Below are 72,089 nucleotides of genomic sequence, written 5' to 3'. Positions count from 1 at the left end.
CCTTTTTTTTAAGGTCCTATAAAGAACCATGCTCATACGGGTCTAAATGGAACCTTTATGGTGCTATAAAGAACCTTTTCCTATGGTTCTATAAATAACTATTTAAAAAAAATATATATATAGCACCAAAAAGGCTTCCGAAACCCTTTTTAATGGTTCTTTACAGAACCTTTATGGAGAATGGTTCAGGGTTATTTTCTCTGCTTAGCAATATTATATTGTTAACATTCCATAGGTGTTGTTGTTATTCACAAGTTGAATCAGTTGTGTCAGCTCTGTAACAGCTGGAGGTCTCTGAGGAGAGAATTGAGAACCACTGATTTATCCAACTGTTCTCAATTGACACATGGCCATCATTTTTAACATGTACTGGCATAACACAACAGATTAGATCAACTGGAATGACTCTCTCACTCACAGTGAGCAAACCACACCCCTAAATATTCTAGTGAGCCGCCACCCCTATATTTTAATTATCACTAAAAGAGGAAATAACCATTTTCTGAACTCTAAAGGGCTCAAATGGTTCTTTGGGTCAGTATGGTTTCACATAGAACCATCACCCTTCCCAAAGAACCCTTGAGGAACCCTCTTTTCTTGTGTGTGTACATCGAGGAGAGCTGCTGGGTCAGGAATGTGGCCTGTTCCTCACCTCTGACCTTACGGACCAGACATGGCTGGTTATTACTTTTCTCCCTCACACACTCACACTCACACACACACACTCACTCACACACGGTAGACCAAAGTCTCTGTGTGTGTGTGTGTGTGTGTGTGTGTGTATATGTGTGTGTGTGCGCACGTAGGTTTGCACACATGCATACGTGTGTGTGTTTATGTAGTTTGAACGCATACATATGGTTGTGTGTGTGTGTGTGTGTGTGTGTGTTTATGTAGTTTGATGGAGGGGAGCTGTCTGTCTGAGAAACTGAGCCTATCGGTCACTTCGTTCCCTGACAGCAGGCCTCTCGGCCTGGACGTCAAGAGTATGACCATGCATACTGCTCACACACACATATACACACAATGTGACCCAGTTTCCATCTGCCCATGAGTGCGTACTTTTCTGAGTGCATACCATACCCTGTCTCTTTTGACACACACCAGAGGTCATGATAAATCCCTTAGGGGTGGTTTTCTGGACACAGATTAAGTCTAATCCTGGACTAACAAGTATTTTCGATAGAGATTCTGTATAGAGTTAACTTTTTAGTCCAGGACTAGGCTTAATCTGTGTCAGTGAAACTGCCCCTTAGGGTTAAAACTATAATCTCCTAAATCAACTGAACCCCAGATCTCACCCTTTCCCCTAGCCTAGCAACTTGTCAATAGATTTTTGCTAATCTTAAGGAACATGTAAGCAATATGGCGGGAAGCCCAAGCCTATTGGAAACCTAATGAGCCATCAACATGTTGCTTATGGAAGAAAGGGGCCAAGGGTCGTGTTCAGTAGACACAAAACGGGAAAGAACGCTATGAAACAAGGTGGGAGGAATAGGCTATCAGTAGGTCCACTTGTCCAAGGAATGCTTGTTTTTGTTTTCCATTGCAAAACATTTTGCTACAGTGTGCCATAATGAACATGACCCTGGAATGCCTCTCCTCAGTGCTCTCAACAGTTGCATAGTTGTTTGTCAAGGCAACGACAAGTTGGCTAAAGCACGAACAGAACCATCAAGAAAATACTTCTGTTACTTCATTTACAATACTGAGATAACCATGTATAATCAGTTAACAATAGTACTTTAGCATAATTCCAGTTTGATGCAAGCTTTCGAGGACCCTATCTTAATAGCAAACATGAGCCTTATCAAGTGAACTTTTTCTAATGAAAAGATAGGCCTTGGTTCTGGGTTCAGAGATTATGTTGTGAAGGACATTTCTGTCACTGAAGGCTAGTGATAGCATAATACACGTCACAGACTACTGTAATAGCATTAACAGTAAAGTCACTGGGCTGCCCACATGAAAAAATACTACAGTTTACTATAGAATACTACAGTACTTACTATAGAATTCTATAGTAAACTGTAATATACAGTAGAATCCTATACTACACACTGTAGTATCCCTCGATCATATGTAGTACTTACTATAGAATGTTGTAGAATACTACAGTAAATACTACAGTATTATTCGCACAAAAAAACTGTAGTAAATACTACAGTAATGTCCGCAAAAACACTCCACTTTTTATCTATAGTAAATATTAAAGTTATTAATTTGCATATACCCTGCCCATATCACAATTGTGCCACCCATAAGTGAGAAACCTACATGCCAAGTATAGACCATATTGTGCTCCCTACAAGTTATAGAAAAGAGCAGAAGCTTTGAACTATTAATTCAGACCCCAGTCCTTCCTACAGGTTATGGAAAATGTGCTCTTTTAGTATTTCTCCAGTAGGTTTCATGAAGGAGAAAGCCTCCACTATAGTAAATACACTATAGTAAATACTACAGTACTGTCTGCAAAAACACAACAGTAAATACTACAGTACTGTCTGCAAAAACACAACAGTAAATACTATAGTATATACTAGTTTTATTTTATTACAGTATTTATACTAGGGTTAACTGTAAATACTACAGTATACTAAAGTAAATAATATAGTACTACAGTAATGTCCACATAAACACTACAGTGAATACTATAGTATTTATAACACAGTCCTCCATAGTATTTTTTCATGTGGGTGAGTCAAGACTATTTGGGAATCCCGTGGCTCCCATGGCTTCCAGCTCGTAAAAACAGGTGTCGGGATTAGGGGCTAGCACACTCCGGCTAATGTAATAATTATCAGCATGAAGCTTCTGTACACAAAAACCTTTCCAGACCGAGAGGAAACATCAACAATAAAAAGATAGGGCTCAAAAAGCCAGAGAGATAATGGAAGGCAGGGTTAAAAAGAGATAAGAAATTGGATATGTCACATTAGAACATAAAACATGTCAACTATGTACATTACCCAGTCAAATGTTTTAGAACACCTACTCATTCAACTGCTTTTCTTAATTTTTGCTATTTTCTACATTGTAGAATAATAGTGAAGATATCAAAACTATGAAATAACACATATGGAATCATGTAGTAACCAGAAAAGTGTTAAACAAATCAAAATATATTTTATATTTGAGATTCTTCAAATAGCTACTCTTTGCCTTGATGACAGCTTTGCACACCAACAGACAATGATCGATAATGTCAAAAGCCTCACTGAAGTCTAACAAAACAGCCCCCACAATCTTTTTATCATACATTTATCTCAGCCAATCATCAGTCATTTGTGTAAGTGCTGTGCTTGTTGAATGTCCTTCTCTATAAGCGTGCTGAAAGTTTGTTGTCAATTTTGTTTACTGTAAAATAGCATTGTATCTGGTCAAACACAATTTATTTGCCTTGATGACAGCTTTGCACACTCTTGGCATTCTCTCAACCAGCTTCATGAGGTAGTCACCTGGAATGCATTTCAATTAACAGGTGTGCCTTGTTAAAAGTTAATTTGTGGAATTTATTTCCTCCTTAATGCGTTTGAGCCAATCAGTTGTGTTGTGACAAGGTAGGGGTGGTATACAGAAGATAGCCCTATTTGGTAAAAGACCAAGTCCATATTATGGCAAGAACAGCTCAAATAAGCAAAGAGAAATGACAGTCCATCATTATTTTAAGACATTAATGTCAGTCAATACGGAACATTTCAAGAACTTTGAAAGTTTCTTCAAGTGCAGTCGCAAAAACCATCAAGCGCTCTGATGAAACTGGCTCTCATGAGGGCCACCACAGGAATGGAAGACCCAGAGTTACCTCTGCTGCAGAGGATAAGTTCATTAGAGTTGCCAGCCTCAGAAATTGCAGCCCAAATAAATGTTTCACAGAGTTCAAGTAACAGACACATCTCAACATCAACTGTTCAGAGGAGACTGTGTGAATCAGGCCTTCATGGTCGAATTGCTGCAAAGAAACCACTACTAAAAGACACCAATAAGAAGAAGAGACTTGCTTGGGCCAAGAAACACAAGAAATTGACATTAGACTGATGGAAACGTGTCCTTTGGTCTGTGGTCCAAATTTGAGATTTTTGGTTCCAACCACACTTAACCAGCATGGCTACCACAGCATTCTGCAGCGATACGCCATCCCATCTGGTTTGGGCTTAGTGGGACTATCATTTGTTTTTCAACAGGACAATGACCCAACACACCTCCAGGCTGTGTAAGGGCTATTTGACCAAGAAGGAGAGTGATGGAGTGCTGCATCAGATGACCTGGCCTCCACAATCCCCCGACCTCAACCAAATTGAGATGGTTTGGGATGAGTCGGACCGCAGAGTGAAGGAAAAGCAGCCAACAAGTGCTCAGCATACGTGGGAGCTCCTTCAAGACTGTTGGAAAAGCCTTCCAGGTGAAGCTGGTTGAGAGAATGCCAAGAGTGTGCAAAGCTGTCATCAATCATTTTGATTTGTTTAACACTTTTTTGGTTACTACATGATGTGTTATTTCATAGTTTATGTCTTCACTATTATTCTACGATGTAGAAAATAGTATAAATTAAGAAACACCCTTGAATGAGTAGGTGTTCTAAAACTTTTGACCAGTAGTGTATATAAATGGAATATGTTCCAAATAATTAATAAAAGTGATGCTAAAATAAATATGCTTCAATGGTTGAGCATATGTATATTTTTACAATTAAGGGGGTGCAATGTGATTTGCTGTAAAGCCTATTTACCAATTTGCTGTAAAGCCTATGTACCTATCTATTTTAGCGTGTCAGTAGAGTATAATGGTTTTGAAACAGGAATGGAACATTTAGATATATTACATGCATACATTTCCTGTCTGAAACTTTAAAGCCCTTGACATATAGGGATGAGTGGGGTAAGTCATGCCAAAGGGTTAGTTAATCCACCCCTTGTTTCTAGGAAACCATACACAAAATGAATAATGTGACCAAATATTTAGGAAGAGGTCATAATTTCATGGCGGCTGTGAAGGAATAAACCATAATTGAATACATTTACAAATATATTTATTGTGTTATAGATTTCATGATGCTTGTATCTAAACCAAAGTAGATTGTTTTTAGACTTTCATACATCAGTTAGGGTCTCTATAAGCTTCAATGTGAGGTCCTAAACCTAGCATGAAAGTGCATCCTTGTAGCTGTGTGGGCTAATATAGTCCAAAAGGTTCCATTTGGCTTAACATACCCCATACAAATTCTGATTACATTTTGTCATTAATATGCATAGTATTTTTGCAATTTGTCATGCATATGAAATCAAGATAGTGCATTTTTCAAAGGTGCTGGTAATATTTCATCCAGAATATACATTTGTAGACGTGGAAAATCTTGCCCCAAGGCGGCTCAATTTACCCAATACCAAGAGACCACTTTGTTTGGATAAGCTATGTTTTCAAAACTTAAATTCGGATTAATTTGGATTATTTCCAGTGATACACAATATCCGGAAATATATGTAGATATCTTTGTTAGAAATTGTATTCTCAAACAAGAGCAGTATACAAGCGCTTTACCTACAAACACCGTGCTGAGGCATTTCTCTGTTTCTCTGTCCATTCGGACATGAGTTCCACCTTCAACCTCTCTCTACGAACAAATAGTCCCACCACACTGTGGGCTGGCCAGACTTAGCTCCACAAACACACACACACACACACACACACACTCACATCCCTGCTCAACCAAGGGGCTTTAACCTGTTACACAACATCACTGTGCTTGCCAACCACGCACGTACATGCACACACACACCAATTATTCTTCAAGGGATGTTAATTGCAAAGTGAAGATGCCCACTGAACCCACTGTGTGACTCTCCAGATTTCTGTCTTGACAGAAGAGCAAACAGAGGACTACCTCTCCTCCTTCTCCTACTCTGTTCCTCTCCTCTCCTCTCTAGGTCAGTCCCACAGAGGAGTAAAGGGAGGGAGGGCACTGTGTAGTGGTTGGGGTGCCACTGCCAATTAAGTGTTTGGGAACACATCATTGCTTTCATTAAACGCTTCAACAAATCACTGGGGGAGAATAACTCACGGGCGAGGGCCCAGGCCAAAAGCTGGGCAGTTTACACTAGTACTGAAACACAGAGAAAAGACAACAGTCTTAGGCTACTGTGCCGCCAGTGTAGACACTAAGAAAGTGAAGCTTTGGATAAGTCACTGCCAATGTGCTTCATCACTGTCAACACCCTGAAGTTAATCACTGTCATATATTATCATATCATGGTGTTTCACAAGCTAGGGGTGTGTCTCAATAGAGTTACCTGCACTCCTTTCTTTTTTTCCTCTCTTTCAAAACATAAGCAACATCTTTTTCGAAGCAATGTGATGGATGCTATTGCCTGCAGGACATGATTTCACGGGTTCAGATCTTTTCTATCAGTGCAGATGGAGGAGGAGAGGAGACAAGGAAAGGACGGCAGTTTAGATTATTGAGATGCACCCCTCCAACCAGAGCGCAGGGTCTTGTTTTCAGTATGCATAAAACAAAAGAAAATGGGGTGAAATGAGGAAGTACTCCCTGAATATGTCCAATAAGAAACGCTGGTTTTCGTTTTCCATTGCAAAACATGTGCCCTTATGAACATGAACCTGGGGTGTATTCATTAGACATCAAACAGAAGAAAACTGACTGAAACGGGGAGGTAAGACCTGAACTAAGTTTCATTTTCCATTACAGAACGTGTTAAAACGTTGTGCCCCTCATGAACACAGCCCTGGTCCAAAAACTCTGGCACTGTCACAAGGAGAGCTTCTGTTTGCAATGATGCAGGTAATAGATATCTTACTAACACCTATTAATAACTACATCTTCTAATGACTTGAGCTGCTATGGTGTGACTGGACTACATACTTTGACATGTTGATGTAACCTAGTGCCAGAGACTGAGGTAGTGTCTATATATAAACATATAGTAGTGAACCATGCATCTGGATGAGCGAACCATTCAAAACCAAAATTCTCGTCAGTCAACTGTAAAATGTCACATACAAGACTCAAAGAAATCCTAACAGCAGGCCTTTTGCTCGCTTGATTTTGGGCAAGAGGACACTGATATCTTGAAAACTTGAATGTGAGACTGTATAAAAAGTGGACTGATGAAGATGTGAAAAAAAAAAAAGTGTGTTGCAAGAATAAATGTATTACTGAGATTTAACAACTTTAATGAAAGAAATTCAAACCTATGTCCATTTTATAACATATATTTCTCTCTCCAACATACAGGTGCGTAGCTTAATAGGTATTACCTTATGTACATTTGCATGTCAATACAGACTAACCACAAGGATAACCAAACTAAGAGGAGACATTCTGCTAAGGTTGGAGTAATGAGATTGGCTACTGTAGTTACAATGGGAGAGGAAGACCTCCATGGTCCATGGTTGTGAAGGGGGAACTTTCCCATGGTACTGAATATACAGCTAACTGCCAAAATAAAGCTATGAGTTAATTAAGCAATTAACATCCCATCATGCTTAGGGCCATTTATAAAAATGCCCAATTGCCCATTATTTTGGCAACCATGGGTAGAAGAGATCTCAGTGACTTTGAAAGAGAGATCTCAAAAGAGGTGTGTGTGTGTGTGTGTGTCTGTCTGTCTGTCACCAGATATCAACCCAATTGAACGCTTCTGGGAGATTCTGGAGCGGCACCTGAGATAAGGTTTTCCACCACCATCACCAAAACACCAATTGATGGGAGTTTCTCGTGGAAGAATGGTGTCGCATCCCTCCAATAGAGTTCCAGACACTTGTAGAATCTATGCTAAGGCGCATTAAAGCTGCTCTTGCGGCTCGTGGTGGCCCAACGCCCTATTAAGACGCTTTATGTTGGCGTTTCCTTTATTTTGGCAGCTACCTGTATCATCTTAGTGTGGGGGCCCTGACTATCTCAGCATCAGGTCCAAGCTGTGAAGTGTGTGAGGAGGACTGAGGCTAATTTATCTCTACATAAAACTTCACAGGCACTTCAATGGGACTTCTACATACTGAGGGTGAGGTGGTGGGTGTGTTGGCTATACCCATGTAACCACTTGGCAGTTGAATAAAATATTATCTCGGTACGAGCTTACTCCAGGGCACACTGTTAGGTAAGTGCCTTGATAATGCCTTGTAATGCCTTATAATGACCTACAAAATAAGGCCTTGAAAATACCTTAAAATTAAACTAAGGCATTGAAAATGCCATGTAATAGCATTAAAGAAGGTTGCAAACAGAAGGCAGAACCGCTATCAACGGGTTTCTCCTCCTTATACATGGGGATAATGAAAGTTAGAGATATTTTCAAACTTCTGCAAGCTAAACATTTCGCTACACCCGCAATAACATCTGCTAAATACGTGTATGTGACCAATACAAATGTGATGATTCTCTCTTTCTGTTTATTTACCAACCATTCAAAACAATAACTTTATCCTTTAGTGTTACAAAATAAACAGGGCTATATTTGGTCAACTTGAAAGTTGTTCTTTCACATTTTATATAGCTGGGATTTTTTCTCCCAAAAGTCTACAAAACAAGGGGCATTAAATTACGACTTGTAATTGTAAATAGAATAGCTAATTAAACAAAATCAAAATTTGAAGCCAAAGAAAGATGAAATAAAAGGCAACCAGGTAGAAAGCCAAAACTCCTCCTCCATCTTTTCCCTGTCCTGATTAGTCTTCAAATAAATAAATAAATGTGGATAAATTATACAAAAATATTTTTTACTTCAGATTTTAACTTTATAAGGCCTTCATAGAACTTGACCCCAGAGATTCCATTCCACAGAAACAATAGTTGTCAAACTAATCCGTTATGGGATATATTTAAGGCAAAATCTACTGTATGATGCAATGAAACAATAACATTGCTCTCCACATATTTAGTGAGCATAACTGTAAACTTTGATAACTCCTTTCAAATCTTGTCTGGTGGTTTTAAGCTTGTATTTTCTCCTGATGTCAACACTCATCATCTTCCTCACTATCCCATAAAGTGTACTTAATGGTGTCCATCAAGGGTCCAGGTCATTATCTCCTCTTCCTCCAAATATCCACACAATCTTCCTTTACCACTCTTCTTAGCAGTCCCACCCAGCGTTAAGTGTGAAGTTGTTTGTGAAGGCCAGTGTGTTTAGTGTTGGGGTGGTAGTCTGGCCCTTGGTCTCGGTCATGCTCTGGGTACATGGTGCGGAAGGTCAGGTTGATACGAGGCCCTCGGTCGTGGTACTCTTTGGCCACTGAATGCTGTTGAGGACACAAAAGCAAATAATAGTTCTGTGTATTAGAGTGAGTTCACTGAACTGCGTTAGTCAAGTACCTCCACTATGTTGTTTTTCTGTTTTACCACCATCACTTTAAGGAGCCTTCCCATAGCGGAGTTATTAAGTCGAGAGGCAAAACACACATGCACAGCTCACACACACACACAAGACAGACAGACAGACAGTAAGATCAGTCCTTTGTCCCACTACTCCTTGGCCTTGTATCAGAGACTCTCCCTCACTTGCCTCTCACTCTCTCTTACAGACAGACACAGACAGGACAGACAGACGGACACACACCCACTCTGTGCATGTCTTACTAGTGACTTGGCAGACGTAGTCTCACTTCTCACCTCCAAGCTTCAACCAAAATCAGATACACTGTTCGTTGTTTATCTAAAAACTGTCACCAGGGAACGAGTCTTGGCGAAGACAAACGCTCAGTCCGGATTTAGACGGGGAGAGTTACCACAGTGGTTACACAACAAGATCTACACCCCAGTCTAAATATTTAGTGTCCGTTTCAAACGGATGGTGAATTAACTAGGCGCTGGGTTTTTGTGAAAAGTAGCTTGATTAGGTGGGGGCAAGGTGGGGGCCAGACTAAGAATTCTCTGGGATGGGACTCCTGCCAGATGTTGCCATAAAACGCAGCTGACCTTTTTGTCTCAACACGTTTCTCTCTTTGTCTCTTTAAATTAAGGACTGGGCCTTTAAAGTGGCGCTTCTCTAGGGTCCAGTGTCGGGGCCAGGAAACTACGGCAACTGACTGTGGAGCAGGAGAGAGAGAACACGGGGTACAGCAGGATGGGAAGATTACACTGTCTGACAGGATAAATGGCTCCTACCGTCTTAGTGACGGAGGCAGGCAGTCCGGCGGTGTGATCCGACCCGAAGACACACACACATACACACAATCGTCCACATATACTTTTACACACACACACACACACACACACACATATTCGTCCCTGAGAGCAAATAAATTGCTTTCATTAAATCTCTGGTTTTTCCTTCCTCCTGCTCCCTATCAATCGCTCCGTCTGGCTGTCAATCTGTCTGTCTGGGAACTCTCTTACTTTACTTTCCATCACACAGCATTCTTTGTGTATAATAGGGAAACACCATAACAGTAACAGTCATAAATATGTGCAGTTTGTTATGGTGGCTAGGGTTATAAACAGCAGAGACACTGTGTTCTATAGTTTCAGGTCACTGGAAGTGTGGGTTTGGTGGAGGTAGTCTGGACACATTCACACACTTACTTGCTTACCGACACACACACACCCCCACTCTCTCCCCTAAGAAATCCTTGTCTGATAGAAAAGCTCAGAACCACAGAGACAGACATAATGTTCTTTACTTTAGAAAGTCTTTGCTGTTGTCTGATAACTCATAACCCACTAGGACTAAAGCCTGTTATCACATACCATATGATTAGAGAGCAACACGCACGGTCGGCTCACTGGGTTTTGTTGTTCCTGGCAAGGTCGATAAAGCGTAAGATTTTGAATACCGAAACATTTCTATTGGTGTTTCTCAACCTTTTTGCGCCAGGGACCAGCAAGCTACATGTATGGTCTTTCATTCTTGGGGGACCATGATCTATGGATGAACGTGAGCTTTATAGCTAGCTAACTCAATTGCCAATGTGTATTTGTTAAATGGAAATTGTGAATAAGAAATATCCCTAATAAATATAAACTCACTTTTACGTTGATGTGTGTACCTTGTTGACGAAATTAAATAAATAAGATATACACTACTGGTCAAAAGTTTTAGAACACCTACTCATTCAAGGGTTTTTCTTTATTATTACTATTTTCTACATTGTAGAATAATAGTGAAGACATCAAAACTATGAAATAACACATATGGAATCATGTAGTAACCAAAAAAGTCCCACTAAGCCCAAACCAGATAGGATGGCATATCGCTGCAGAATGCTGTGGTAGCCATGCTGGTTAAGTGGACCTTGAATTCTAAATAAAATCACAGACAGTGTTACCAGCAAAGCACCCCAACACCATAACACCTCCTCCTCCATGCTTTTCGGTGGGAAATACACATGCGGAGATCATCCGTTCACCCACACCGCTTCTCACAAAGACACGGCGGTTGGAACCAAAAATCTCCAATTTGGACTCCAGACCAAAGGACACATTTCCACCAGTCTAATGTCCATTGCTCGTGTTTCTTGGCCCAAGCAAGTATCTTCTTCTTACTGGTGTCCTTTAGTAGTGGTTTCTTTGCAGCAATTCGACCATGAAGGCCTGATTCACACAGTCTCCTCTGAACAGTGGATGTTGAGATGTCTGTTACTTGAACTCTGTGAAGCATTTATTTGGGCTGCAATCTGAGGTGCAGTTAACGCTAATGAACTTATCCTCTGCAGCAGAGGTAACTCTGGGTCTTCCATTCCTGTGGCGGTCGTCATGAGAGCCAGTTTCATCCGAGCGCTTAATTGGTTTTGCGACTGCACTTCAATAAACTTTAAAAGTTCTTGACATTTTCCGTATTGACTGACCTTCATGTCTTAAAGTAATGATGGACTGTCATTTCTCTTTGCTTATATGAGCTGTTCTTGCCATAATATGGACTTGGTCTTTTACCAAATAGGGCTATCTTCTGTATACCACCCCTACCTTGACACAACACAACTGATTGGCTCAAACGCATTAAGGAGGAAATAAATTCCACAAATTAACTTTTAACAAGGCACACCTGTTAATTGAAATGCATTCCAGGTGACTACCTCATGAAGCTGGTTGAGAGAATGCCCAGAGTGTGCAAAGCTGTCATCAAGGCAAATAAATTGTGTTTGACCAGATACAATGCTATTTTACAGTAAACTAAATTGACAACAAACTTTCAGCACGCTTATAGAGAAGGACATTCAACAAGCACAGCACTTACACAAATGACTGATGATTGGCTGAGATAAATTTATGATAAAAAGATTGTGGGGGCTGTTTTGTTAGACTTCAGTGAGGCTTTTCACATTATCGATCATCGTCTGCTGCTGGAAAAACGTATGTGTTATGGCTTTACTCCACCTGCTATATTGTGGAAGAGTTACCTGTCTAACAGAACACAGAGGGTGTTCTTTAATGGAAGCCTCTCCAACATAATCCAGGTAGAATCAGGAATTCCCCAGGGCAGCTGTCTAGGCCCATTACTTTTTTCAATATTTACTAATGATATGCCACTGGCTTTGAGTAAAGCTAGAGTGTCTATGTATGCGGATGACTCAACACTATACATGTCAGCTACTACAGTGACTGAAAAGACTGCAACACTTAACAAAGAGTTGCAGTTAGTTTCAGAGTGGGTGGCAAGGAATAAATTAGTCATAAATATTTCTAAAACTAAAAGCATTGTATTTGGGACAAATCATTCACTAAACCCTAAACCTCAACTAAATATTGTAATAAATAATGTGGAAATTGAGCAAGTTGAGGTGACTAAACTGCTTGGAGTAACCCTGGATTGTAAACTGTCATGGTCAAAACATATTGATACAACAGTAGCTAAGATGGGGAGAAGTATGTCCATAATAAAGTGCTGCTCTACCTTCTTAACAGCACTATTAACAAGGCAGGTCCTACAGGCCCTAGTTTTGTCGCACCTGGACTACTGTTCAGTCGTGTGGTCAGGTGCCACAAGAAAGGACTTATGAAAATTGCAATTGGATCAGAACAGGGCAGCACGGCTGGCCCTTGGATGTACACAGAGAGCTAATATTAATAATATGCATGTCAATCTCTCCTGGCTCAAAGTGGAGGAGAGATTGACTTCATCACTACTTGTATTTATGAGAGGTATTGACATGTTGAATCCACCAAGCTGTTTGTTTGAACTACTGGCACACATCTCGGACACCCATGCATACCCCACAAGACATGCCACCAGAGGTCTCTTCACAGTCCCCAAGTCCAGAACAGACTATGGGAGACGCACAGTACTACATAGAGCCATGACTACATGGAACTCTATTCCACATCAAGTAACTGATGCAAGTAGTACAATTAGATTTAGAAAACAGATTTTTAAAAACACCTTATGGAACAGCGGAGACTGTGAAGCAACACAAACATAGGTACAGACACATGCATACACACACAATAACATACGCACTATACACACATACACATGGATTTTGTACTGTAGATTATATGTGGTAGTGGTGGAGTAGGGGCCTGAGGGCACACAGTGTGTTGTGAAATCTGTGAATGTATTGTAATGTTTTTAAAATTGTATGAACTGCCTTAATTTTGCTGGACCCCAGGAAGAGTAGCTGCCTTGGCAGCAGCTAATGGGGATCCATAATAAATACAAATACAAAAGGGTGGCTACTTTGAAGAATCTCAACTATAAAATATATTTTGATTTGTTTAACACTTTTTTGGTTACTACATGATTCCATATGTGATATTTCATAGTTTAGATGTCTTCACTATTATTCTACAATGTAGAAAATAGTAAAAATAAAGAAAAACCCTGGAATGAGTAGGTGTGTCCAAACTTTTGACTGGTACTGTATGCTTTTTTTTTTGTGATAGATGGGTCGTGTTCATTAGGCACCAAATCAAAGAAAGTGGACTGAAACAGGGAGGGACTACCTGGACTTATCCAATAAGTAACACTCACTTTTGTTTTCTGTTTTTAAATGTTTTCCATTGCGTGCCCTAATGAACACGACCCTGGTGTTGTTGGGGCGTGTCCCTGTGTTTGATTGGCCGGGCATACCTGCCAGTCATCCTGTGTGGGACATAAAAGTAACTGCTAAAATAATGGAAACAGTTGAGTAAATGAGGGATACAAATGATATTGAAAGCAGGTGCTTCCACACAGGTGTGGTTCCTGAGAGTTTTAAGCAATTAACATCCCATCAAGCTTTGGGTCATGTATAAATACTTTGGCTACCATGGTTATGTCCACATAAGATGACAATGCTCCCATCCACAGGGCATTAGTGGTCTGGTCACAATGGTTTAATGAGCATGAAAACAACGTTAACCATATGCCATGGCCGTCTTAGTCACCAGATTTCAACCCAATTCAACACTTATGGGAGATTCTGGAGCGGCGCCTGAGACAGCGTTTTCCACCACCATCAATCAAAACACCAAATTATGTAATTTCTAGTGGAAGAATGGCATTGCATCCCTCCAATAGAGTACCAGACACTTGTACAGTCTATGCCAAGGTGCATTGAAGCTGTTCTGTCAGCTCCTGGTGGCCCAACGCCCTATTAAGACACTTTATGTTGGTGTTTCCTTTATTTTGGCAGTTACCTGTATATGGTGTTGTTAGGGTGTGTCCCTGTGTTTGATTGGCCGGGCTTACCTGCCAGTCATCCTGAGTGGCTCCTTCCATCATCAGGAGAGTGCCGTGAGTCAGAGGGATCCGCAGCCTCTCCACATACGTGTAGTCTCCGTTCTCCTCCTGACACAGACACACAGGGCAATAAAAAGCCCCCAACTGAGTCATGGGTACAAACTGTAACACCACATATCACATCTGTATACTTACACAACTAGCACAGTTAATCTACATTATGATGGATGAGCGTTACCACCGAGTTAGAAAGTAGTTGGTTATAAACACCGATATACCCACATTGAAAAAGACTATAGAATACTATGGTATACAGTGCATTCGGAAAGTATTCAGACCCCTTGACTTTTTCCACATTTTGTTACGTTATAGTTTTTTCCCCTTTTCAATCTACACACAATACCCTATAATGACGAAGCAAAAACTGGTTTTTAGACATTTTATAAAAATAAATATATATATGAAATATTACATTACACTTTGTTGAACCACCTTTGGCAGCGATACAGCCTCTAGTCTTCTTGGGTATGACGTTAGAAGCTTGGCACACCTGTATTTGTGGAGTTTCTCAGATTCTTCTCTGCAGATCCTCTCAAGCTCTGACAGGTTGGATGGGGAGCATCGCTGCACAGCTATTTTCAGTTCTCTCCAGAAATGTTCGATCGGGTTCAAGCCCGGACTCTGGCTGGGCCACTCAAGGACATTCAGAGACTTGTCCCGAAGCCACTCCTGCATTGTCTTGGCTGTGTGCTTAGGGTCGTTGTCCTGTTAGAAGGTGAATCTTTGCCCCAGTCTGAGGTCCTGAGTGCTCTGGAGCAGGTTTTCATCAAGGATCTCTCTGTACTTTGCTCCATTCATCTTTCCCTCAATCCTGACTAGTCTCCCAGTCTCTGCCACTGAAAAACATCCCCACAGCATGATGCTGCCACCACCATGCTTCACCGTAGGGATGGTGCCAGGTTTTCTCCAGACGTGACGTTTGGCATTCAGGCCAAAGAGTTCAATCTTGGTTTCATCAGACATGGTCTGAGAGTCTTTAGGTGCCTTTTGGCAAACTCTAAGCGGGCTGTAATGTGCTTTTTACTGAGGAATGCTTCCGTCTGGCAACTCTACCATAAAGGCCTGATTGGTGGAGTGCTGGAGAGATGGTTGTCGTTCTTGAAGGTTCTCCCATCTCCACAGAGGAACTTTTGAGCTCTGTCAGAGCATCAGGTTCTTGGTCACATCCCTGACCAAGGCCCTTCTCCCCCAATTGCTCAGTTTGGCCAGGCGGCCAGCTCTAGGAAGAGTCTTGGTGGTTCCAAACTTCTTCCATTTAAGAATGATGGAGGCCACTGTGTTCTTGGGGACCTTCAATGCTGCAGACATTTTTTGGTACCCTTCCCCAGATCTGTGCCTCAACAGAATCCTGTCTTGGAGCTCTATGGACAATTCCTTCGACCTCATGGCTTGGTTTAGACAGGTGTGTTATATAGACACATTCTGAATACTTTCAGAATGCACTGTAAATACTATAGTATTCACTATAGTGTTTTTGCGGACTTTACTGTAGTATTCACTGTAGTGTTCTTGCAGACTAAAGACTTAAGTCCGCAAAAACACTACAGTTAATACTGTAGTATTTACTGTAGTACTTACAGTAGTATACTGTAGTTCTGTAGTATTTACAGTTAACTATAGTATAAATACTATAGTAAAAGAACTGTAGTATACTGTAGTATTTACTATAGTGTTTTTGTTTTATCTTTGACATTGAAGTGGAGGCTTTCTCCTTGAGGAAACCTAGTAAAATAGCAAATGTTTCATAACTTGTAGGTAGGACTGGTGTCTTAACGGCTAGTTCAGAGCTTCTGCTATTTTCTATAACCTGTAGGGAACACAATATATGGTTTATACTTGGCATGTAGGTTTCTCAATTATGGGTGTCACGAATTGGGATATGCGGGAGGGGAATGGGCAGGGTACTGTATATGGAAATTAAATACTGTAGTATTTACTAAGTGTAGTGTTTTTGCAGACATTACTGTAGTATTTACTGTTTTTTTGCAGATACTACTGTGGTTTTTAATATAGTATTCTACAAGTATACTACAACAAGCTATAGTTAGTACTACACATGATCGAGGGATACTACAGTGTGTAGTATAGTATTCTACAGTATACTACACAATTCTATAGTAAGCACTACACAATCAAGGGATACTACAGTGTGTAATTGTATATTATTCTACAGTATACTACAGTTTACTACATCATTCTCAGTGGTGGAATATGTACCCAATTGTCATCCTTGAGTAAAAGTAAAGATACCTTAATAGAAAATGTACTCAAGTAAAAGACACCCAGTAAAATACTACTTGAGTAAAAGTCTAAAAGTATTTGGTTTTAAATATACTTAAGTATCAAAATTAAAAGTATAAATAATCTCAAATATTATATTAAGCAAACCAGACGGCACCATTTTCTAGTTAAAAAAAAATAATGTACGGATAGTTAGGTGCACACTCCAACACTCAGACATAATTTACAAACAAAGCATATGTGTTTAGTGAGTCCAGCAGATCATCAGTAGGGATGACCAGGGATGTTCTCTTGATAAGTGTGTGACTGGACCATTTTCCTGTCCTGCTAAGCTTTCAAAATTTAACGAGTACTTTTGGGTGTCAGGGAAAATGTATGGAGCAAAAAGTACATTATTTTCTTTAAGAATGCAGTGAAGTAAAAGTAAAAGATGTCAAAAATACTTTAGTACTTTACACCACTGATAATTCTATACTAAATACTGTAGTATTCTATAGTAAACTGTAGTATTTTTTCATGTGGGTAATAACATTGTATGAACAAGACTTAGGCTAACTGTCCAGATTTAGGCCACGGTAATCTATGGGAAACTACTCTCATACAGGTTTTTTTCTGGTTCATAAAGGGGCTAAATCGCAGGGGGCGTGGCAATGAGCGTGGTCGGCGCAGCGACATAAAAAAAAAAAAATTTGAGGCCCCCATCTTGGTGGTGTAGAGAAAGTATTGCATTTTTAAGCCAATTTAATGCAATTATACAAATTTCTCCATGGAGTGGAGAGATTTTTGCAGTTTAAAGCTAATTTCCTGCAGCTGAGAGAAAATGTTGCATTTAAAGCTAGTTTTGTGCAATTCTATGCCATGGCTAATAGCGTGTTCTTTTGCTCAAACATAAAATTAATACTGCAAAATTGTTTTTGCCATTTTTGGTTCTCGTGACTGTCTAGCTTTTATTTTGGTGATTGTTAGTTCTTAAAGATTATATTACTTTAAAAAAATATAGGTCCATAATCTTTTCTACATACTTTATATCTAGTTTTAGTCGTTTAAGTTTACACTGAAAGTGTTTTCCCATCCCCCCCAAAATATATAAATACAAATGTTTTCTTTTTTTACACTGTTTGGACTAAGGCGACCCGATATAACATTTGGGCAGCCCGCCCAGGAATGAAAATGGCAGAAAGATGCCTGCTTATACGTGAACCCCTATGAGTACTTGGCATTTCCATATCGGGTACTTGGGAAGACCCATAAGAACATAGGCCTACTGGTAAAATCAACATATGGGGTATTTCGGGGGGGTACTCCAAACAGAGCAAAACCTCATCCCTACACGATTGTAACTCATCCCTCTGTCTCCCCTCCAGTCTAATAGGCGAAGGCAGCTTGTGGAGGCTGAACACCCTCATGTCCCCCAGGCTGAGGGAGGCGATGATGGGCCTTACATCACCCACCCCATCTCTCCCATCCCACCTCCCTCCCTCCCCCATGATCCCAGTCTTACCGGTGCGGGCTGCTTGCGGAGGCTGAACACCCTCATGTCCCCCAGGCTGAGGGAGGCGATGGTGGGCCGTGTGCCCAGCGCGGCCTCGTCATCACTGTGCCAGCCGATGCTGTCTTTGCAGTTCCTGTACAGGTTGCACATCAGCGAGTTGAAACGGTGGCCACTCGCCTTCTCTATGGCGCAGCGCAGGGTGACCAGCAACGGGTGCCACTGAGGGAGGGAGAGAAGGGCGAAGAATGAGAAAAAGAGAGAGGGAGGTTATGTACCGCGGCTCACGTTAGATGCTTATAGTGCTTTTTTACAGTGTTTCACTATGTCTACAGTATTATTTATATGCTTAGCATTTCTTAGGGAAGTAGTAGGTTTAGGGAATCAGTATATAGATAAGCTGTTGTGTTAGCAGTACTAGCGTACACATTGGCAGAGAAAGAGAGTAAAAGGGAGAACAAGGAAAAGGTCAACTGAGGTAGAGCGAAAGCAAGAGTCCGAGAGAAATGGTAAGAGACTGAGCAAAAGTGCATTGTGGTTGAGATAAAGGGGAAATACATTAGTAAAATGATCACATCTCTTTTACAAGCTCAATGCTCATTAAATTCAGTTCCACTATCCTCTCATGCGGCAGAGGTGTATATATCATACCTGTGTGTTGGCCTCCATAGTAGAGTGGGCGTACGTGTAAGGCAGTTCTCCATACCAGCAGGTTAACCTGGGCTCCTCATAGGCCTCACCTATACAACACACAGTGGCATTACAGTTACACTATATGAATAATCTGTGTCCTTGGATAGTATAGTGATATAAGCACATTTTCTGTACATACACAGGTGCAGGCGCACACACACACACACACACACACACACACACAATCACTTCCTGTAGTGCATGCACATTGCACAGACACAGACACACACACAAATTAGTTGATTTAATAGAGCTGGGCGGCCAGAAACAAGTAAACAATCTCTAAATTGGTACTGTATTTGGGTCAAGGCAATTTGACAAAGAGGCGAAATCATGACTAGTTGGAGCTCTAGCAGGAACCAGAATAATAGTCTAGTGATATAAAGTATAATACATATGGACAGTAAACAACAAAACTGTGTAATTTCAGGTCCCAGTAACTTCATTGTAATGGTGATGTATACACACACACATATATATATTTAATTGTAAGTTTTACTTGATTTCTTGAGCAATTAGCAGAAAACATCCTCATAATTTGCATCCATATTTGACAGTGTGTGGGCTACTTAATGTGGTCATGGGCTACTTAATGTGGTCATGGGCTAAGTGCCTTCCACTGCTTTGTTTTACTCCAAGGGCGACATTTTCATGGTGCAAAAGATTTAAAACTATTTTGCATCGTGAAATAGTCACCCCAAATGAGGGAAACCTGCAGTTCCCAGGTCATCTTTATAAAACCTTGCTCCATCGCTCTTTTCTATGGAAGCAAGCACTAATACATTTCTCATTTGGGGGCATAAAAGAAAACAGGCTCAAAGCCAAAACGTCATTCCACTGTTCCCCGAGTTGAGACTTCACAGTTCATACATTAGGCCCAAAGCAAATATTTAGACATGATTTCATTTATTATAGCTAAACCCAAACCTTTCACTGTACCCATAAAAAGATGATATCAGGACAAGGATAAACAAAACTCTAGTCAGTCATGGGCAGCGTCCCAAATGGCACCCTATTCCGTTTACAGTGCACTACTTTTGACCAGGGCCCATAGGGTTCCAGTAGCGGTGCGTGGGTAAAATCATTGGGGAAGCCAAGCCAGGGGGGGAAAAAAGCCATATTACAACCTATGTGTTGTGATAATTGCATTGTTTGCTCTATTACCCGTTAGTTCATACACCACCGTGATATATATACTGAACAAAAATATAAACGCAACATGCAACAATTTCAACGATTTTACTGAGTTACGATTAAGATAAGAAAATCTATCAATTGAAATAAATAAATTAGGCCCTAATTTATGAATTAAACATGACTGGGCAGGGGCGCAGCCATGGGGGGGGGCTGGGAGGGCATAGGCCCACCCACTTGATTTAGAACCACGGAGAGTTACCGCAAGTCGCAAAAAAACAGGAGCTGCCGCAACTAACGTCATTCAACTTAAAGATACTGAAAACAAAACTTCAGCTAAATATCAAGTGGCTGTCCATGGTACTGATTTCAAATCAAATATGTGTGTGTGTGTGTGTGTGTGCAAGCAAGTAGAAAAAAAACATGTTGACTCACCCTACTTGTAGACTGAGGAACGCCAATGCCATCGTCCTCTCTTTCAAGTTAACAAAACAGTCTATGACTGTGTATACAGTAGCCTACACGCTTTTAGTTTTTGTTGTCCTAGACTAGGCTACCTGGCTAAAAGGCTTGCTTGCTAGCCTAACTTACTTTCATGGGTAACGATGAGCCAGCTAGTTAACGTTAGCCTACTATGTACATCTAGCTACATTTTGAACTTCCATCCTTTCAAGGCAGGGAAACAATGTATGAATTTATGGTTGGATAAAGTCCACAAGTCCAAATCCCTATCTTCATCCATGGCTAATTTACGAAGTACAGATTTTAGCTAGCTAGCTAGCCACCGGAGGACAACGACACAACGAGATGCAACAATTCACGTTTTTTCTGTCAATGACGTTTTGCTTTTGATGTTATTGGTGTGAAGCCAAATCCAAACTGGCTTCCCTTGACACTTTCTTTTGGTGCACCAGGACCATTCAAAGTTGAGCTCACTCAGTTCAGCTCAACGCTGATTGGCTATTCTTTTATATTTTCTTTATCAAGGGAGGCCAAATGCTCGCTGGCTTCCATTGCTATTGAATTCAATGCTATGGGCAGCAACAATGTTATACTCTTTTTGACCAGACAGCATCAGATAGATGGACTACACATACTGTGACAGAGGGGCGCAGTTACGCTCACTGATGTTTTCTCCGGTGAGATACATTCAGCCACTTGCAAATTGAAGGACAATTATGAAACACAGAGACTAAATAAATTATTTTATACTTCATATTTTTTTCTTGGTCTAATTTTTTGGGAAGCCTAGCCCAAAGGCTGGCAGATGGCGATAAAGAGTCATTTCCATCTTAGCTTCATTGTATGCAGCCGGCAATATACTCGTATCCCCGTGGACCAGTTCGTACCTAAAACATTCTACTTACAACATTCATGGGCCCCGTGTATTTCAGTTGGTAGAGCATGGCGTTTGCAACACCAGGGTTGTGGGTTCGATTCCCATGGGGGGGCCAGTATGAAAATGTATGCACTCACTAACTGTAAGTCGCTCTGGATAAGAGCGTCTGCTAAAATGATTAAAATGTAAATGCTAATCACATTAGCCATGTTAGTTCAACTGTCCCTTATACGGGACACCGATCCCGTAGAGGTTAACTATATTTAATGGCGAGAAGGTGGGAAAAAAATGGGAAAATATGCATACTTTCTTTATGAAACACAATTTTCCACCACCATGCAAAAGTGGCTGTTGCGTAAAAAAATGGTGTTCATAAAGAAAGAATGCATATTTTCCAAATTTTTCCCGCCTTCTCGCCATTAAATTTAGTTAACCTCTACGGGATCGGTGTCCCGTGTAAGGGACGGTTGAACTAACATGTGCTAATATGATTAGCATGAATGTTGTAAGTAACAGCAATATTTCCAGGACATAGACATGTCTTATATGGGCAGAAAGCTTCAATTCTTGTTAATCTAACTGCACTGTCCAATTTACAGTAGCTATTACAGTGAATAAATACCATGCTATTGTTTGAGGAGAGTGCACAACAACAAAAATCTTATCACGGCAACTGGTTTGATGCATTCACCTCTGAAGGTAAATAATGTACTTACATTCAGTAATCTTGGTCTGATTTGTCATCCTAAGGGTCCCAGAGATAAAATGCAGCATAGTTTTGTTTGATAAAATCCATTATTATATTCAAATGTAGGAACTGTGTTCTACAGTTTGAACCCCTGCCGTCTCTGGCTCCACACCCACCCCGCCCGGCCATCTAGATGTGTGAAAGTTAGTGTATAAGCTAATGATCCATCATGTATGACATTCCTGGTAGTGTGTAAACTTACATTTTGTATTACCATATCATTTTTGTATGTTCTCTATAGTTATGTACTTGAAAATGTATCAATTGACCAATTCGGCACATTTGGGCAGACTTGATACAAAATAGTCCAGTATTGCAATGCTTCAATGGATCAATCTGAAACTTTGCACACACACAACGCTGCCATCTAGTGGCCAAATTTAAATTGCGCCTAAACTGCAATATTATATTGTAGCCTTTCTCTAGCATTTCAAAGAAGGAACAAAAAAATAAATAGAAAACGCATGTTTTTTTGTTTGTATTATCTTTTACCAGATCTAATGTGTTATATATTATCCTACATTAATTTCACATTTCCAAATACTTCAAAGTGTTCCCTTTCAAATGGTATCAAGAATATGCATATCCTTGCTTCAGGCAGTTAGATTTGGGTATGTCATTTTAGGCGGAAATTGAAAAAAAAGCTACGATCCTTATGAGGTTAAGGAGGAAATCGACGCCTTGGCAGCCTGAATGGAGAATGTTTTAGGTACGAACCGGTCCACGGGGGATACGAATGTATTGCCAGCTGCATACAATGCGTTTGGATGGTAAGACAAAACCATCAATACCAGATCAATATCGCCATCTGCCAGCCTTCGGATTATTGGCCTCCACTTTAAGGCTCTGGTCAAAAGTAGTGCACTCTTTAGGGAATAGGGCGCTATTTGGGACACAGCCTTAGTCATGTAGAGCCTATTTAGAGTCTTGCTTGTGTAGGAAAAAGTGAGTCAATGTGCAGCAAGGCTATAAAGAGGAGTGGGTGTGTGTGTGTAGCAGTAGCACCCCTCCCCTATTTATTTTGAGTCACGCGCCTCCTTCGTGTTGTTGTCGTCTGCTACTGTGTCTTGCTCAATGAGAGACAGATGGGAAATCTGATGCAACCTCAATCAGGGCTGGGTTCCAATTCAACTTAAATGGTCTTTCCTTGTTTCCTTGTCTCTTTTCCTTCCGTGACCTATCATTGGAGAAGACTTGTCCTGATCCAGTCCTTCCGTCTTGTGGTCACAAAGGGAAGGAACCAAGGAATGGTGGGTAAAGGCCGCTATGTAGATAGCTATGGTTTTGGTAGGGCAATGATTAGCATGTTAGCTTGAGAATAGGAAGGGTTGTCGAGAATGAATCCCGGGTCAGCTGCACAGGGATGGTCGCTCTTACATTGGTACCAAATGTTCCATGACAATAACATTCTAATTGGGAGAAACTTCCAATGGCAACATGGCACCCATAAAAAAAATCAGTTTGCTCACCTCTGTATGCTATATGTACAGTATGGCTGTGTGGTCTACCTTTGGAGACATGATTGTCGACATACCCTGTCTGTAGTTAGTCTTCTGAGACCAAGGCAGCTCTGCTATCAGTTTACTGAAGGCCCAGTCAGCCTCCTCTGGTGGCAGGAACCCAGGGATCAGCCTCAGTCTGAGGGGGGAAGAGAATTGTTGAAGGGGGAAGCAGACGGGTGAAGTGGGTGGAAGGCAGTAGCTGACATAGAGATTCTGGGTTGTGTTCAGTAGACACAAATGGAAGGAAACGGTCCATAAATAGAGAGGTATGATCTGAACTTGTCCCCCCCCCAAAAAAAAAAAATGTCATTGTGAAACGTTTTGCTACGGTGTTCCCCTAATGAACAGGACCCTGTTGTAATTTATATGGTTGATTCAATGTCTATTGGACCTCCTTATGCATTAGATTCTAACTCACCTTGACACTCCTGATGGGGCATGGCTGATCTCATAATCACCGCCCATTCTGAGAAACAGGAAAGGGTGCATGTGTAAAGAATTGTTGTTATACTTCCACATTTTTCATTTTGGTTGTTTTAATGATGGAGTGGAGTAGATGATTGTTTGATCAAGTTACTCACTCCATCACCTTCTCTGTAGGGACATCTCTGACTGGCTGAGCAATGGAAAGGGAAAGAAAGGAGAGGAGAGAGAAAGAAGGGAAACTTATTAGTTGATCCTTGTTAGCCCAAGGCTGATTTAATCTCTCGTCAATGGCGACACCTCTTTCTCAAGAACTTCTTCTCTTGGAAAATATCTATTAATAATACAATAAAGTCCAACTTTTTTTTTTTTTTTACCTTAGCAGGCTGTTGATACTCAAACATCCGCTGTCCCACTCCCCAACCTGCAGGTGGTGGATTGGCACTTGGTTTCACAACACTGCTGGGATTGGGAATTGCTCCTGCCAAAAAAAAAATGTATATGCCACCATATGACCATTTAAAAACATGCCTATTACCATGGATGGAACTTCTCAAAATTACAGTACAAGAGTTGGGCTTGTATTCACAAAGTGTCTCAGAGTAGGAGAGCTGATCTAGGATCTCACCCCACCACCCATATAATCTTTCTTAATCATTACCATCTGAAAGGTAGTAAAACCGATCCTAGAGCAGCCTATTCTGAATCGCTTTGTGAATATAGGCCCTGGTCTAATTTAGTCAGCATGGCAGAGAGAAAACCTGTTGGACGTGGTTGTTTGGGCAGTGGTTTGGCCCAAGAGCCCTGGACCCTGGCACGCTGACGTTTATCCGACATCACCTCGAGATGAGGACCACGATTAGAGGTCGAAACTGGTTGAAACAAGCAGTCACTTTTAGTCTGCATATACTGCCACCCAGAGGCCAACTTTGTAACACAATCAATCTGCATGTTCTCTGAAGCTAGCAAGCTGGTTGTTCATTTGAAAAGACATGGAGAATTCTGTTCCAATAACACAATTTAGAATAAAAATGCATAGCATAAATCGCATGATTCTATCAGCTACCTAGCTAACGTTACAAGATAGCAACCTAACCGAATAGCACAGTGGCTAGCATGGTGGCCACCCATTTGGAGTTCATAGCTAGCTACTTACTAATTTACAGCTTGAGTGAAATGTATCACTAGATCAGTACATGGACTATGAAGGTCTCCAACATATTTTGGTATTAAATATCACCTTATTGCTTGTTGTTACTTGCCAAGAGGATTAGAACAAATTAAAACCGAGCTATCTACTTACCAAATTTGACAGCTCTATCCTGTGTTACTTGAAAAAAGTCCGCCTGGAACTTCAACCAAATTGAATTGTTCCTATTTACTAACGCAATCTAAACGGTCCAACAATTTTACAGTGTAGTCCCAGAATAATAATAATTATCCAATTCAAGCTGCAAATGTTATATCATAAATATCACATATATATATTAGTGCAAATGTAACCCCATGTCTTGTGTCATCCACCTTTTCCCCATCTTAATGTGACATTGCGAGGCTGTTGCTCAGTAGGTTGGTTCATATGTCCATCAGATATGGAAATGTCCCAGATGCAGTGCTTGACTTGAACTGAAATGGGTGTCGATACTCAATTTGGGTGCCGGTACTGTTTATATTTAGGTGCAGGAGCTCCATTATACTTTTGAGATAATATTCTATAAGAGGATCAGGAACTCAAGCAGTAGAACATTTTAGGTGCTGGTACTCAGCTCCGGTGAGCTCCTGCCCAAGTCAAGCACTGCCCAGATGTCTCTCCAATCTGTCTCCACTCAGATCTCAGGTTTCACTGAGCTTATTGACTTCAAATCAAATTGTATTTGTCACATACTTCGTAAACAACAGGTGTAGACTAACAGTGAAATGCTTACTTAAGGGCCCTTCCCATCAATTCAGAGTGACAAAAGGAAAAGGAATAAATAAAAAATTAGTAACGATAACTTGGCTACATACACGGGGTACCAGTACCGAGTTGATGTGATTGGCTATCATGTCCTGAACACCCAGAGGTTTACTCTGAGTAACCAGAGAGCTATACGGGTACAAAGACCTACTCAAATTCAATAGCTCGGCAGCTAAAATAAAAGGTCTACATGAATTTTCCGAAAAGAATAATGAGCCACCTCCTTTTTCTGTTTGGATGTTGTATGTAGTGGAAGCTTACAGAATGGATTTAGTACAATTTATTTATTTAATTAATATTATTTAATGTATCTGCCTACCACTGCTTTGTTTAGTGTAACGTGTTATTTATTTAATTTGTATATTATAGTGTTGACTAAAAAGATTGACACCGTCAGTCACATGCAGCGCCCCACAGGGGTCAGCGCTGGGGGCTATCTTGTTTTTAAACATGCTATGCTCCCTCTTGGTCAAATCCTCAGAGATTATAACATCAACTTCCTCTGCTATGTTGACGATACCCAGGTTTACATTAACACCAAACCGGACACCATCTCTGCCCTAGAAAAACTCAGCAGCTGCCTAGAGGACATCAGGGCAAGGACAAAAGAGAACTTCCTCTAGTTGAACAGTAGCAAGACTAATGCTATGCTTTTTGGGACACCCGAGCAGGTCATCTGTGCTGGAAACATCTAGGAGTCATGTTTGATCCTTATCTGTTCTTCGATGCCCACATAAAACAAATATGTAAAACGTAATTTTTCCATCTTAAAAACATTGCCCGGGTCATACCATCACTCTCCCAGCCAGATGCAGAGAAACTCATCCACACCCTCATCTTCTCTCGGATCGACTACGGCAATGCGCTGTTTAGGGGCCTCCCAGCCAAATCACTACAGAGGCTCCAACTAATCCAGAACAGTGCTGCTAGGGTCCTGGCCAGACCACATCACCCCGATCCTGGCCCAACTCCACTGGCTACCGGTCAACTACAGGATCGACTTCAAAATTCTCATGCTTGTATTTAAAGCCTTGAATGAAATCTGCTCCACTTACATCAAATTTGATTTGATTTGATCAGCGACATCATCTCAAGCAGCGAGCCACCTCACACTTTCCGCTCCAGCCACTCCCTACTGCTTCAAGTCTTCAAGACACTTCTCAGAACTATGGGGGACCGAGCCTTCTGCTCCCTTGCCTATGGAATGCTCTCTGACCATCTGAGAGCCGCTCCATCACTCAGAACTTTTAAAACAGGCCTTAAAACACACTTCTACAGACTGTCTTTTTCAAAGTCCTAGTCCCAATCTAAAATGTTTTTAGCACCTAGCCCACTATTGATTGACACCCAGCATCATAACACATAACCTCCTCTGTTGTAATGGTGAGAGGTTAGCATGTCTTGGGGGTATGATATTCGTGCATCACGAATCACTCAGGACTATCCGTAATCATGGTAGCATCCACATGAATGTAGAAGTGTTTAGAAACATATTATATTCTTATTTACAATAAAAGTGACTACAAAATGACACAATACATTATTTACCATTAATTTCTATTGGGAACAAAAAAAATTCTGGTTGAAAACGGCCTATGTGGTATTGATATGAGTCAGAAACATTTATTCTAGTGTCAAAATGTACTACAAAGTGTAAATAGGATCATTTTGGTCATAAAGTCAGTCTCGTCCTAAACAGAGCTTTGCGAGATAATTAGGAAAAAAAGGTATGTCACGGAATGAAGGGTACATAACAGTTTTCCTTGGAATGGGTTTATTTAAATCTTGCCCACATGCCCACAGCTAGCAGCACCCAATTAATCATCAATTTGGAGCGCTCTGCACATGACCCGATCGTAATGCCCAGCACACTGACCATAGTAAATTTAGTTTCACTTTGGATATCCATATGGGGCTAGTTAGGGAGCATCAGTAAATTACACAATGTGTACATGGGACAATATACTGTAGCTCAAAATTTAAATGACTTAAAAACCTCAAACCAACTATAAATTGTAGACGTTCATACACAAATATGAGATATCTGTACAATGCTGAGAGCCCGTACTGCAGCATTCAATGTCAGCAGAACTAACCTTGATGACTCATGCCGCACGACCAGTACAAGGCAAGCAGGTATGAGCTCCACAAAACCATTAGGGCTGCAAAAAGACAATACAGACTCAAACTTGAATTGATGTTTGACAACTCAGACTCGCGTCACATGTGGCAAGAACTACAGACTATAACAGACTACAAAGGAAAATCCAGCTGTGCAGTGCCCACTGAAGCCTCCGACCCAAATGAGCTTAACACATTTTATGCTTGCTTCAAGGCAGACAATACCGAGCCATCCAGGAAGACTCTCGCTGCACCGGAAGACCAGGTTCTTTCTCTCTCCGAGGCTGACATGAGGAAAACTCTCAAGAGTGAATACTCACAAAGCCGCCACCCAGATGGCACCCCTAGCTTCATCCTCAGAGTGTGTGCTGACCCATGGCAGGCGTCTTCTCGGACATCTTCAACCTGTCCCTCTCCCTGGCTGTAGTCCCCACCTGCTTTAAGGAGACCACCATCGTCCCAGTGCCCAAGAAAAACAAAGTGACATACCCAAATGACTATCGCCCTTTCACGCTCACCTCGGTCATCATGAAGTGCTTCAAGAGGTTGGTCATGGCCCACATCAAGGCCAGCATCCCAGGCACACTGGACCCACTCCAATCTGCCTACCGCTCCAACAGATCCACGGAAGATGCCATTTCCATCACTGTTCACACAGCCGTAACATACACTACATGACCAAAAGTATGTGGACACCTGCTCATCGAACATCTCATTCCAAAATCATGGGCATTAACATGGAGTTGGTCCCCTGTTTGCTGCTATAACAGCCTCCACTCTTCCGGGAAGGCTTTCCACTAGATGTTGGAACATTGCTGCTTGGACTTGCTTCCATTCAGCCACAAGAGCATTATCCCAAAGGTGTTCGATGGGGTTGAGGTCAGTGCCCTGTGCAGGCCAGTCAAGTTCTTCCACACCGATCTCGACAAACCGTTTCTGTATGGACCTCGCTTTGTGCACGTGGGCATAGTCATGCTGAAACAGGAAAGGGCCTTCCCCAAACTGTTGCCACAAAGTTGGAAGCACAGAATCGTCTAGAATGTCATTGCATGATGTAGTGTTAAGATTTCCCTTCACTGGAAATAAAGGGCCAAGCCCGAACCATGAAAAACAGCCCCAGACCATTATTCCTCCTCCACCAAACTTTACAGTTGGCACTATGCATTCGGGTATCCGCCAAACCCAGATTCGTCCATCAGACTGCCAGATGGTGAAGCGTGATTCACCACCCCAGAGAACGCATTTCCACTGCTCCAGAGTCCAATGGCGGCGAGCTTTACACCACTCTAGCCGACGCTTGGCATTGCACATGGTGATCTTAGGCTTGTGTGTGGCTGCTAGGCCATGGAAACCCATTTCATGAAGCTCCCGACGAACAGTTATTGTGCTGACGTTGCTTCCAGAGGCAGTTTGGAACTCTGTAGTGAGTGTTGCAACCGAGGACAGACCATTTTTACGTGCTACGCGCTTCAGCACTCGGCGGTCAGGTTCTGTGAGCTTGTGTGGCCTACCACTTCGCGGCTGAGCCGTTGTTGCTTCTAGACGTTTACACTTCACAATAACAGCACTTACAGTTGACCGGGACAGCTCTAGCAGGGCAGAAATTTGACGAACTTACTTGTTGGAAAGGTGGCATCCTATGACAGTGCCATGTTGAAAGTCACTGAGCTCTTCAGTAAGGTCATTCTACTGCCAATGTTTGTCTATGGAGAGTGCATGGCCGTGTGCTCGATTTTATACACCTGTCAGCAACGGGTGTGCCTTAAAGAGCTGAATCCACTAATTTGAAGGGATGTCCACATACTTTTGTCTATATAGTGTATCTGGACAAGAGGAACACCTATGTGAGAATGCTGTTCACTGACTACAGTTCAGCATTCAACACTATTTATTGTTCCCTCCAAGGTCGTCACCAAGCTCAGAGCCCTGGGTCTGGACACCACCCTGGCATGCGACCCTGGGTCCTCTCCAAATATTACTGCTGCACCATCGAGTGTCCTGACCGATTGCATCACGGCCTGGTACGGGGATTGCTCCGTCCACAACCACAAGGCCCCCCAGCGGGTGGGGAAGACGGCCCAGTAAGTCACCAGGACCGTACTTCCACTCATCCAGGACATCTACTCGAAACGGTGCTGAGGAAGGCATGGAGCATCAAAGACCCCACACACGAACTGTTCTCTCCCTTACAATCGGGCAGACTATCGGAGCATGAGGTCAGATACCAACAGGCTCAGAGACTCTCCACACAACATCACTGCTGCTACCAGACTCCCATTATACTGCTCAATTTACACTTGTCCCCACATCCCCCCAATAAGTGTAAATATTGTACTTTAAATTGTGCCTTATTGTATTATACTAATGCTAAAATGTTTATTATTTTCCACTGCCATTTACTTCACATTCGTATAATTTACTATTTCTTATTGTTGCATTGTCGAGAAGGAACCTGCAAGTAAGCATTTAGTTAGACGATGAATACCATGCGCATCCCATGTAGGGAATAGGGTGCTATTTGGGATACACCTTACCATTAAGGAACAGCTGATATTATGATCCCTTTTAAAACAGCATAGTTCTTGTTCATTAATATCCAGAAATGAAGTCTGAGTGGAAATAAAATACAGAGCACACTATTGTCCAGAATTTATTGTCAAATAATAGAAAGTTCAGATTAATCGTACAGGTGCAAAGCAGCAAGAGTTAGACTACATTGCAATTCCAAAATCCCTGATATTATAAAACTGGTACAGTTTCACACCTGAGAAATCTTCATGAGGCACCATGGTTAAAGTCTGGACATTGGTCAGAACAAGTCATACAGAGATCCAAGTCATACATAGACCAACACCCATACAAACAGAAAACAGTTGTGCATGTTGTTGAAGTTCCTCACCAACCCAAAAGGCCATCATGTACAATATATGACTATATATAGTACACAATCTTTGGCAATACAGTATGAGCCTGTAAGGCAAGTGTGTATATTAGCTTTTCAATGGAACTATTTTGTTCGTTCACAGCGACATAAGGCCTTCAATGTGCAAGACTCCTTCTCATTGGACGTGATCAATGCCAGCATGAACTGGAACGAATGTGGATGAGAATGAATTTTATAGAAGAAGAAAAAAAAATGTATTCAAAACCTTAAAGCTTGGACAACTGAAAACAGAAAAAACGCTAAGAAATACATCAGTGCAAGAAATCCCACCACATTTCTTTTTTTTTTTTTAAATACACAAAAATGTAAATATGCACAAAAAGCCAACACTCATTATTGACAATAACTCAGCTAGACAGTCAAGGAGAACAAGCTGGGGGGGTGATCGCTTGTAAACTTTTCAGGCACAGTCAGTGTGTAAACTGCACTTCATACTGTGCAAAGTACCTGAAGATTTGCGTGTGGCTTGCTTTTACGTACATGTATAAAAATATATATAAAAAAAGATTTGGCCCGCCACCATTCCTCTGCTTACAACAGCAGAGTAAAAGAAAATCACCCTGGTTAAAGGTCCAATGCAGATGTTTTTATCTCAATATCATTTATTTTTTGGGTAACAATTAAGTACATTACTGTGATTGTTTAATTAAAATGGTCAAAAATAACCAAAAATAGCTTTCTTAGCAAAGGGCAATTTCTCAAGCAAGGATTTTGCTAAGAGTGAGGGGACTGATTTTGCAGTTATTGGCAGAAAGGTTTGGAACTTTCTTATTGGTCTATTAACTAATTTACTGCATGGTGACATCACCATAGAGAACTAAAATTCCATCCCACCAAAACAGGCTGTAGTTTCAGGCGGTCTTTTCAAACAGCTCTTACACTAAAAGGGCATTATCATTTTCACAGTATTATTCCAACCTCAGTGTGGAAATGTATATAAAACACAGGAAGAAAATCACATTTGACTGCACTTGGCCTTTAAAGACTTCTCTGCAATTACTGAGAGCAGAGTCTTTATTTATTTTTGTTCCAGACACTTTGTTAGAGCTGCCATTTTGGTTAGAGACGTTATCGCTGAACCACTTCATTCAAAAGACGTGTCATACAACGTCAATATGGACTCCAAGGAAGAAATCCGTTAGCCTTAACATACAAAAAGGATCCTCCAAAAACACACGCGTGAATCATTCGACACCACTAACTAATGGACAGAGTCTGGGGTAGTCAGAGTGGTTGTATGGTAGTTCTATGGTCAGCTTCCATTCTCCATTCGTTCCTACGGGGCTCTTCTTAGTCGCTCTTCAGCCCGTCGCTCTTCCCGTTGCTCTGGTTGGCCAGCTCCCTCAGCTTTCTCCTCCTCAGGTAGCCAGTACGCTGGGCTCGGTTCATTCTTGCCCCAAAGTAGATGACCAGGTTGATGGGCACCAGGACAGTGGTCAGCCAGCCCTGAGGACACACAGAGGACAAAGGTCAGAGGTTAGTTGGAACTCAGTGTGGACATATACACATTGAGGACAAATTCACTATTCAGTGATGTGAAACTGATTGATCATATCAGTTCTACACATCACATTTCTTAAACGGAATGCTCTGCACCAAATGGAGGAAAACTAACTGAAAAAGGGAGGGAGTACATTGGGTGTGTTCAGTTAGGGGGGCTTTCACACCAAATTGGTTTGATTCAGTTTCCAGAACTCTGGTGCATTTAACCCCTTAGTTAGCTTCGTTTGGACTGGTATAAATGCTAATCGGCACTTGGGAGCGCACTAAACAACGCACTGTGGTTCACTCAAAAAGGGTGGTCTCTGGCTCGGTCTGATTCAATTCGTACCGTGGTGCGGTTCGCTGCAGGGGAGAACACAGTCCGGAACAAACACAGGAAAATAACCAGAGTTCACCATTATTATTGGTTGTTTGACGGCAAGCATTTGATGAAATGCATGCAGCATCATATAACTTGAGATCTGAAACATTATGTGAGTAGCAGCGCATTTATGAGTGCATCCGATGCAGGTTAGGGGAGACGAGGGCTATACAGTAGGTTACGGAATATAGCCCATTCACGTCGCAGTTATAACAGCTATTGCGCAGTTTGCTCCTGCATGTTGTTGGAAGACCAAAGTGAAAATAATATGAAGTTTGGGACACAGTATGATTGAAGTGATACTGTAAATGGATTTAACTTGATAATTTTTGACCAATAAACAAATGACTTGCACGGACATGTGGTTTTGTTTAGGAATTTTTGTTTGTTTGACATTTTGCAATGTGAAACCAGCCAGACCAAAAAAAAAAAAAACCTAATGTAACAAATAGTCTAGCTCTGATTCGAACTATAGCTAAAAATTGTGTGAAAATGCCCTTAGAGACGAAGCCCATAGCAAACAGTTGCAAAACTTTCTGCAAAAAAAAAAACGGTTTACTCCAAACCGAAAACGTTTTGCAACGTAAACAAGTTTTTCTTGGACAAATTCAGATAAGTCCCTCACAGTTGTTTTGTTTGTGTCGTTTGGCTTCCATTTAGTTCCTAGTGAATACACCCCTGGATTTGTCCAACAAGACATTCGTTTTTCGGTTTCAAACAAAACCAAAAAGGGGAGATGAGCGGTGGGTCCGTACCATGACTGCGTGGGGGAAGTAGCCGTTGGTCTGGTCCTGCAGTCCGATGGTTGTCAGCTCAGCCGCCACATAGCGCTCCGGGGTGGGCTTGTCCAGTGTGGGCTTCCTGATACGGGTCATCTTGGTCGCCACAAAGAAGGGCAGCACGCTCTGGAGGACAGACAGGTTAGCTTAAAAATGAAACAATGTATAATATACAGCAAATGTATCCACGTTAAAGATGAGTTACTTCAACAGGTCACAAGGAGTTAAACAAAGAACAGCCTTGTAGCGTGAGCCATAAAAAGGGAGGCATGACTGTATGGTGCGGTACTGTGCTGAGGATCAGTCCGCAAGAAGAAGCCATACTAGCTACCTTTGTGGAACTGTCAGAGGTCATAAGAACCGGAAAGCAACTAGTAGCTAACGGGACCATGTTCAGTACACAGACGTTGTGGAACGTTGCAGATAAATGCCAGAGAAGCATGTTTGTTCTACATAATACAAGTCTATCTGAACGTTGGCCCACATTGTGTCCTGCTGAAAGTGGCCCAGGTGAACAGGATGAGTGTTCTCACCTGGACAATGATTCCCTTTGCCTTGTACTCCTCCTGAAGTCCCCGGGAGAAGAAGTCCACAAAAGCCTAAAGGAGAGAAGAGATATTGACCATTATTACCACTTCCCTTACTGAACTCCAGCTGCAAGAATGGGATAACCAAAAAACACAGCTTTGCTAATAATACTCATTTGCCATCATTTCTATATGTAACAAATCGTACTATGGAAAATGTGTAGAGTATGGAGGATGGATGGGCACCACAGGAGGTTGGTGGCACCTTAATTGGGGAGGACAGGCTCGTGGTGATGCCTGGAGTGGAATGGTATCAAATACATCAAAACACATGGTTTCCATGTGTTTGATGCCATGCCATTCGCTCCGTTCTGAACATTATTATGAGCCGTCCTCCCCTCAGCAGCCTCCTGTGATGGGCACCAATAACTTTTTTGTATAGTGCTTTTCAATACAAGTAACAAAGTGCTTCACATCATGATATAATACAATAAACCAACAACAATGCTCAATTGTCTTACACAGAATTTGAGTTGTGGAAGTACAGAGATCAGGGTAGAGAAGTAGTTCTTGCATCTTTAACAGCAACATTGTAACTTCATCATATCCTTAATTATCTCATAGAATAGTTGATGTTCGCAGGTCTTCCATTTACGTTCAGCATTTCTATGTTACTTTTTAAAGCACGAGTGTGGTCATTTAACCAGGATGAGACACTGGCAGACAATTTGTTTTATTAGTTACAGTACCAGTCAAACGTTTGGACACACCTACTCATTCCAGGGTGGTTCTTTATTTTTACTATTTTCTACATTGTAGAATAATAGTGAAGACATCAAAACTATGAAATAACATATGGAATCATGTAGTAACCAAAAAAATGTGTTAAACAAATCAAAATATATTTTATATTTGAGATTCTTCAAATAGCCACCCTTTGCCTTGACAGCTTTGCACACTCCCGGTTCCAACCGTTGTGTGTCATTGTGAGATGCAGAGTAGGTGAACGGACGCTCTCTGCATGTGTGGTTCCTACCATGAAGCATGGAGGAGGAGGTGTTATGGTGTGGGGGTGCTTTGCTGGTGACACTGTCAGTGATTTATTTAGAATTCAAAAAGGCACACTTAACCAGCATGGCTACCACAGCATTTTGTAGCGATACGCCATCACATCTGGTTTGGCAAAGCGTGGCTACTTTGAAGAATCTCAAATATATTTTAATTTGTTTAACACTTTTTTGGTTACTACAAGATCACGTGTTATTTCATAGTTTGTCTTCACTATTACTCTACAATGTAGAAAATAGTAAAAATAAAGAACCCTTGAATGAGTAGGTGTCCAAACTTTTGACTGGTACTGTATATCTGGTACCTAGAAAGGCAGTATGAGGGTTTGCGCTCAGGCTAGAATGAAAAGGCAGCCGGTGCGTGGGAGAGAAAATATCTGTGGAGTTCAAAAAGTACTAGCACTCAAAACCATGAAAATGAATAACCCAAGGAGGCCGAGATGCAAAAATACTATTAATTTAATCCATGCTCGAAAGAATACAAAATTGAAAGTGCTATATAAAAATAAAGGAACAGAGCATACGTGTCGGCCTTATGCCTTCATAAGTGCTGTAATATCTGGTGCCACAGAGTCTAAAGTCGTTGAAACCGTTCACCAAATCATCAGTGTGAAGATAAACAGGATCAATGGTAGGGGACAGAAAAGCATTCATACATTTACTAGCAGTTGTGGAGTTACTGATGCAATGTATATAAAGTGTGTATATTTAGAATGTATAACCGTGTGTGTGTGTGTGTATGTGTGGAGGTCTACCATTGGCACTTGCCTTGGAAGAGGAGTACACAGTCAGAAGAGGGACGGGGTACATGCCACTGGCAGAGGAAATGTTGAGGACCACACCTTTGGACCTGAAACACAAAAACCAAAGTGAATTACGAGTTTTTCTTTCTGCCACGGAGTGCCAAAAGAGCCTCCTGTCCGTCACAAAAGAGTCCAAGCAGCCTAGTGCCACTGTAGACTGCCATACACACTACATCAGTCGCTGTGCGGGTTGCCATGGTAGCGGCTTGCTCACGCAGTTAGCACCCCGGTTGCTGCAGTGAAAACGGGGTTGGATAGCCCCTCACATGGCACTAAATGTGCCCCGCCTTTCCATTGGTGCAGAGATCCCATGTGATTCATCAGAGCCAAATCGGAAGAGGGTGCACTTCGTGTGAATTGAAAAGCAGCTGGTCAAAATGGGGAACAAAGGGGATAGAAAGGAGGAGGGGAGTTGGAGCTGGGTAAAAGGGCATCCTCTGTATAACACTGTTGAACTCATGTCCTAAACACATGAAACCTATGTCTTCATATCATGGTCATTCTAATGGAGAACATTTAGGCTTTTCTAATGTAGGTTCCAGCATTAGAATAGCCTGGGTGCCAGCCTGTTCCCTTATGAAAAGGAATAGCAAGCAGTGGGATGATAGCTAAACAGACTGGTACCAGGATGGTATTAGAAGGGAGGGCGTAAAAAAAAAAAAAAAAAAAAAAACTCAGGTTGACAAAGGATTTGATTTAGCATTTGTAGTTTTACAGCGCAGCATTGTCATGTGGATGAGCGTGTAAAAGCCATTTAAAAAGAACTGCATCCGAGACAAACTTGAACAGACTATCAATAGCGTCAAATAAAAGTTAATTTATAAATGTGGCAATAGCACTTAAAGAGAACAAACTCACCTCTCAACCATTCTGGGCAGAACTAGACGAGTCATCTGAAAAGGGAGCAGGGAACGAGAAAAAGGTAAACTCCTGAGCAACAGGTCAATTACCTGACAAAACAGCATGGTCAGGAATCACACTGGCTGTGCCATACACCGTACATATGAAAAAGAGACCATATGGGACACAACTACATGTTACATTTTATACAAATATTCAACTTCCAGACAAATTGCCATTTCAATGGACGATAACGTGATCTATAAAAAATACTGAATGCCAAGGGAATTAAGTCATACAGGACCAGCGAGGAAGTTTACATTACCGCTACAGATTTACCCCAGTGGCATTATGGGAGATGTATGGCACATTGGTACATTTCAGCCGCGTGGGAGGCAAGGGCGAGCGAGAGAAAGAGAGCGAAAGCGGGGGAAGAAATGGTAGTGCGTGGGTGGTGAACACAGACAGCGTTGGTGTAGTTCACCGTTGCTCTGGGAACCGCTGGGAAACTGCAGGTTGCATGGCAGCAACAGTGGAGGAGAAGGGGAAGTGTGAAACACGGACGCCCATCGACATGCCATCTGTGCCAGTGTATGGTCAATATGTTGCACAACTAAACACCCTGCTGCAAAGAAACCACTACTTTGCCTCGGACAGACAACGTGCACACAATCTGTACAATAAGCACTGAAAAACTAGATGAATATCTATGGTATAGATACATGCATAGAGCTGCCCCATGGTATAGATGTATACACGCATAGAACTGCTACAGAAGCAAGATAACTATTACCTGGCAAACAGAGGTCATGTTGACGTTGATCATGTTGGTGATGAACTAGAATGAAGAAAAATAACAATTAGCTTTTTACACCTACTCTACCCTCTTAACTCCAAAGGCAAGTGAGTCCCTTCTGTTAGCTACTGCTAAAGTACAGTACAGATAGGAACTTTGGCTATGTTAAACAGGCAGCCCCATTCTGATATTTTGCCCAATTACTGGCAAAAAAGCTGATTGTTCGAAAGACCAATTCGTAAATACATTTTACTGAATTCAGCTGCCTGTGTAAAACGCAGCCTAATTGACACAATTGGTTTACAAGCATTTCGCTATACCTGCAATAACATCTGAAAAACATGTGTATGTGACCAATAAAATTTGAAGAGGTCTCAAGTAACCAATGGTGACCCTGTGCTTCACTCAACAGAATTAACTCAAGAAAAACTCACGTTGTCCAGGTCAGGAATATGCAGGAAGTACTCAGGGTAGGGATAGGAGATCCCCACATTATTCACTGTTGAATAAAATAGAAGACAATGAGACCATTGTTACTGCAAATAATAAAATTAAAACTGGTGGCTTTACACTTCCGAACCACCAGGAGGCAGCAGGACCTTCCAAATGAGAGCCAGGCGTTCATAACATGTTGTTTTTAGAAAAGAGCCATACAACCGCACCTTAAACTGGAAGAGCAAGCCAAGCAGCACATGAACTTATGGGCTCTCTCACAAAGAACAATGTATTACCTGAATGTGACATTGTCACACCCCAAGAATGTGGACAGACATCTTTCTGTACTAACACATACTAATAAAACTCCTGAGGTACTTTTGAATAAAAACATTTTAAAACACTAGTAGGAGTCTAATTATAAATGACACCACTGCCTCAAAAGCTTACCACTTGTATTGCTTTAGCCTAGTGTTGCCCAGGTAACTCCAGGGTTAGAACTCAAGACTGACTGACAGTAAGCAAAACGCTAACATGCATGCCACACAACATTGTCAGTCTGTTCTGGTGCTGGGAATATAGAAATGTAAAAACAATGACAGAATCACACACACCTCTGCACGACTGTCGTCAAATAAAAGCCCAACGGCAAAAGTGTGCATGCACGCAAGCGTCGTTTATCAGTGTTGATTATGAGACCGATGACAGTATGTGGTTTGTGGGGACAGTGTACAAAACATTAGGAACACCTGCTCTTTCCATGACAGACTGACCAGGTGAAAGCTATGATCCCTTATTGATGTCACCTGTTAAATCCACTTCAAAAATCAGTGTAGATGAAGGAGAGAAGACCGGTTAAAGAAGGATTTTTAAGCCTCGAGACAATTGAGACATGGATTGTGTATGTGTGCCATTCAGAGGGTGAATGGGCAAGACAAAATATTTAACGGGGTATGGTAGTAGGTGCCAGGCGCACCGGTTTGAGTGTGTCAAGAACTGCAACGCTGCTGGGTTTTTCACACTCAACAGTTTCCCGTGTATCAAGAATGGTTCACCAACCAAAGGACATCCAGCCAACTTGACACAACTGTGGCAAGCATTGGTGTCAACATGGGCCAGCATCTCTGTGGAACGCTTTCGATGCCTTGTAGAGTCCATGCCCCGACGAATTGAGGCTGTTCTGAGGGCAAAAAGGGGTGCAACTCAATATTAGGAAGGTGTTCCTAAAGTTTTGTACACTCAGTGTAGAGAGACAGGATAATGTAGTGTGCAGACATGTGGTATACAGAGCCAAACGGTGAGGAAGGCGAGACCAAAGGAACACCTACCCAGCACTCCGATATCCAGTCCAGCCAGTCCAGCCTCGATCTTAGGGTAGATGTCCGACAGGCCAAAGTCCACAGCGATGGTCCTGGTCTCCACCTTGTACTGGTCCTCTGTGGACAGGAGGAAAATAGAGTTGGGTTAATCACACACACTCAGCGGTTGCCCCATCGAACACCAAAGCTGCCATTGAAAATACACAACTTTCCTCTTCTCAAACAGGAGAGGGTGCTGTGTACCAACAAATAACCCTGAAAACTCCTGTCCCTCTCCTTCCCTTGACATGCCTGCTGCAATTAGCATGTATAAGACTTGTTTGTCTGATGGGCAAGCCGGTAAATTCCGAGAGGAAAATTCCCAGGATGCGCCAGTCACAGAGAGGGATACGCAGGCAGGAGTGACCACTGCTGGATAGGGGTGACATTTTCACAAGAGGAGAGAGAGAAGTCTTGTGGGCTGGAATATCCCCATGAACCGACACACTATATTCATGAAGCTATATTTAGCTGGTGCCATTGAGAATTTTTTAAAATTAATAAAGGGTCCAAGACTGAGGGGGAAAGAGTTGGAGTTGGTCACAGGGTTGGTATGGGGAGTCGGGCTACCAGATTAGGTAGGTTTGGGTTGCCAGGGGTTTGGAACATTGAGCCCTGCTCGTGACTACCCATCACCCCCCTCTGTGAACCGTCGGCACGACAGGGGAAATTGCACCCAAGGTGACGGCTTAGGAGAACAGAATCCAGTCGCTTTTACAGTGGCATCATCGGAAGGCCAGAATGTATAAGAATAGGGTGTAATTTTCCAAAATAAAGGACCATCCATTAAAACGCAGTGAGGAAACATGACCACTGACTTATGCAACCAAACATACGATTTTGGTCATGCTCATTTAAAATAAAACATCTCCCCTTTTGTCAGTGTGCTGGTATCTTTTCTGCATTCGATTTGTTTTATTCGGCACCTGAAAAACAATTGCACAGCACTGAGAATCTTCAAAATCAACCAATATATACACCCAATTCCACACCCCAAAAAGGAACCTAAGGGCTATAAGGGAAAGGGGACAAACGGACATGCGTCAAGGCAGGCCTGCCCATACGGACATCCTCCTCTTCCAACACCCTACAGCTTTCCATCTGAAAGGCTTCCAGGCTTTCGCCGAGGTTTGTGTATGCCAATGTTCTGTAATGACGTACACAGGCTAGCCTTTAGCGAGGGCTGGGGAATCTTTTTACAGTGGCCATATCTTGTACATCAGCAGACGTAGAGACTTGGTTGACGAGGCACACACACTATACTCCACCCATTAGAATGTCCGACAGACAGTCAGAAAGGGGTACACACACACTTACCAAGCTGCCTGGCGACATCATCCAGCTTGTCCTGGGAGCGACTGATGAGCATCATGGCGAACCCTTTACGAGCGAGCTGAAAGAGAAAGATGGATGAGTACACTAGAACACCGGTAAACCACAATCACTGAAAACTGTATTGAACCAGGGAACTCTACTGTTCTTAAAATGGAGACTTAAATGGTTCAATAGGAATCTAGTTTCACTGTTGCCTGGGCCAACTGTCTTGACTAAGCCTTCACTACTCCTCTAAACACATGCATGGCCCATTGACAAGGGTGCTCCAACTCAACATGGAGCTGAGTGGTAGCCTTGTAACCACCACGCTCGTGTGGTCCTGTCCTTCTATCCTTGCGGGGACCTGAAATCCCCCAACGTCCCCACAAGGATAGTAAAACAAGGAAAATGATCCCGCGTGGGGACATTTCCCACAAGGACAATGGCTATTTTAAGCTTAGGGGTTAGGGTTACAATTAGGGTTAGGCGTAAGGGGAAAATAGGATTTGGAATGGAAATTAATTTTAGGTCCCCACAAGGATAGAAAAACAAGTGTGCGTGCAAGGGCCCTTTTCCACAATAATAGGCCTGGAAGAGCCCTCCCTCCCTACCATGGCCTGTGCGTCATGGAGCTTTTCCCATGGAGGAAATGAAATAAATGAGGGGTCATGCAGGAAACTCACCTCCTCCGCATAGACTTTACCGATGCCGTCTGTGGCTCCCGTCACAACTGGAGAGAAAAAAAAAAAAAAAAAAAGTCAGTACTCATGGTTGCATGTTTCGTCACAATATTGTTTTAAACGTTTGTTTTGGACTGATGTCTGACTGAGCGTTCTACTCAATGCATCGTCAATAAGCGCTGATGAAGATTATCAAAAGTGCATTAGTGTGGCTTGGCAATACAATGACATTCAAAAGGAGGAAAATTATTTGTAGGAAAACCTTTTGTCATTGATGTCACCAGATTGACTTTAGATGCCGTATAACGTTAGCTAGCTAAGATTGAGGGGAGGCCACTGGAATTTAGCTAGCTAACGTTAGCATTGCTAGCTATTTCTGACTAACTTTGCTAGCTAAAGACAACATTGCCATCTGTCTAAAGTAAATTTGACATGATAATGCTGGCAAAGTTGTTTCCTACTAAATATGACTACTTTAGCAATGTCATCGTATTTCCAGGCTCTATAGTGGAATTTAGACTAAACAGTAGTTAGCTTCCGTCCAGAATGACTGGGCTTATCACCACTTTAGGGCTCTATGAATAGGTTCTGTTTACATTTTGCAGCCTGGCTCCAAGTCACTATACACCACACCTGAAACAGTGTTGACTGCTAACATATAGTGGGGAATATACAATATTGGGGCTCCAACATATACAGTAACACAAGTGTCCTCATGCAATTCCTGTCAAGGCTTTCAAAGAAAAAAACTAATTGCAGAGAAAATTCCTGTCTTAGCCGAAATCATGACACGCCTTCATTTCTGGTCAGACTGCTTCTTTGGGTTATTCAAACAGCTCAGTACAGCAACAGAGTTGACAGTACTGCATCCTTCACGGGTGACTGGATAGCAAACGCGTCAAAAGAAAAATCAGTGACAAACGCAAATCAGTTAAGGAGACACACCCAACAATCTTGTTCGTCCATTTTCATGTGGATTAACTCACGTGTGGTACTGATGATTTTATTTTTTGGTCTAAATGTTAGCATTAAAGCTAAAACTACATTTTAAACAAGGCCTCTTGACAATGCTCTTTACAGTTGGCTGAAGAGATCATCTCTTGCAACCACTTTGCATGGAACTAAAGACATTGGAGGGAAAATAGGATAGCTAGAGGTACAAGGAGTCCGGACGGATGTTCTTGTGGCATTCTCGGCTCTCCTCGCTTTGTCAAGACAAAACACATCTATTTTTAGCCAGCTTCACCCCTATTCCATGCCTGACTGATCAACAGTCACACCTCTTGCTAACACTACCCAAAGCCACCCCCCAATCCACCTAATGCAGGATTTTTAGGGTGGGAAGCTAAGTGGGCACCAATGCTTACTATTCCCCCAGCACGAACCATTGTGCACTATGAATAGCACAGAGGAACCAATCCATGGCTGATGAAAGATTCATACAGGCAGTAGCCATTCTCTAGCACCAAGCTGGAGAGGGGGGAACAAGGAGGGAGGGGAGGAGTGATGACGAACAAGGAGCACGAGAATGAGTGGAGGGAGGGAGAGAGGGATCCTAGGGGTAGCTAAAAATAGAAACGGAGAGAGGACAATAATGAGTGTAAGGAGGGAGAAGGGGTGAGAGCGAGAACGCAGTCAAAAATGAAGAGAGAAGCGGATTCTGGTTATTTCCCCCCCATATCTTAAGAATGAAACGTTCCTTGGCAGAAAAGCCTCAATGGGCAAATGACTGCGTCGCACAAGGCTATCTGCAGAATCAGGTCGAGACTATAGAGAAGGAGATGGTACACTCCCCTGCACAATGGGCTACACACATTGAGTATAGACAGACTAAAGACTACAGTATACCAACGCATCCCTCAAGTAGAAATGCCATATTGTGAGCTACTATAGATGGGAGCTGTATGCAGGATAGTGAGCCAAGCAGATGATCGTGAGATACAGTGCCTTGCAAAAGTATTCATCCCCCTTGGCTTTTTTCCCCATTTTGTTGCATTACAACCTGTAATTTACATGGATTTTTATTTGGATTTCATGTAATGGACATACACAAAATAGTCCAAATTGGTGAAGTGAAAAAAATTACTTGTTTCAAAAAATTCTAAAAAATAAATAACGGAAAAGTGGTGCGTGCATGTGTTCACCCGCTTTGCTATGAAGGCCCTAAATAAGATCTGGTGCAACCAATTACATTCAGAAGTCACATAATTAGTTAAAAAGCCCACCTGTGTGCAATCTAAGTGTCACATGATCTCAGTATATACACACACACACACACACACCTGTTCTGAAAGGCCCCAGAGTCTGCACCACCACTAAGCAAGGGGCACCACCAAGCAAGCGGCACCATGAAGACCAAGGAGCTCTCCAAACAGGTCAGGGACAAAGTTGTGGAGAAGTACAGATCAGGGTTGGGTTATAAAAAAAATCTGAAACTTTGAACATCCCACAGAACACCATTAATTCCATAATTAAAAAATGGAAAGAATATGGCACCACAACAAACCTGCCAAGAGAGGGCCGCCCACCAAAACTCAGGAACCAGGCAAGGAGGGCATTAATCAGAGAGGCAACAAAGAGACCAAAGATAACCCTGAAGGAGCTGCAAAGCTCCACAGCGGAGATTGGAGTATCTGTCCATAGGACCACTTGAAGCCTTACACTCCACAGAGCTGGGCTTTACGGAAAAGTGGCCAGAAAAAAGCCATTGCTTGAAGAACAAAATAAGCAAACACATTTGGTGTTCGCCAAAAGGCATGTGGGAGACTCCCCAAAGGTACACTGGTCAGATGAGACAAAAATTAAGCTTTTTGGCCATCAAGGAAAACGCTATGTCTGGGGCAAACCCAACACCTCTCATCACCCCGAGAACACCATCCCCACAGTGAAGCATGGTGGCAGCATCATGCTGTGGGGATGTTTTTCCCCCCCCATCGGCAGGGACTGGGAAACTGGTCAGAATTGAAGGAATGATGGATGGCGCTAAATACAGGGAAATTCTTGTGGGAAACCTGTTTCACGGTTCTATGGTTTATGTTCAAATGGCCGCAAACCGTTTTGTGAACGCAACCGCATAGGTTCATTATATGACAGGGGCAGTGTTTCATCAGGACTGGAAGTTCTTGCACTCAAGAACTCCTTGAACTCCCTCCCCACCCACCCTTCTTCACCCGAGACTTAACCCTACTCAGCAACACATTCTCTTTGAGGGAACACCAACCGTATTGTCCCATGGATTGGTTGGCTGAACCGACAAAACGAGAAAGACTGAAACCAAAAGAACGGAATGGGTGTAAGGGCGGTAGGAGAGGTTCTGAATCAGCACCGACCACATTCCACAGAGCTATTAACATGTGGAACGTCAAGGGTTTGCAACTCGCACTAAAAAAGTTTAAATATGCCTACGGAATCTCACGGGAACTGTAGGGTGTATGGATTTGTGCACGCACACACCTGTCAGGGGATGAGTCGTGTGTGTATGTACTCAGAGCATTACTGCTTACACACTTTCACCACTGTGTGTTTTCATGGCCACCGGATACTGTATTCACGTCGGAATAAAAAAGAGGGGAGACTGAGGGATGGGAGGGGGGTATTCACAAGATAAGGTAGAAAGGGTGAGTGGGAGAGAGAAGGAAGTGTCATGTTCGCATATCACTCCCTCTGCCTACGGGAAAGATTAATAGGAGAGAGGAGATGAAGGGGCAATAGGAATTTTTGAACCCTGATTCCCCCCCACCAAAAAAAAGATTTGCTCAAGATCATTTCCTTGTAGATTATTAAATGTAGGACATTCTGATCTGCAAAACTGACTATGTACCCACTTAGCCCCTCCCTCCTGTAACTCCTGAATGGCTACACCGCTCCCTTACAGTATATAAAAGTACCATTCCCTCAATAAACTAATGTTGTCAAGGAGGGAAGGACAAATAATTTGTTGCAAGTGGATATCCTAATTCACCCTCACTGTATAGGTGGCACGTTAATGTGAGGTATGATAGAACGTCCAAAATTGCACACTATTATTCCCTATAAAGTGCACTACTTTTGACCAGGGCCCAATAGGACTCAAAAGTAGTGTACTATATAGGGAATAGGAGGCATCATCAGATGCCTCCACAGACTTGACTTCCTATCCCGTCGCCCCCATTGCGTTGTGCTCTACACCTACAGTACAGTCGGAAAGTATTCAAACCCCTTGACTTATTCCACAGTTACGTTACAGCCTTCTTCTAAAATGGATTACATTTTCCCTCAAGCTACACACACACACAATACCCCATAATAACCAAGCAAAAACATTGTATAAATTAGCACATTTATAAAAAATTAAAACTGAAATATCACATTTACATCAGCATTCAGACCCTTTACTCAGTACTTTGTTGAAGCACCTTTGGCAGCGATTACAGCCTCGAGTCTTCTTGTGTATGATGCTAGAAGCTTGGCACACCTGTATTTGGAGAGTTTCTGTCATTGTTTTCTGCAGATCCTCTCAAGCTCTGTCAGGTTGGATGGGGAGTGTCGCTGCACAACTATTTTCAGGTCTCTCCAGAGATGTTCAAGTCCGGCTCTTGCTGCTTTTTTAGCAAACTCCAAGCGGGCTGTCATGTGCCTTTTACTGAGGAGTGGCTTCCGTCTGGCCACTACCATAAAGGCCTGATTGGTGGAGTGCTGCAGAGATGGTTGTCCTTCTGTAAGGTTCTCCCATCTCCACAGAGGAACTTTTGAGCTCTGTCAGAGTGACCATCGGGTTCTTTGTCACCTCCCCGACCAAGGCCCTTCTCCCCCGATTGCTCAGTTTAGCCAGGCGGCCAGCTCTAGGAAGAGTCTTGGTGATTCCAAACTTCTTCCATTTAAGAATGATGGAGGCCACGGTGTTCTTGGGGGACCTTAAATGCTGCAGAAATGTCTTGGTACCCTTCCCTAGATCTGTGCCTCGACACAATCCTGTCTCGGAGCTCTACAGACAATTCCGTCGACCTCATGGCTTGGTTTTTGCTCTGTCAACTGTGGGACCTTATATAGACAGGTGCGTGCCTTTCCAAATCATGTCCAATTAATTGAATTTACCACATGTGGACTGCAATCAAGTTGTAGATACATCTCAAGGATGATCAATGAAAACAAGGATGCACCTGAGCTCAATTTCAAAGGGTCTCCTAGCAAAGGGTCTGAATACTTATGTAAATAATGCTTGTTCATTTGTAATAAATTAGCAAAAAATTCTAAAATCGCTTCATTATTATGGGTATTGTGTGTAGATTGATGAGATTTTTTATGGAATCCATTTTAGAATAAGGCTGTAACGTGACAAAATGTAGAAAAAGGGAAGGGGTCTGAATCCTTTCCGAATGCACTGTAAATACTACAATGAGAACAACCAATGTTAAGACTTACATTTACTCATTCTAACCAAAATTCCATTCCTCCGAAATGCAACAAAAAAAATGTTGTAAGATCATATATATATATATATATATACACACACACATACACACATATACATACATACCACACACACACATATTATAGTGTAATAAATCGCACATCACCCATTCAGTCAACATATCCACCCATGGACTCAGAAAGGAACATTGTGTCCAAACTTCCCATTGTTAAACTTCAGTCACACACACACACCACGATTTTAAAATTCCCCTCATGTGAGTCGAGCATTACGGTCGGTGACGCTCCACACAGAAAGGGGCTACGCAAGCAGGCACACAAGTGATACCACAGCGACTGGCGCTCCTCAACTGAGAGGATACGCACGCTAAGAAAGGTGTGGGGGAAGAGGGGAGGTGCGGTTACTGTGTGTCCATGGACACCTTTTTACTGTAGAATTGGAATGTCTACTGAAAAAAAATAACAATTTCAAAGAGTTTACTGAGTTCATATAAAGGAAAATCAGGCAATTGAAATAAACTCATTAGGCCCTAATCTACGGATTTCACATGACTGGGCAAGGGTGCAGCCATGGGTGGGCCTGGGAGGGCATAGGCCCACCAACTGGGGAGCCAGGCCCAGCCAATCAGAATGAGTTCTCCCCCCACAAAAGGGATTTATTACAGATAGAAATACTCCTCCCTCCGACGATCCCACAGGTGAAGCCGCCAGATGTAGAGGTCCTTGGCTGGCGCGGTTACACGTGGTCTGCGTTTGAGAGGCCGGTTGGACATACTGCCAAATTCTTTTTTTTTTTAAACGACGTTCGAGGCAGCTTATGGTAGAACAATTAATATTCAATTCTCTGGCAACAGCTCTGGTGGACATTGCTGCAGTCAGCATACCAATTGCACGCACCCTCAACACTTGAGACGTCTGTCATTGTGTTGTGTGACAAAAAATTCACATTTTAGAGTAGCCTTTCATTGTCCCAGCACAAGGTGCACCAATGTAATGATCATGCTGTTTAAATCACATTCTTGATACGCCACACATCAGCTGGATGGATTATCTTGGCAAAGGACAAATGCTCACTAACAGGGATATAAATACATTTGTGCACAGAATGAGAGAAATAAGCTTTTTGTGCATATGGAACATTTGTTTAAATTATGCCCTGGTGGGTGGAGCCAGTTGCACTCAGTGCTCAACGTCACGTAGCCGAGCTAACTGCTGCATATTGACGTTCCCCCCTCCGACGCACAGTGGAGCTGTCCCTGCCTGCCGTCTGCTCAATATTCATATTGAGGGCTAAAGAAAGCAGCGCGAGGTAAAAATAGCAGCGAGGAACCGAGCGCAGCCTCGTCTGGATCTCGCCTGCCTGCCGCAATACCAACAAGAAAGGAATGGACACTGGAAAAGGGGAAAACACCTGCTATGGCTAAAAACGGGGTCTACACTCCGCAATGTATCCCAAAAGAAAAATATACATAACGACATTAGAGCAGTGCAATGATCCTTATTTTAGCATCCTATTGCTGCACAATGCACGGCTGTATAGAACACAGCGCTGTAGCTCCCGAAAAAAAAACTGTGCAAATCTAAATGTGTGCGTAACTAAAAGTGGATCCCCGTCCCTCACTAAAGGCCCAATAACAGTCTTTGTGGAGAGGATGCGGTCCTCGTGTGGCCCCTTCTCCTTTCCTCAGGAGCCGTTACGTAATCTGTCCCCTCTTCCTCCTATCAACGAGCCAGCCCTCCCCTGCCAGAGAAAGTTGTGTGGTGGGGAGGCGGGCTGCAGTAGAAGATCCAACGTGCACGTCCACCATCCTCCACCCACCTCTTAAACACGTTGCTTTAAATAGCAGGAAGTCACATGGGCAAACAAACAGTCGACAACTACTGCTTGATTGGAGCCGAAAAAAAAGAAAGAAAAAAAAGAAAAGTCTACTTCAGAGTCGCCCAGGACCGAATATAGCATCTATATTTGGGTACAGTGTGCAAAAATAGCCTCCCACAGTCACAGGCTTGTTCTTTTCCTTCATATCGCAACTTCTCTCTGTGGGGGATTATAACTTATTTAAAAAAGTATCAAATAAAGAAAGGGAAGGAATTTATTTCAATGGACAATAAACTGTTGCAGATAGAAATTTGATGACCAGAAAAGGCTTTCCTTTAGAACAGTGTAACTATGAATCCCTACACCATTCTAAAATGAAAGCCATGTGTCCATTGCAACACTGCAATGTCACTTTACCTCCTGTGGCACCTGCCAATCATACAATTATTGTTACCATTGCAGTAGCATAACCGTAGAACTTTTCAATTGCAAATGGTGGCATGTTGCATAACAAAGTCTACATTATTGTAATGTTGCATGACAGAGTAGATTTGATATTGTAGTTATGAGGTCTAGATTCAGATTAAAAGTATGTTATCGATCACTACATTAATGTTGTTACCTAACCTTATCTGCAAGACAAAATAGCACTTTATAAAGTCTGGAGCCAGCATGTTTCTCTGCAGAGGGGTACCAAAGTGCTCTAGAGAGATTGCAGACACCTCGACAGGAGACAGAGCAGGAAAACCCAGTAGGACAGCATTATGATACTGAGACCAGAGCCCGAGACCAAAGCGCCATTTGGGACCCAGCCTATGTAGTGCACTAAATAGGGAGCCGTTTGGGACATACCCATGGGCTTCAGTTGAACCCTAACCCAACTCCCATCTTACGTACTCTTCCAATAAGGTCTTGGTTATCGAACATTGTGGAGACTTTTGAGACATGCCTCGTCGACAGTGTGCAAAGCTCTACAGTTAAGAGCTTTTGCCAAGGAGGAGGTAACCAATACCCCAAACTCAACTGTAGAGCACAATGTCAATGCATGTCTTTAATCCTTCACTGACTACATTCTGCCAAACATATCCACAATGTTCTCAGACAACCAAGACACCATAGGAAGTGTGTGCAAGAGGAGAATTGGGTTAGGGTTCAGAGTTATTGCCTAGGAGGTAACTATTCCAATACCCCAAAACTCAACTGAAACAGATCATAAGCAATAAAGAAGTTGATTTATGGTGCAATACATAACAGGTGTCACCACATTGTGATGTGCATGTACTGACTTGACAATGCAACTGCACTGATGGAATCTGGTTCTGTGCATGTTGGGCTATCAAATCAACAACAAGACACTTATGTGCAGTCCTACGCAGTGAATAGTATTAATTTCACCCCATTACAACAACTATACTGCTAAGGTGGGCTCTCCTAACTTGGTGGAAATGTACTTCATACCCGTGAGCCTAAGCACTAACACCCTCCGTTCCTCACAAAGGTGGAATAAACGGACAAAAAGGAAACCAAAAAGAGAGCAGGTTTGAACCACTCATTCATACATGGACTGACTAAACGGAACAAGTTGACTGGAATATCCGGGTTTTTTTTTGACAAAGTGCAAACGTGGGCTATTTAAAAAGGAAACATATGGAACTTCCTTTTCTAACAAATAAAGAAACACGAGTCGTGACAGTGGAGCGAGAAATAGAGGGGGGGGGGGGGGGGGGGGCTCGCAGAGGGGAAACAAACAGATGGAAAGAAAGGGTAAGAAATGAATGAGAAATTGATAGGAAAAGATAGAATAATAGGAGATGGAGGATGGAGATAGGGTGGCTAGGGAAGGAGTGGTGGGGGCTTGAAATAAGGAGCTACAGCTTTCTCTACCCAGCAGCCCCAGCTGCAGCACGTGTCACAGCGCGTGTTCGTCACATGAAAGGCAACGCTGCGCTCGCCAACCCCCACTTTCTTTCAAACCCCCCGGCTTCACGCACACCATTCACAACACTAGGGGGAAGCACATTCAAAATCATAGCTTGAGCTGCTGACCCTTCCTCAGTAACAGGCACACATTCCATTCACATATATGCATGTACCTTACAATGAATGAAACACTGCACCTATTCATGACATATACACCAACTGATAACTTTCTTCAAAAGCAGAAAAAAACCTTTGCATTTCACCTTTAAAACAAGTTTCCCCTTTTAAAAAGATGCATTTCCGCGCATCCTTATGCTGTTGCCATCACATAGTCGCAACCAAATAAAAAAGGGTCCTTTAAGTTGCGTAAGAACTGATCAGTCTTCCATGTCACCCCTATGCTGTAACTCCTGAATGGCTACACCCATCCCTTAGATTATGTAACAGTACCATTTGCTGAATAAACTAATGTCATCAAGGAGGGGGGGGGGGGGGGGGGAGAAAGGGATGAGAGGAGTTAGAAGAGAGGTTGTGTGCCAAGGTGCATGTCAAATGCCCTGCGGAAGTCGCTGCCCATCAACGGATGAAATACACAGCAGAGAACCTAGTCTCCCTAATGTTGAATCAAATTTCAAAAACCTTTTCAAGAGCTACATCCTTGGAATAACCTTTCAAAGTCTCCAACACTACAGTCATCCATTCTATTAATAGATTTACAGAGGCAAAAACACCCCCCTAGAATCCTACTCCTTGGTTTGATCCACTCCCCTAGAAAGGAATTAGAAGCTTCTGTACTGCCCCCCCCCTACCCACACACGCAATGATGTATAGCAACTGCAACAGACACTGGCATCCTTATGTAAGATGTGCTGCTCTGTGGGCTAATGAAGAGAGAGAGGGGGGAGGGCGAGAGCAAGAGAGTAAAGGGAGAATTTCTACAAGATTGCGATAGGTTGAGTCTAGAAATAACTGCTTTACATGTCTCCTATTAAAAAGGTGATCGCTGAGCTCTATGATAAGTATATTTATGCTACAGAATATTGAGGTCATTTCTAAAGCCTCAACTATTCATTTTTCAATACAAAAACATCACATTTTGGATATAAATCTAATGTTATTTATATATGCGTAGTTCACTTGAATTTCATATCTATTGGATGACACTGCATACCACATAACTCGCTATAGTTAGTCTTTATCAAGAGCTTTAGTCTTGTACAGATAATGGGTAAGGCAGGAGTACAAGAGGGACTCAAGGTGTATGACTCCAAACCTACCACCAGGGGGGGTCCCCTCCACTCAGGGAACACCACAGCCTCGCTGGAGCGTCCAAAGGAACGCCAGTAAAATCATTGCGTAGCTGGGTAAATGAAGTGTGTGCAAGAGATGCAGCCAATGTCCTAGCAGGCTACAGCAAGACACAGATGGAGGGTGAAAGAGGGGGCATAAAACTTAAAATGGAGATTTGAGAACATCTCCACTTCTCATGAATTTCTTCACTAGTGTAATTTTAGTAATACTCTCGGGCTGGTTTCCCAGAACCAGATTAAGCCTAGTCCTGGACAACAAAAAGTGTGCAATGGAAAATCATGCTTTAATAAATTTACTTTTAATCTGTCTGTCTGCATATTTCAAGACATGGCATTTGGGGGTGTAGTGAGATACCTGATGGGTTGGACGATTCTCTACTCATCACTCATCTTGAAAAAAAATGTATACTAAAAACTCGATAACAATCCGACATCATTAACACAACAGAAAAATCTAATGACTTATTTAAAATATTGAAAGTGCGTGGGCTACAGAGCGAAACAAAATGGAGCAGTTTCAGGCCATGTGGTGGAAAGTGATGCAGGCACTGGAGATGGGGTTGTGCGCTAATGGTTCTGGGCAGGTGTGATGTAGTTCATGTTTGTATGGTCTTGTCGTTTGTATAGTTTATAAAATACGGACATTTTATACAAACATTTACACACTACATTACCAAAAGTATGTGGACACCTGCTCATCGAACATCTCATTCCAAACTCATGGGCATTCATATGGAGTAGGTCCCCCCCTTTGCATCTATAACAGCCTCCACTCTTCTGGGAAGGCTTTCAACTAGATATTGGAACGTCGCTGCGAGGACTTGCTTCCATTCAGCCACAAGAGCATTAGTGAGGTCGGGTACTGATGTTGGGCAATTAGGACTGGCTCGCAGTCAGCGTTCCAATTCATCCCAAAGGTGTTCAATGGGGTTGTGATCAGGGCTCTCTGCAGGCCAGTCAAGTTCTCCCACACCGATCTCGTCAAACCATTTCTGTATGGACCTCGCTTTGTGCACAGCGGAATTGTCATGCTGAAACAGGAAAGGGCCTTCCCCAAACTGTTGCCACAAAGTTGGAAGCACAGAATTGTCTAGAAAGTCATTGTATGCTGTAGCTTTAAGATTTACCTTCACTGGAACTAAGGGGCCTAGCCCGAACCATGAAAAACAGCCCCAGACCATTATTCCTCCTCCAAACTACACAGTTGGCACTATGCTGTTGGCAGGTAGCATTCTCCTGGCATCCGCCAAACCCATATTCGTCCATCGGACTGCCAGATGGTAGACTAATTCATCACTCCAGAGAACGCGTTTCCGCTGCTCCAGAGTCCAATGGCAGTGAGCTTTACACCACTCCAGCCGATGCTTGGCATTGTCATGGTGATCTTAGGCTTGTGTGCGGATGCTCGGCCATGGAAACCCATTTCATGAAGCTCCCGACGAACAGTTCTTGTGCCGATGTTGCTTCCAGAGGCAGTTTGGAACTCGGTAGTGAGTGTTGCAACCGAGGACAGACGATTTTTACGCTCTTCAGCACTCGGCGGCCCCATTCTGTGAGCTTGTGTGGACTACCACTTCGCGGCTGATCGGTTGTTGCGCCTAGACGTTTCCACTTCACAATAACAGCACTTACAGTTGACCGGGGCAGCTCTAGCAGGGCAGAAATTTGACCAACTGACTTGTTGGAAAGGTGGCATCCTATGACGGTGCCACATTGAAAGTCACTGAGTTCTTCAGAAAGGCCATTCTACTGCCAATGTTTGTCTATGGAGATTGCATGGCTGTGTGCTCGATTTTATACACCCATCACCAACGGGTGTGGCTGAAAGAGCCGAATCCACTAATTTGAAGGGGTGTCCACATATATAATTTACAAAAGTGTACATACATATACACACACACTGCTTTTTAGTCCAGGACTTAGGTCCAGAGAAAGCAGCCCTTGAAGTAGAAGTTGGTCTAGGATCAGATTCTCAACCTTTAATCCAAACCTTAGCCATAGCGGGAGAAAACGTATCTGATACTGTATCAGTGGTTTGGGGCTACTTTTACCTACTCCAACCCAGCTACCACTACAGGCACACTGTTCTGACAGTGGCTTTGGGCAAGTGGAACTCGTCAGGCAAGATCTGTCACTTGTGTTAATAGCCAGGCCATGGGTGTTGCAATGGGAACTATGGGTTGAAACCTATGAGCTAAGTCAGCAAGCATGGCATCTTTTTCTAAAGATAGGCCCTCTGGTATACACGTTGCAATAATGTAATTCTATACTCTGTTGAAGATGCCAACAGACATAGGCCTACAATAACCTGAACAAAGATTTTGGTATGACAGCCATTAACAAGTAACCTGGTCCCAGATCTGTTTGTGTGGTTTAAACAATGACCATAGGAGTTGGCAAGACATCACAAACAGATGTGGGATTAGGCTATAGTGAACAGGCTGTAAAGTGACTCGAGAGTGAGTGTGTGTGTGTGTTGTGCAACCTAGCTGCTAGACCTGTGCTTCAGGATCAGGAACCAGTTTCCCCATACCATGGCATATTGTCACCTCCAACTGTGCATACTAGGGACTGTCATTAGAAATGTATGTGAGAAGAGACTGGTCGGACTGGTACTCCTATGACTGTTGGTTTCAGGGTGAGCATGCATATTTCACACCACAAATTACAAAAATCTAGAAATACCAAGGTGGCACTTTAAACGAAAAATAGCCCCCCCACCACACAAAAAACATGAAATAAACCCAATTATTAGTTAGCAATTATGAATTATAATATTACAGTTTTGCCATTAGTATATAGTGACTTAGGCTAGTGGCAGCATGCCAAACCTCAATGTGCAACAATCAATGTGGAGATTGGCTCCAAGGGTTACATTCGAACGACCATACAACGTGAGAGCCATGACATGATTTCGGAAATGTGTCGCAATCTCTGACAAGGCAATGACCGATCACATAGCTAGAGCGCTGACGTACAGTGGTACCCCAAAGCATATAAACCGAGAGAATCAAACTATGCCATTACACATTCAAACAGCATTCTACCAATGCGACACGTTGGATTCCGTCATCTAACGCACATGGCATTCATTTTGTACCAAATGATAAAATCATCCAAACCCAGAAACAATTTTAAACGAGCGTCGTGAGGCAGAGATAAAGATTTAGCTTTAAAACAATACACTGTGCATCATCGTTTTGGATAAGATAACATCTAGAGGATGGTATGGGGAGCTCGGCAAATTGCGCAGCAAGACGAGAACGCGCTTTTGCTCCAGACTCCGTAGTATTCTCGAAAGAGACTGGATAACTGGGTCAAGCGAGACCAAGGCTAGTCTCCGCATTATGCAAAGACACGATCCTAAAATGTCTGAATAGCGAATATACTTTTATTTGACCAGAATGGCGACAGAAACCCCTTGTTTGAACAACAAAACTTTTGAAACAAGAACACTGGATACGAAAGAGACCAAATACAGCTGGATGCTTAGAATGAGGGAAAAAAACTACCATAAATCAATTTCAAGCTAATCCGATAAGAATATTGAAAAATTAAGATCAATCCATTTGATAACCATCTAGGTAGCCTATTAATTGAGTCAACAACAAAAAACACATGGCAACAATTTACGCATGACCAAAATATAGCCTGGGGTATATTATAAACTGTTGAATAACCTATGAAGTTAACATTAGAGAGAAATCTATATTTTGGTTAAATCCAAATATAGGTCACGTCTTACTTGGGCATATATATCATGTGGATGGGCTAATGTCGTTCAGTGTGCCGCTGGATGAATTCTCACCACATATTACCCATCTCTAAATGAGCGCACAACCTGCGCAATTTGGTTTGTGGTTCATCTATACTGGACATCTTTGTCCTTTCTAAAGGAGGGCGAAAAACTATGCTGGTTTGGAGTCTGGAACTTCAGTCATGGGTGCTGAAGTGCGGCTGTTGCAAACTGGAAAGCCAATTTAGCTAATAAGCGTGATCTTGTTAACCTGTTAGTGCGTTTACTCGATAGCCCTGTTACACAACTCTACTTTCTAAAGTCGTTGATACGTCAAATATAACGAGAACGCAGTATTTTCTGGATTTATAATAAAGTTTGCCTAAACATCCTAATTTTGACATTTTCTTGTCGAACTCAAGGCTTCTTGAGCAGCCTTCGTGACTTGTTTTTTTCCAGTAAGGAATTCATGTGACCAACTCACCTGCCCATTTGCCCAGTTTCGGCGAGAGCAACTGTCCATTTCCCAAGACCCAAATCCGAAAACCTTGGAGGAGTCGGTGGAGCACCCACAAAGATAGTGAGGCCACGGTGAATGCCCCGACCCAGAAGAGCGGCGTCTCGGCCATACGAAGCATGTCCTCCACGTTCAACGAATGCATGACAGCGGCTTTTCAGTGACTCTGTGGAGACCTCAAATTTAGGCAATGTGCTCTAATTTCAAGACACAATGTGCGAATCCCTTTATAAGGAGGTTGTAGCATCACACACTCCCATAACACTAGTCTATCCTGATTTAAACACACACCCACCACCTACTCTATAGCCTGCCTGCAAACCCACCTCCGCTCGTGATTGGTTATAACAGCTGTCTAACAATAGAAACTGCCCACGGTTTGGTGAATTTACATGTCAATCACCAAGACTCCATTCCCATTCATGCATTGGGCGAATTCGTTTTGCATGGCCCGGTGCTCCGGATAGACGTAGTTTGTACATTTTAGACTATTCCATTGGTCCTTAACTGGACTCTCCACCGCCTTGGAGCACCGGGCCATGCAAAACGAATTTGCCCAATTTTCTATATGAAGGAGGGTGGCTAAAATGTGGTCGTAAGTGAGGAGCGATTGGGTGTACATTACGGCAACTTCTCTTCCGAGCCTTTCATTGGCTCTTGTTGAAACAGGTTTTTCAGTTTCAGTCAGGATTATGAAACCCTTCAAACCCACGCGTTAAAAAAAAACTGCCCACACCACTTTATGAATGGAAGGATGCTCCGATTGGTCGAACAATCATCTATCCACCCGCCTCCCGGAGAGTTTTTGGAAAGACGTCATTCGATTATGAAATCAGCTTGCACCCTTCTAAACATGACTCATTCACCTATTTTAAGCACCCTGGTACCATTATATTGATAATTCCAACAAGTGATGGGACACACTACACCGATAAAGCTTAGACGCACCCTAAAACAGAACCAACCACTCGCGGCCGTTTTTCTTTTGCTTACATTTTATGAGCACAAGAGCGCCCAAGAGCACCTGTCCCCCCAAAAAACTACAAACTCCATATGGCCATTTCATTTTATTCCCATGATTCGCGAGACTGCTGTACCCTAGTCAGAGAGGACGAGGCAAAGCGAGATGTTTTACTCCGTCCAAAATCTGTCCACGGAAATAAGACCACGAACTGAGGAATTTTTGTATGGAGGTCAATGAGAGAGTGACGAATTATAAGTGCTAATTTGCTGCGTGAGGCTTATTTGATTGAATAGAAGTTTCATAATGGTCAGGTTTTTACGAATGCACTGATATAAGTGGACACACGTGTCATTTCGCCAACTTTGTGAAAAAAAGCCTTCATATCGGAGTAGTACCTGTTGTTCACACGCGATATCTGCCCTCTCAATGGCTAGAATGGTCCCACCTGATCTCGCCTCCAGCTTGCCTTCCATCTTTCAGGACTTGTATCTCCATTGTTAGAGCGGTCACTCGATTATCTTGTCAATATAATATAAATTCTTCCCCATAGTACATTTCAGAAACACGGAAGAGATGGGATGACGTATAATGATTAACGGGAGAAAAGTGTTTCCCTTACATAAACACAGAGACAGTCATTGAATGTCTAACACTTTATTCCATCGCACTGTACATCTGTGAACCATACAACTCGAACAGGATTATTGAGAGAACATTCCTCCCCTTTGCGGGATGTCACGACTCTGGAGAGTTGGGCATTTTGATGTACAATGCATTAGCTTGCAATCCAGACAGAAATTCTCACAACAGTGTAGCCTAGGCTACTTTTGTCTTCAAGACCACCCACTATCGCCATACTAGCTGTATGCTTACACCGACATGTAACTAAACATAAAATATGGACAAACCAGCAATGCCTGAGTATAACTGACATGTGTAATGTACTCATCAACATTTGCTTGTTAGGAAAATCGATTGACTTTTGAGAAATCATCATGCAATTATTTGCATTTTTTGACAGAAGTGAAGATACCGAAATATACGTGACAGATGGAGCCTATATGGATTGGGTGAACTGGCTTTTCAGCAGTTTATAACTAACTCCCTTTTGTAGCCTATTTGACATATCACCAAACATCTATTCTTACATGCATATCTCTTAACATGATAGGCTATTACTCAAAAATGGGTTATTAATTAAGACTTAGCCTATTATTTTCATCCTGCTTAGATGACCAGGCTTATGAATATGATGTAAATCAACTTGACCAACTATAGTGTTGTTATCTTATAAAGGTCCATCAGAATTCATCTATAAATTAAAGACAGTAAAGAGGCAAATATGTACAACAAGCATGTATTTTGACAGGATCTTTCAGCATTTGAGATCCTATGAAGGTGCATAAAAGAGACGTTCTACGTATCAAATGAATACAACAATTCCATATGTACAAATAGGATATAAATACATTGATATATTCAGCACACTTCATATGTTACGTCCATCTGTACGAGTTGCATTTGTAGTTGTTCACACTGATCTCAGACCCCACCATGAACATCTGAAAAACAGTCATTCAAGTAATGGTCAATGACACTGCAGCCAAAAATAGTGGATTTTTAAAAGCCAAAACTAGAAGTGAAATCAACAATTCATCACCCCCTTCACACACACATATTCTGAATGATTTAAAACAGCAACAACCTCAATGCTGAAAATATTCCACAGCTTCTCATCTCCAGCAAAGTAGTGTCCATATTTATCCAGCCATAACACAACTCACAGCTACTTTTTCAATCTGTCATTATCTGCCATGATTTCAAATATGACAATACATAAATAAAATAAAAACAGCAGCAAACTGTAAATATTCTTCACGACTATGTAGCTACTCTAAACACCCGACAGCTTCTTTTGGTACAGTTTTATACTATCGTGCCCTGCAAAAACGTTTTCTCTTTTGGAGAACATGTTGGCACATGTCATTTTTCAATGGAACATCACGTCTGGAATTATAGACTATCACGTCTGGAATTATAGACAAACATGTATTCGCACATGCCTATACGCAGACACACACATCGATTATACATAAACAGAAAGTGTTTCCAGTAACACAAACAATTTGCCATTTACTGAAATTGCAATAGCCCCTTTGAGGGAAAATATCAACAAATTCCAGAGTCTTGTGCAGTTGGAATGGGACAAACTCAAATCAGAATTATAGAAAATATATGGACTCTCATCTTGACAATATTCTGAAACTCCTGGGTGTTGCATACATTTCCCCTGAAACACACAGCCACTCCCCTAGTATCGATACATGCAGGTGTGCCATAGCCAATCCACACGATTGCTGAATAAGTGTCTGACAAGAAAAACGAGGCAACTATACTTTCCCTCATTTTTGTCCAGTTCATATAACTTTGCGCCTATTTTAAACAATCACATGTGCATGTTTATCTCTGTTTTGCACTAAAAGTCCACATTTGACATTTGTTATATGCCAATCAATCATTTCCTTGATGTGTATGTGTTTAAAATGGCCTGTAACAGTTATACAAAGAGCGCGACATTTCAGCACCACGGTTCAGTGGACAGCGATCCTCGTCTAGCAGCACCCACCTCCGCCACTCACATGCTCCCAGATTTCTAATGTTTCCTCCGTATCCATGCAGTTGTTTAGGATTTTTCTGGATTGTTTTTTTTTCAAAGACCAGTATGTACAAATATGCATTTTTCGAGCTCTTCCCTGCTGCATGTGCTTCCAAATTCTATTTGAATTTACAGACCTGCATTTCAAGCATCGGATCAATCCTAACCTGGTCACACAATTAAACTGCCATGTTTAGGCTACCTACTTGCTCTAATCTTTTGACAACTTTTGAAATAGGCCTACACAATATTAAAGTGGTAATTGTACACCATCATTTATGTAGGAGTAATGAGCAACATAATGGTTTCCTGACAAACGTATGCACATCTGTCACAGTACTACACATGCTGGATTTTCAAATAGGCTACCACAAAACTGCCTGCTCCTTCACAAACGAGTAAACCGTATTAAAAGTTAGAAGAATAGCAATACTCTACAAATCCCAAGCATAGTCTTCTTACCATGTAGCCTATGTATCAATAATGTCAGTTCTAACTTTATCTAACACTTCTTAACAAACTAACAATCTACTGGGCAAACACTGGTTGAATCAACGTTGTTTGCACGTCATTTCAATGAAATTAAGTTTAACCAACGTGGAATAGACGTTGAATTGACGTCTGTGCCAAGTGGGAAGCAATTTATCATTATCATACTCTTACTACACAGAACACTTGAAACACAAACACACTTCTCTCTCTCGCTCTCTCTCTCTCTCACACACACACACACACACAGGTATCAATCATTTCAGTTCTAACTTTATCAAACACTCCCTAATAAACTAACCAGCAATTTTATTTTGTCTTACTTTTACTACAGATAACATATTACATTTTATATGAAATTAACATATTATTTCATTAAACTCTGAAAAACTACAGCACAGTGATAATATTTGTGTGGTCAAATCAAATCACTACACAAGGTCATACATATAGGCTACATGATTTTGCTAGCAAAAAAGTCTACCTGTATACTGCTAAAATGGATTACATTTCTTAGAGAGAGTACTTCAAATATTTTTCTAGCAAGATATTCATGCACACCCTTTTACACACACACTCCTCTTACACACTGTATACTGTCACACACACTCTCTTCAAACACACACACTATTTTCTCTCTATCACTCACACTCAATATTATCTGGGAGTTCAAAGGACACTTGTGTATTCTAGTAGTCTAATCATGAATCATCTGCATCAAAATTGACTTCCTACTATGTGCTGGTCATAGCCTATATATTAATAGCCTAATATATATTTTTAAAAGTATACTCATTAAACATAAACAAGATTCTAAATAGTTTCTCTTGTTTCGAAATTGTTTGAACCTTTTCAATGTTTATTTGACGGAAAACCCCACAGGATTGCAGTCAAAAGACATATGCAATTACAGTATTAACGTTCTGAATGTTGTCTGTATGTTTATGGACAATCAAACTGTACAATTTGGTTTCATCACATGGTTATAGCATAGACAATGACTGTGTCCCAAATGGCACCCTAGTCCCTTTATTTGTGCACTACTTTTGACCAGAACCCCATGGGATGTATACAGTGGATTATTACCTGTGACTGTTTTCTTCTGTTGGGAGAGTGACAGGTGTGTATCAGGCTTGGTCCAGGTTCATTGGAATGCCAGGTGAGAGGACACACACACACTTCTCCTGTAATGCAAACAAATAAACATTGTATTTCAGCCCCTCAAGGATACTAAGGTTTTCTGACAAAATGTATGTTCTTAGAACAACGTATTGTATTGACTGTTTCTTTCCATCTCTCACCGAAACACAAAAAGATGAACAGCCATTTATTCACTGTAAAGACATACATCCTTTCAAAACACACACACACACACACACACACAGCCTCTCTCCCTTTCACACACTTCGTAAACATTGTATACACACTCATGTCACACACACACACACTTCTCTTTACATGTTGGAGTTTAACCTCTTAAGGATCTGACCCTTTTTTTCAATTTTCGCCTAAAATGACATATCCAAATCTAACTGCCTGTAGCTCAGGACCTGAAGCAAGGATATGCATATTCTTGATACCATTTGAAAGGAAACACTTTGAAGTTTGTGTAAATGTGAAATGAATGTAGGAGAATATAACACATCTGGTAAAAGATAATACAAACAAAAAAACATGCGTTTTCTATTATTGTTTTTGTTCCATCATCTTTGAAATGAAAGAGAAAGGCCAGAATATAATATTGCAATTTAGGCGCAATATAGATTTTGGCCACTAGATGGCAACAGTGTGTGTGCAAAGTTTCAGATTGATCCAATGAAGCATTGCAATACTGGACTATTTTGTATCAAGTCTGCCCAAATGTGCCAAATTGGTCAATTGATACATTTTCAAGTACATTACTATAGAGAACATACAAAAATGATATGGTAATACAAAATGTATGTTTACACACTCCCAGGAATGTCATACATGATGGAAAATTAGCTTAAACACTAACTTTCACACATCTAGATGGCCGGGCGGGGTGGGTGTGGAGCCAGAGACAGCAGGGGTTCAAACTGTAGAACCCAGTTCCTACATTTGAATATAAAAATGGATTTTATCAAACAAAACTATGCTACATTTTATCTCTGGGACCATTAGGATGACAAATCAGAGCAAGATTACTGAATGTAAGTACATTATTTACCTTCAGAGGTGAATGTATCAAACCAGTTGCCGTGATACGTTTTTTGTTGTTTACTCAAACAATAGCATGGTCTTTCTTCACTGTAATTGGACAGTGCAGTTAGAGTAACAAGAATTGAAGCTTTCTGCCCATATAAGACATGTCTATGTCCTGGAAATATTGCTGTTACTTACAACAGTCATGCTAATCACATTAGCACCTCAACAACAGCAATATAAGCATCCAATAGCTAGTCGTAAATATATTTCACGTTCAATTAACAATGGGATACTTTACAAATGGAACAGGAATATTTACTACTCTTAGTTATTTTTCTGTTCTAAGAATGCTTTCTGTTCTAATCTCTTTATCAAACTTTATATGTTTTAGGGGACATGGAGGACAAGAGCTTTAAATCAATGACCAATTCACTATAGCTACCTAATGCAGTATTTGCACATATTTGTGAATATTATATTAAGAACATAAATGTGTAGTTGTAAATGTGTGGCTTTATATTTGGATTTATACTTCCAGTAACTTATGAAACAAAGTATTTTAAATATAAAATACATTTTTCGACATAAAGGCATGCCCACCAATTCATGCATGATTTGCTTGTTCACACACAGCATCATTTTATGAAAACTATAGCAGCAGGAAATGACAGAATCTGACGGCAAAATGTCTGTAAAATGGTAGAAATGTGCGTCATACCATTACGGGGTGCTGTGTCAAAATCAAAGGTGGCACATACCCCTGTCTGCCTGGTCTACATTAGAAACATTACTTTAACCATGTTGATTTTAGTCAGTTTCATTACAAAGCATGTTGGGAAAGATGCTCCTTTTTGCCATGTTTGATATTCCATGTTTTATCCCATCCTGGTTTACACCGACACACACCCAGCATATATGAAAGGTAAAAAAGGGGACATTTTAGCACAGCTCTTATCTATGCAACTCTGTGATAAAATAAACATTAACCGTATCATATTTACTGTATATATATATACAGTAAATATATAATCTGATCAATATATAATGAAAGTTCACATATCATAAGAATCCCTTCCCTGTTTTTCAGTCGTATGTGTACATGCGTGCGTCGCTTTCAGCACTATTAAACGCACTCACACACACCACAATCATGAACACACTGATTTGTGCACTGACGACACCCCTGAGATGAATGCTCTCTGCCAGACCTGTGTGTGTGCATGAGCCTCATCCTAACGTCCCCTCTACCCATCTCTCCGTACACACACCCACTTCAGCATACACACTGACACCATACTGTGTCACCCCACCCCAAATCAGTGACCACGCTTACCACCCAGAAACCTCTGTATCGAACAATGTCAAGTAACACTAGAGAACAGAATTGCTGGTCAATTTGATTAGCCATTTCAGGTTGAGTACGGTAAGAAGGCCATAATACATAAGATCTAACTGCATCATATGCAGTACAACTAGACTCATATAAGTCAATGATTCCACTTGAACAAGCTACAGATGCAAACTCAAAATCACGACAGCAGTCTCTCTCTCTACTTATACCTCGTCTCTGTAACTTTCGGGACTGTTCTCCTTCTATTCCACCCCCCGGCTACCTTCGTCCTCTTCTTCTCCTCTTCTTCTCCCAGGACAGACATATCCTTCTTTTTCACCACTTCCCCCATTTACGAAATCATGTATTTTACAAATCTCCTACTAACACAAGAGAGAAAGACACAGAGAGCGTAAGACTCTGCTCATAACAATGGGAGTAATATACTACTATTGCTATGATGACACTTTTTTGGACAGATACAGTGCAAAAGTCACACGTGCAGCAAATTATATTATACCCGTTGTCAAAACAATCCAGACGCAATCGTGTGCGTCTGGCCATTCAAAAATTGTTTTATTCTCTTAACTCAAGAACTGATATACGCACAAGCAGAGCTCCAGATTTGTAAGCACTATTTCTCCTGAACAATTTGGGTATTATATGTTGTCTTAAAGCACTATTTAAGTGCCTTGATGTTACATTTGCATTCAAAATACCTTGGGAATTGGAGATACTTTAGAATAATGAGGATGGTTGCCTGTCAAGTGAATTCAAGGAAAATACTAAGCATAAATAATCAAAACAACACATTTCAGTAGGCCTAGGGTTTCCCAGGTTTCCCAGAAATCCCAGTTGGAAGATTCCTGGAATCAGGAGGGAATAAGCATGAATTCCGGAATCCTCCAATCATGATTTCTGGAAAACCAGAGAATTTTAGGAAAGGTACCGGAATTTTACAATCCTAGATAGGTCCCACATGTGGTGCTGTGTCACACTCCGTTTTACATTACTTATAAGGAACTGTGTCATTGCCCCGAGCGGAGCACATGTTACATGGGGGTACAGTAATTAACAGAGCACCATTCTGTTCGTGTTCAGGTAGGAGGAGTGGTGCTCATCTTCGGGGCAGGACTCTGACTGTGGGAGTCACAGTCTTACCAGCCCACAGGCATCGCTGGACAGACTGTTCACAGTTCCTGAATGTGTTGGCAAGATTGGCTTTGTTACTTCGGTGGGGAGGACACACACACACACTCAAATGCATAAACACAAGCATGCACACACACACACACACACACACACAATGGCTGCCATGTTTTATCAAGAAGGTTGCTGTTGAAATGAGTCACCATACCACAGTATAAGGTACAGTGAGATTGGATAAAACTTTTTAACACACTATACTTTCCACGTTCCAACAAGTTTGTCATTTTTCAAACTAAAGTAACAAGGCTTTAAGTTTGTCAAAAGTATTATTGTTTGTTGACGTAGTTGAACGTGATAAAACACTACATGTTAGCGGTTCCTATTACATAACCTTGCACATTTAGCCCTATGCTAACCTGACCAGGTGGCAGGGATTATTTCCTGTAACAAGTTCGCAAGTATGGATCCACTGAGTCAAAAATAACCCAGTGACTGCACCGACGTGCTCTGGTACAGACACACACATCACACACACAGACACATCACACACACACACACACACCGTTCATTGAAATAGTTTAAAGCTCCAATTTACATTTGACCTCCTAAAAATGTACATCCCCTTTTGTTTTTAGTATACAAGCTAGTTTCCAGAAACAGCATCCAGTCAGAATATCTGCCAATCATATCTGTGTCTCTGTTAAAAAGTACAACAACAAAAAACAGGACTTGTGCTTTTATGAGGTTCCATTGACATTCAGGGTGTCTTTCTCTGTTTCTGGAGACTAAAAGCAAATGTACTATTTCCCAGACTGAGATTAAGCCTATTCCTTGATTTGTAAAAAACATTCTTAGAAGAATCTCTATTGACATCGTTTTTTAGTCCAGGACTAGGCTTAATCTGTCCGGGAAACCGGCCCTAAGAGTTTGCACCTATACAGTTTTCTTTTTATAAGGGAAGACAAAACTAAAAGCGATCAATTGTTGAATTGGTAACTTACCTTAGTAAAGTATTTATCCTCCCCCACCCCTCCCCATGTAACTCTTCCCAAGTCATTGCTGCTGGATAATGTGTTCGCACTAGACTCAGTTCAAATCATTTAAAACCTTGATACAGCAAGCATGAACTGTAAATCGTTAGAATAGTTAGTTAAAAACCTATAGCAATCTGGTATAGGCCTACAGAGTAACTATTTGGAATGGTTCAAATACCTGAACATCTGTGGGAAGGTAACATACAGTTGACATTATAGTTAAGAGAGTATACTGATGTGTATAGTGTATATAGTATACAGATGAATCATTGATCGCTTCATGAACTGCCCTTTTTCTACCTGTATATGTCCTTGTCTATGCTTGATTCTGTGTAAGAAGGCCATAAGAAATAACATAAGATCTAACCGCATCAAATGCAGTACAACCAGATTCATATAAATCAATGGTTCCACTTGAACGAGTCACAGGGATTATTTTAAAGTGACGAAAACTCAAAATGACGATTCTGTGTATTAATGTATGCACAGAGCTGCAACCAAAATATCCCCATATGGATAATAAAGTCATCTTATCTTTACAACCCAATTAATGAGCGTGGTTCAATAGTTGAAACCCAGTAGAAAGCCAGCAATTACTAACAATGGTTAAAATAGTTGAAACCCTGTTCAAAATGTGTAGACAAAGAAATGATTTGGAATGGCTCAAATAGTTCAAATAGATCCCAAGGAACAGTTTTTTTTACAAACCTTCCTTTACATCCCACTGTCTTTTCATTCTTTAACTCTCTCTTTTTTATCTTCCTCAACTCATTTGGTTCTCCTTTTGCATCCTTTCTTTTTGTTTTGCCCTTTCTATATTTGTCTCTATGTATTTCCATCTCATTTATTTGCATCTCTGTGTGTGTTGGTTTGCAAAAACAGACGTTTACTTGATGTTTGAACAAAACTATGTTGATTCTTTAGTGGTGGAATGATAGAGTATCAATATGCTGCTTTGACACACTTTCACAGACAGACACATACACTCACTCTACATTAGTAATATTTTTGGTTTCATATGTACTGTATAGGCCTAACACACACACACACACACACACACACACACACACACACACACACACACACACACACACACACAATCCATGAATACGTAAGACTACTTGTTTGTACAAGTGTACAAACCTGCCCAGTAAATTCATTCTTCCTATTGCTACAACAGAACTTGTCAAACACAATGAAACAGAAAAAGTAACATGTTTTTTGGTGGGCGAGAGAAAAGGTGAACACAGTAACAATGAACTAAGCACAGATTGGTTTGTTAGCTTCAACTATGGACTAATTGCAGGTTGAATGATGCTGTATCTACAGTATTTTGCACATGATTATTTCTGCAACAATGTTGACCACATTTCTTTGTGTTATCATATATTCAGACTAGCGATAGAGAGAGAAACTCTTGATATTGGTTTAGTAGAAAGATCAATGGAAACCAATTTCAACAATCACTACAATATGAAATACCCTGATATATAATTCTACATGATAAACTTCTACAATGTATTATTTTCTGTCAGAACAATTGTCTTGATAGATATTAGATATATTTATAATTTCAGCTTCAATGGTCAGTCTTGAATTTGATCCCTTCTACAATTTAGCAAAATACAAACTGATTTAATCTGTGATTCAATTTTACATTTATTGTATCCAATTAAATTATGTACTAAACTAACCTTTTAGAAATAAGCGTTTATTTTCATGTCACTTTATATTATGACATATTTCCTTATAAGAGTATGAGAAACAGCTAATTGCTCATTTTCGTGTGACTTGAATGAGTCCATATCATACAATTTTGTTGTCTCAATTTACTGTGATGTGGTTCATATTCCTTCTCAACTGAGGCCACATAACTTTATTTTAATACAACAAAACCCTTTGTGTAATAAAAGTAAGTCAATTGGCATGAGTATAATTTTTTTCTATTTTGGAAAATGAAAATATAATATTCAAAACTCGAACAAATACACACCTACAGTATAAATCAACATACTTTCAATGTATTTGGGCAATATCTTTTGTTGCGCTGGTCAAATTCATCACTAACATCGTTTATGAAGTAAAAGTGAATTTCCAAAAAAGGTGATAGAACAATGTTATGGGGCGGCAGGTAGCTTAGTGGGTAAGAGCGTTGTGCCAGTAACAGAAAGGTCGCTGGTTCTAATCCCCGAGCCGACTAGGTGAAAAGTCTGCCGATGTGCCCTTGAGCAAGGCACTTAACCCTAATTGCTCCTGTAAGTCGCTCTGGATAAGAGCGTCTGCTAAATGACTAAAATGTAAAAAAATGTAAATGTTATTATTTCATTTAAGCACTCCCTTAAATGCTCATTTTCAATACAGTCATCTTTTCAGAAAGATTACTCTATAAATTCGATATCATTTAGTAATTTGTTTTGTTAAAAATCTATTTCTGCAGCAATGAATACTAAGTCAAATCAGAAAGGATAAATACATTCTGTTTTGAACCTCATAGTGTGTGTGTGTGTGTCCAAGAGAGAGAAAGTGTGTGTGTGATAGTGAGTCAACGTGTGCGAACATGAGGGGCATCATCATAACTGAGAACTTTCAAATGAATGTGAGTATGCATGGCATATGTGTGTTTGTGAGCCTGCATGTGTGTGTGAAAGTCAAGACATTCCCTTTTGTGTCCGTGTCCGTGTGTGTCAGATCCATCTATGTCAGAGGCTCTATAGCTCTATACCCCCTCCCAAAGTACCACCCTTCACCCCCCTCCAGTAGGCTGAGTCATCCCTCAGCCTGCCCCATTTTCCACCACCGCCGTACGACGACGGGCACCTCTCCTTCGCTCAGAGATGGGAGAGAGAAAGGGAGAGATGGAGGGGAAGGGTGGGGCCGGCCGGCCGGGTGTAGGGCAGCTGCCAGCCTGGTACAAAAAGTGCCACATGTTTCAGTTTGACCTAGAACTCACCCTAGCATACATTTACATTTTAGTCATTTAGCAGACGCTCTTATCCAGAGCGACTTACAGGAGCATTTTAGGGTTAAGTGCCTTGCTTAAGGGCACATCGACAGATTTTTCACCTAGTCGGCTCGGGGATTAGAACCAGCGACCTTTCGGTTACTGGCACAACGCTCTTACCCACTAAGCTACCTGCCGCCCTTATGCATGGATAATGTGTAACTACTTGAAGTATTCCTTTTAACTCCTAACTTTCTGCGACGTCAAACAAAACTGAGCATTTGTTATTGGAAGAATGCAAGGGTGTATTCACAAGGAACCAAACGGAACCAAAGTTGAATTTCGAATCAAATAAAATGTTATTTGCCACATGCGCCGAATACAACAGGTGTAGACATTACAGTGAAATGCTTACTTACAAGCCCTTAACCAACAATGCATTTTTTAAAGATATATTTTTTTTAAGTGTTAAGTAAAAAATAAATAAAAGCAAATAACTAAAGAGCAGCAGTAAAATAAAATAATAGTAGGGAGGCTATATACAGGGGGGTACCGGTGCAGCGGCTAGTCGAGGTAATTGAGGTAATATGTACATGTGGGTAGAGTTAAAGTGACTATGCATAAATAATAAACAGAGTAGCAGCAGCGTAAAAGAGGGAGGTAGGGGTGGGGGGGGCAGTGCAAATAGTCCGGGTAGCAATGATTAGCTGTTCAGGAGTCTTATGGCTTGGGGGTAGAAGCTGTTGAAAAGCCTTTTGGACCTAGACTTGGCGCTCCGGTACCGCTTGCCGTGCGGTAGCAGAGAGAACAGTCTATGACTAGGGTGGCTGGAGTCTATGACAATTTTGAGGGCCTTCCTCTGACACCGCCTGGTATAGAGGTCCTGGATGGCAGGAAGCTTGGCCCCAGTGATGTACTGGGCCGTACGCACTACCCTCTGTAGTGCCTTGCGGTCGGAGGCCGAGCAGTTGCCGGTGATGCAACCAGTCAGGATGCTCTCGATGGTGCAGCTGTAGAACCTTTTGAGGATCTGAGGATCCATGCCAAATCTTTTCAGTCTCCTGAGGGGGAATAGGTTTTGTCGTGCCCTCTTCACGACTGTCTTGGTGTGTTTGGACCATGATAGTTCATTGCTGATGTGCATACCAAGGAACTTGAAGCTCAACCTGTTCCACTACAGCCCCGTTGATGAGAATGGGGGCGTGCTCAGTCCTCTTTTTTTCCTGTAGACCACAATCATCTCCTTTGTCTTGATCACATTGAGGGAGAGGTTGTTATCCTGGCACCACACGGCCAGGTCTCGGACCTCCTCCCTATAGGCTGTCTCATCGTTGTCTGTCATCAGGCCTACCACTGTTGTGTCGTCAGCAAACTTAATGATGGTGTTGGAGTCGTGCCTGGCCATGCAGTCATGGGTGAACAGGGAGTACAGGAGGGGACTGAGCACGCACCCCTGAGGGGCCCCCGTGTTGAGGATCAGCGTGACAGCTGTGTTGTTACCTACCCTTACCACCTGGGGGCAGCCCGTCAGGAAGTCCAGGATCCAGTTGCAGAGGGAGGTGTTTAGTCCCAGGATCCTTAGCTTAGTGATGAGCTTTGAGGGCAATATGGTGTTGAACGCTGAGCTGTAGTCAATGAACAGCATTCTCACGTAGGTGTTCCTCTTGTCCAGGTGGGAAAGGGCAGTGTGGAGTGCAATAGAGATTGCATCATCTGTGGATCTGTTGGGGCGGTATGCAAATTGGAATGGGTCTAGGGTTTCTGGGATAATGGTGTTGATGTGAGCCATGACCAGCCTTTCAAAGCACTTCATGGCTACAGACGTGAGTGCTACGGGTCGGTAGTCATTTAGGAAGGTTATCTTATTGTCCTTGGGCATAGGGACTATGGTGGTCTGCTTGAAACATGTTGGTATTACATACTCAGTCAGGGACATGTTGAAAGTGTCAGTGAAGACACTTGCCAGTTAGTCAGCACATGCTCGGAGTACACGTCCTGGTAATCCATCTGGCCCTGCGGCCTTGTGAATGTTGACCTGCTTAAAAGTCTTACTCACATCGGCTATGGAGAGCGTGATCACATAGTCATCCGGAATAGCTGGTGTTCTCATGCATGCTTCAGTGTTGCTTGCCTCGAAGCGAGTATAGAAGTGATTTAGCTTGTCTGGTAGGCTTGTGTCACTGGGCAGCCACATCCGACGAGTGTCAGAGCCGGTGTAGTACGATTCAATCTTAGTCCGGTATTGACTCTTTGCCTGTTTGATGGTTCGTCGGAGGGCATAGGGGGATTTCTTATAAGCATCCAGGTTAGAGTCCCGCTCCTTGAAAGCGGCAGCTCTACCCTTTTGCTCAGTGCGGATGTTGCCTGTAATCCATGGCTTCTGGTTGGGGTATGTACGCACAATCACTGTGGGGACGACGTCATCGATGCACTTATTGATGAAGCCAGTGACTGATGTGGTGTACTCCTCAATGCTATCTGAAGAATCCCGGAACATATTCCAGTCTGTGCTAGCAAAACAGTCCTGTAGCTTAGCATCTGCATCATCTGACCACTTTTATATTAACCGAGACACTGGTGCTTCCTGCTTTAGTTTTTGCTTATAAGCAGGAATCAGGAGGATAGAGTTATGGTCAGATTTGCCAAATGGAGGGCGAGGGAGAGCTTTGTATGCGTCTCTGTGTGTGGAGTAAAGGTGGTCTAGAGTTTTTTTTCCTCTGGTTGCACATTTGGCATGCTGGTAGAAATTAGGTAGAAAGGATTTAAGTTTCCCTGCATTAAAGTCCCCGGCCACTAGGAGCGCTGCCTCTGGATGAGTGTTTTCCTGTTTACTTATGGCCTTATACAGCTCCTGTTTGGCTGTTTCAGAACAGCAACATTTGAGGGAAAGTGCTTAATATATTTGGGACTTTTGTAAGTA

At 41.8% G+C, this 72,089-nt stretch overlaps 2 protein-coding genes across 2 annotated transcripts; both read right to left on the bottom strand.

Annotated features, from left to right (window-relative positions):
* Positions 1 to 7,171: 7,171 nt before the first annotated feature.
* On the bottom strand, positions 7,172 to 25,589 carry LOC311135510 (alpha-ketoglutarate-dependent dioxygenase alkB homolog 3-like). The gene is made up of 10 exons (XM_084169521.1): positions 25,545 to 25,589; positions 25,003 to 25,113; positions 24,619 to 24,722; positions 24,400 to 24,434; positions 24,237 to 24,284; positions 23,851 to 23,954; positions 19,054 to 19,142; positions 18,415 to 18,624; positions 14,622 to 14,720; positions 7,172 to 9,255 (listed from the first exon to the last, which is right to left on the bottom strand). The coding sequence occupies exons 2-10, from the start codon at positions 25,076 to 25,078 to the stop codon at positions 9,109 to 9,111; spliced, it is 912 nt and encodes a 303-aa protein (XP_084025647.1). The 5' UTR covers positions 25,079 to 25,113; positions 25,545 to 25,589; the 3' UTR covers positions 7,172 to 9,108.
* A 5,371-nt stretch (positions 25,590 to 30,960) lies between these two features.
* Positions 30,961 to 56,713, bottom strand: LOC311135509 (very-long-chain 3-oxoacyl-CoA reductase-A-like). The gene is made up of 11 exons (XM_084169520.1): positions 56,405 to 56,713; positions 41,730 to 41,776; positions 41,050 to 41,125; positions 39,703 to 39,810; positions 38,374 to 38,438; positions 37,937 to 37,981; positions 37,162 to 37,196; positions 36,269 to 36,350; positions 34,440 to 34,505; positions 33,883 to 34,032; positions 30,961 to 32,709 (listed from the first exon to the last, which is right to left on the bottom strand). Exons 1-11 carry the CDS (start codon positions 56,580 to 56,582, stop codon positions 32,554 to 32,556), a joined length of 1,008 nt encoding a protein of 335 aa, XP_084025646.1. The 5' UTR covers positions 56,583 to 56,713; the 3' UTR covers positions 30,961 to 32,553.
* Positions 56,714 to 72,089: the final 15,376 nt, after the last annotated feature.

Source organism: Coregonus lavaretus, assembly GCF_964263955.1.
Source record: "Coregonus lavaretus genome assembly, chromosome: 9".
Lineage (NCBI taxonomy): Eukaryota > Metazoa > Chordata > Actinopteri > Salmoniformes > Salmonidae > Coregonus > Coregonus lavaretus.
This window is presented reverse-complemented; position numbering and strand designations above follow the sequence as displayed.

Excerpts from the sequence above, each read along its gene's own strand:
- LOC311135510 (XM_084169521.1), bottom strand. The coding sequence starts at position 25,078 with ATGTCGGATAAACGTCAGCGTGCCAGGGTCCAGGGCTCTTGGGCCAAA. Across the intron at positions 14,721-18,414 it reads TCCGCAAGCAGCCCGCACCG|GAGGAGAACGGAGACTACAC; the intron begins GTAAGACTGGGA and ends TGTCTGTGTCAG. Across the intron at positions 9,256-14,621 it reads CCACTCAGGATGACTGGCAG|CATTCAGTGGCCAAAGAGTA; the intron begins GTAAGCCCGGCC and ends TGTCCTCAACAG.
- LOC311135509 (XM_084169520.1), bottom strand. The coding sequence starts at position 56,582 with ATGCATTCGTTGAACGTGGAGGACATGCTTCGTATGGCCGAGACGCCG. Across the intron at positions 38,439-39,702 it reads ACTGGATATCGGAGTGCTGG|TGAATAATGTGGGGATCTCC; the intron begins GTAGGTGTTCCT and ends TTTATTCAACAG. Across the intron at positions 34,506-36,268 it reads CTGTGTACTCCTCTTCCAAG|GCTTTTGTGGACTTCTTCTC; the intron begins GCAAGTGCCAAT and ends TCTCTCCTTTAG.